The sequence below is a fragment of the Stegostoma tigrinum genome, chromosome 5 (genome assembly GCF_030684315.1).
Source record: "Stegostoma tigrinum isolate sSteTig4 chromosome 5, sSteTig4.hap1, whole genome shotgun sequence".
Taxonomy (NCBI): Eukaryota; Metazoa; Chordata; class Chondrichthyes; order Orectolobiformes; family Stegostomatidae; genus Stegostoma; species Stegostoma tigrinum.
Genome location: NC_081358.1, coordinates 98,833,767 through 98,905,855, shown reverse-complemented (window position 1 = coordinate 98,905,855; position 72,089 = coordinate 98,833,767). Strand labels below are relative to the sequence as shown.

General features: G+C 43.0%; 1 long non-coding RNA gene across 3 annotated transcripts; it reads right to left on the bottom strand.

Annotated features, from left to right (window-relative positions):
• Positions 1-11,875: 11,875 nt before the first annotated feature.
• Positions 11,876-57,089, bottom strand: LOC132209592 (uncharacterized). 3 transcript variants are annotated; one of them, XR_009445781.1, is made up of 5 exons: positions 56,774-57,089; positions 46,893-46,994; positions 43,090-43,260; positions 41,667-41,724; positions 11,876-13,066 (listed from the first exon to the last, which is right to left on the bottom strand). It is a non-coding gene; the product is annotated as an uncharacterized LOC132209592 (long non-coding RNA). The 3 variants fall into 3 exon arrangements; XR_009445780.1 differs by lacking the exon at positions 11,876-13,066 and adding an exon at positions 37,889-38,330 and having other exon boundaries at positions 41,657-41,724; XR_009445782.1 differs by lacking the exon at positions 11,876-13,066 and adding an exon at positions 37,889-38,330.
• Positions 57,090-72,089: the final 15,000 nt, after the last annotated feature.

The following is a 72,089-nucleotide window of genomic DNA, read 5'->3' as shown; positions in this document are numbered from 1 at the left end:
GCGAGGTTTTGCATTTTGGAAAAAAGAATACAGGCATGGACTATTTTCTGGATGGTGAGAGGGTTCATAAAGCAGAAGTACAAAGGGATCTGGAAGTGTTGGTCCAGGATTCTCTAAAAGTTAACTTGCAGGTAGAGTCCGTGATTAAGAAAGCAAATGTAATGTTGTTGTTTATCTCAAGAGGGTTGGAATATAAAAGCAGTGATGTGCTTCTGAGACTTTATAAAGCTCTAGTTATGCCCCATTTAGAATACTGTGTCCAATTTTGGGCCCCACACCTCAGGAAGGACATACTGACACTGGAGCATGTCCAGCAGAGATTCACACAGATGATCCCTGGAATGGTAGGTTTGACGTATGATGAACAGCTAAGGATCCTGGGATTGTATTTATTGGAGTTTAGAAGGTTGAGGGGAGATTTAATAGAAACTTACAAGATAATGTATAGCTTAGAAAGGGTGGATACTGGGAAGTTGTTTCCATTAGGCGGGGAGACTAGGACCTGTGGGCACAGCCTTAGAATTAGAGTGGGTAAATTTAAAACGGAAATGAGGAGACATTTCTTCAGCCAGAGAGTGGTGGGCCTATGGAATTCATTGCCATGGAGCGCAGTGGAGGCCGGGACGTTAAATGTCTTCAAGGCAGAGATCGATAAATTCTTGATCTCACAAGGAATCAAGGGCTAAGGGGAGAGTGCAGGGAAGTGGAGTTGAAATGCCCATCAGCCATGATTTAAATGGCGGAGTGGACTGGATGGGCTGAATGGCCTCACTTCCACTCCTATGTCTTATGGTCTTATGGTCTTACTAACAATGTAGGTGACGAGATTGAACGCTATATCTCCTAATGCAGATGACACTAAGCTGGGTGGCAGTTGTGCTGAGAGGAAGATGCTCAGAGGCTGCAGGGTGCCATGGACAGACTGGCTAAGTGGGCAAATACTTGGCAAATGCAATACTATGTGCATAAATGTGAGATTATCCATTTTGGTCACAAAATCAGGGAGACAGATTATTTGTCTGAATGGAGTAGTTTAGGAAAAGTCAAGGTGCAATGAGACCTGGGTGTCATGGTGGAACAATCCCTGAAGGTTGACATGCAGGCAGTGAGGAAAGATAATGGCATGCTTTCCTTCATAGCGAGAGGATTTGAGTATCGGAGTAAGGTTGTCTTGCTACAGTTATACAGGGCCTTAGTGAGGCCACACCTTGAGTACACAGTTCTGGTCTCCTAGTCTGAGAAAGGACCTTCTTGCTATGGAGGGAGTCCAGCAGAGGTTCACCAGATTGACTTCCAGGATAGCAGGACTGACATATGAAGAAAGATTGGATTGACTGGGCTTGTATTCACTGGAATTTAGAAGAATGAGGGGGATCTCAGAAGAACATATAAAATCCTGAGGGGACTGGACAGGCTCGATGTGGGAAGTATGTTCTCAATGTTGAACAAGTCCAAAACAAGGGGTCACAGTCTAAGAATAAGAGGTAAACCATTCAGGACTGAGATGAGGAAAAATTTCTTCACTCAGAGTTATGAATCTGTGGAATTCTCTCCCTCAGGAAGATGTTGGAGCCAGTTCATTAGATATATTCAAGAGGGAGCTGGACAAGGTCCTTGCAGCTAAAGGGATCAAGGGGTATGGGGAGATGGTGGGAATGAGATTGTATGATCAGTCATGATCATATTGAATGATGGTGCAGGCTCATAGAGCCAAATGGCATATTCCTGCACCTGTTTTCTATGTTTCTATGTGCCCTTTATGGCTTTACTCACTGGAAAGTTTGCTCCCTTGATACCCACTGATTCCAGTTTTGCTTGGCCTCCTAGGCGCCACACTCGGTTGAATGCAGCCCTGGTGTCAAGGGCTTCACTCTCACCTCACCTCTGGAATTCAGCGCCTTTGTCCATGTTTGAACCAAGGCTGTACTGAATTTAGGGGCTGAGTGGCCCTTGTGGAACCCAAACTGGGTGTCGTTGAGCAGGTTATGGCTGAGCAGGTGCTGCTTAATAGCACTGTTGATGACACCTTCCATCACGTTACCGATGTTTGAGAATAGACTAATGGGGCGATACTTGGCCAGGTTAGATTTGTCCTGCTTTTTATGTGCAGGACATAACTGGGCAATTTTCCACATTGTTGCGTAGATACCAGTACTCTGTAACTATACTGGAAGAGCTTGGCTGGGGAGCAGCAAGTCCTGGAGCACAAGTCTTCAGTAACATTGCTGGAATGTTTTGAGGGCTCATAGCCTTTGCAATATCCAATGTCTCCAACCATTTCTTCATATCACGTGGAGTGAATCAAATTGGCTGGAGAATGGTATCCGTAATGCTGGAGGCCTCTGGAGGAGGCCAAGATGGATCATCCACTTGGCACTTCTGGCTGAAGATTGCTGCGAAAGCTTCAGCTTTATCTTCTGCACTAATGTGCTGGGCTCTTCCCTATGAGTGGATGTGGTAGGACTGCAGAGCTTAGAAGTGATCCATTGGTTGTAGGATCATTTGTCTATCACTTGCTTCTTTCACTGTTCAGTGTGCAAGTAGTCCTGTATAGTGGCTCACCAGGTTGATTCCTTATCTTCAGGTATGCCTGGAGTTGTTGAAGGAACACACACAATTCAGTGACCATCTCCTGGAAAAGCCTTAGACATCCCCAACATTGCCTCTTGGACATCTAAAGGTAGTTCGGCTGGGTTTTTAAGTAATATAGATGTGCCAATGCTCTTAGTGCAGATGGCCTGGTTGGTTTCATCTTCATTCCCCTTGGCTAATGAGGCTAATTGCCTTGTAGCCTATGTTATATTGTGACCAAGGTCTTCCACTGGTGAGCCCTCTTCTCCCCTTTCCCAGGTTGCAAAGCCCATTGGCAATGGGTGTCTGATCCATTGTGAATCCACAGTGTGAGTTTTGTGAAGAAGAAATGTAATGAAAGTACCTCTACACCCTTGACAGTCCAGATCTCACTGCAGAATCCGTGGCCTAGTAATATAGTCTGTGGGCATGGGTTCAAAGACCACCATGGCAGCTGGTGAAATTTCAAATCTTCAAATCTGGAAGTGGAAACTAGACACAATGGCCATGAGACTATAATCGATTATGATGAAGGCCATCTTAGGGCTATCATTCTGTCACCCACCCATGATCCTCCCAGCATCAGAGTGTTCTTTTAAGGATGGAAATCTCCTGTCCTTACATGTGAAACTGGATCCACAGCGATGGTCCCCTGAAATCGTCCAGCAAACCACTCAGCTTAGTAGGCCATTAGGAACAGATTCTGGCCTCGCCAGTGGTGCCTACATCCCATGAATAAAATAAAGAGACAAATCAACCGCAGTCTTCTTGGCATTATTCTGGATCCTTCCTGTGTGCATTAACTTAATCTGCTCTCAGTATCTCTTGACTCTCTCTCTGATACCCTTAATTTGTCCTGTCTCCAGATGGAACCGCCCTACTTCAAGCTTGAGATCCATTCTCCAGCCTTGGCTTACCATATGTGGTTTGGCTGCCTCCTTTAGCACATAGGACCAGACCACGGCAATGTATCCTGTAGGATGGAGGCCAGATGTATTCACTTAACTCCTCTCTCCTGTCCCTGACATCTTTCAGTCCTTTACTATGCTGCTGTTTAAGAAACCAACCAGCACAGTCCAACTGGTGTACTAGTTAAAGACCTAATCAGCACCATCCTCTCGCATAACCTTGTCTTCGTGAGGACTGAAGCATTCAGCAACTGGTGCTTTTCTCCCCACACCACTGAGTAAGACAAAGACAAAACCTCACCTTACATCAAAAGATTGAATAACATCAGAGTTAACATTTCAGGTTCGATATGATTCTTCTTTCTAAATATAGGACTCAAAACATTAGCTCTGCATTTTGCTTTCTACAGGTGGTGCCAGACCCAATGAGTTTCTTCAGCACTTTTTCATCTTACCTCAGATCTCTAGCTTTATTTTCCTTTTGATTGAATAACTCGGTGCAAGCCATGATTAAACTTCCAGAAAACAAGATGAATGAGTCTACTGTACACTCTCTTAATCTTGAGGGAATGATTGCATTTGGTGAAGTTCCCGTTTAATGAGTACCCCTGGTAGTTGAAAGCAAGGTAAACATGCCCTGCCATTGGGTAGTGTAATGCTCATTCTGGAGCTAACAAAGCACCAAAATCAACCCAATATCAGGAAATAGATTTCAGTCTTTACCTAATAAAATCTCCCCATTCCCTTCGTTATCCAATTCTCAAGGTCACAAAGGATATTGGCCTTTGCGTATAAAATCTAAACTGACACCATACAGCGTTAAGGGAGTACTGTACAGTTAGAAATATGCCTTTTTGATAAGGCATTAAATTGACAGGGGAGATGCTGCATGAATGCACCCCACACAACATGATAACTTTATCACAGATGTACAGTCAATTCCATACAGTCAGCAGAAAATAATTACTGAATCCTTCCCACACACAGAAATGAACCACCCTTGGAAAGCAGGGTGGCTATTCGAGCAATTGCTTTATTCACAAAATATTTTAACTAAATACTGACAGCAATTGTAGAGTCACAAAGAGCGTTGCAGTAAATAAAGTCAACAAATAGCTTATTTTTCTAAATGTTATCAAATGTGTACATGATAGTGTTTAAGACTCTCTCCTCCTCAGAGAGGGGAGGGTGAAATTTTGGACTAATTACATAGGCGAAAAGAAAGGTGAAGTCCTACAATGAGAATTTAGGGAGCTGGTTGGCAGATTAAAAAGCAGGACCTCAGAAGTTTGTAATTCTGGATTACTGCCGGTGCCACATGCAGAGCTAGATGAATGAGGCAGAGGAACACATGGCTGAACCACAAGAGGTTCCTGGATCATTGTTCATTTCTGGGGAAGGTGGGACCTGAACAGGTTTGAAGGGTTGAACCTGAACTGGAATGAGACTGGCATCCTGTGGAGAGATCTGCTGGGCAATTGGTGGGGTGTAAACTAATCTGGCAGGAGGAATGTCTGTATATTGATTGACCCAGCCAAGAAAATTTCTCAGTTGGAAGAGAATCCACTGACGAAATGTCAAATGTCAAATGAGACTGCACCAAGAGTGTCATGCTAGTGTTTGCACAGTATCCAGACGGCTGGCATGATTCTTTCATTCAAACCAGAACAGATACTGTGGCTAATCATAGTAGTCCAGATACATGGATGGGTTGATAGGGAACGTTACCTTGCCGAACAAACATACCTAGGGGTGTAGGTGCATATCTCCTTGAAAATGGAGTCACAGGTAAACAGGGCAGTGAAGAAGGCATTTGGCACACTTGCCTTCATTGGTCAGAACACTGTGTATAAAGCAGTTGGGCTGTACAGGACATTGTTGAGGCCGCTTTTTGAATTCTTGTCAGCTTTCTATAGGATGGGTGTTGTTAGACTTGAGAGTGTGCAGAAAAGATTTACACGAGCGATACAGGGATTGGAGGGTTTGAGCTGTAGGGAGAGGCTGAATAGGTTGGGAAACTGTCTCGAGGTTCAGAGACTGAGGGACGACCTCATTGAGTCTTATAAAACTATGAGGGGCATGGATAAGGTGAATAGCCAAGGTCTCTTTCCTAGAGTGAGTCTAAAACTAGAGGGCATAGGTTTAAGGTGAGAGGGAAAAGACTTAAAAAGAGCCCTTTCATGCAGAGAGTGGTACATGGATGGAACAAGCTACCAGAGGATGTGATGGAGATGGGTGCAATTACATTTAGAAGGCATCTGGGTGTGTATATGAATAGGAAGGGTTTAGAGGGATATGGGCCAAATGCTGGCAAATAGAAGTTGGTCAGATTGGAATGTCTAGCTGACACTGACGAGTTGGACCCAAGGGTCTATTTCTGCACTGTAGGGCTCGATGACTTTATGACTATGAAGGATAGCCACTGACAGAGGTGAGATGTTCCATTGAGCTGACCTTCTAAGCTATGACTCCATAGGATTGGACCCTACTGGCTAGACCACTATTTATTGCCCATCCCTCATTGTACTTGAAAAGGTAGCGATTAGCTGCCTTATTGACTGCTGTAAGCTCGGGCGGGGAGGGGATAATTAAATCCACAGTGTTGTGAGGAAGAAAGTTCCTGCGTTTTGACCCAACAATTGAGAAAGAAGCCATATGATGAAGAAAATGGAGTAATGAAACAAAATGTGTGTGTCAACATGGCTATGAAACATTGTATCAGAGTACGGCTAACTTCTAAAATAAGCTGGGTCTTTGGGTCTCATGGCACTTTGATGCGTCTCAGTCAATAACACACTCATATCTAGCTCAGAAGGTTGTGCATCCCAAGTTTGTGTAAAAAAAATCAAGTCCGGCACTTAAGTGGAGGGCTACACTGTCAAAGGTGTTATCTTTTGGATGAAATAGTAAAGTGAGGTCCCATTTGTGCTTCCTTATCCAAGAAGGGGAGACAAAAACAGACTAATATTGATCAGAGATAGTAGGAACCCTTAACATAGATCAGTTAGCTTAAACATATGCCATTGGAAAAATGTTGGAGTCCATTACAGAGGATATCCTAAGGATTCCTGCCTCTAATACCCCTTCAGGCAATGAGTTCAAGATACCCATAACTATCTGGATGAAAACATTTTCTCATCAAATCCCCTCTAAGTCTCCTACTCCTTGTCTTAAAAATGTGCTTCCTCTGGCTATTGATCACTCTGCTAAGGAGCAAGGATTATCTCTGTATACTCTGTCTATGCCTCCTCGAACACTAAAGGAAACCCTCAATCAGATCCCCACTCAGCCTTCTCTGGTCTAAGGAAGACAATCACAGTCTATCCAGACTCTCTTCATGGCTCAATCACTCCAGTCCTGACAACAGTCTGGTGAACTTTCTTCACACTCTTCCGTACAGTCTCAATGTCACATCAGCAAAGTTAGCTCCCATACCTTCGGTCTCTTTACTCACATCATATATATCAATTGCAAAGTGTTGAGGCCCTAGCACTGAACCCCATGACACACCATTCATGAAATTCTGCCAGCCTGAAAAAGACTCACTTATCCCTACTCTGTTTATGACCTGTTAGCCAGCTAATCTTCTATCCATGCTAATATGCTATCCCAAAACCATGAACTGTTATTTTCTGCAATAACCTTTGATGTGGCATCTTATCAAATACTTTTGGAAATCAAAGGATAATACATCCATTAGTTGCCCTTTACACACTGCACAAGTTATTTCTTCAAAGAGCTCCAATAAATTACTCAAAGATGATTTCCTTTTGACAAAACCATGTTGGTTCCACCTGATTACTTTGAACTAATCTAAGTGCCCTGTTAAAATGTCTTTAATAGTAGCTTCTAATACTTTCCCCATGTCAGATGTTCAGCCTGTAATTCCATGCTTTCTGTTTCCCTCTCTTTTCGAATAAAAAGGGGTCACACTGCCTTTTTCCAATCTAATGCAACCTTTCCCAAATCAAATGAGTTTTGATAAAAAAAAGTGTAAAAAAGTCCCATGCTACTACTTTGAAGCGTAGCTGACATATCTGGCTAGTATCAATGTTCCAAACAACAGAAAAAACACTGATTATCTGGTCATAATCACATTTCTGTTTATGGAAACTTGCTGAGTTCAAATTGTCTGTTGCATTTGCTACATTCTAACAAAGAACACACTTCAAAAGCACTTCATGGTTTGTAGGTATTTTGGGAGGCCCAGCGGTCATGGGAGACTCTACATAAATGCAAGTCGTCTTTTTTTTCTGTTCCAAGCAGGTCTTCATTTCTTCCTGGGGTTAAGTTCCCTTTAAACTGAAAGAACTACACTTCATCTGGCAGAGATTAACCTTTCCAGTGACCCAGTGATAGATATTGTTGTATAGATGTCTGTGCTGCAGTTCAATGTGTAGTATTCTTGGCTGCTTCTGCCTTACGCCCACCTCAGTCTCAAATATATCATACTCCCATCAAAGGCACTAGTTGATTTCCTGTTCATCAAGTACTGTACGTTAACACTATATAAAAACATAGCAACCTTGCATTCAATAATAGATATATAAAATGCAGGATGAGAAAACAAGTTAGGTTCTGAAATTTGCATAAATGTACATTTGCAGAGTGTAGTCTTAGAAAGAAGTCAAGTCTCAGGATAGGCAATGCACTAGGCTGGAATATTTCTGAACTTCCCAGATCTCTTTGTGAATGTATTAATTGTGTGCCGAACGACTCTGCCAAGAAGGCTTCTAGTTGCAGAACTATTCTGACTTAACTCCTCACAAGCTTGGTGCCAGTTAAGGTGTTAAAGTTAGCATCAGTAGTTCAGAAATAATGAAGTAAAGAAACAATTAGAGTCCAATGATTTTTGACCTATAGAGTAGCTCTATTACTTGTCTCATATGTGGGTCTGCTTGATTTTGTAGGATTCCTGACCCAAATCAGAAGTTCGAGGAGCAATCCACACTTCAGCTTATATTTTAGGAAGATTATCTTTATCAGACAACTTGTCTGTCTATTTGAAATTGTGAAAAGCTGAGCACCTGCTGTGCCTAGACATATGAAGATGGTGAAGCTATTGTGAAGGGTAAAAAGTTTAAAAATAAAGTCTTTGCATTTTATGCAACATTCTAGTCCAGCATTAAGGAACTAATTGCAAGCAAAAACATGTAAACTGGGAGAAAGTATTTCCAATGGTAGAAGTCTTGACAATCTGGGACTCAAATGTAGATTTCTGGCAAAACAAATGAGAGGAATAATTTGTTCAGTGAGTTACTTTGATCTGGAATGTACAGCCTGAAAGTGTCCTGGAAACGGATTCATTTGCAACTTTCAAAAGGAATTAGATAAATCCTGGGGAAGGAAAACAAAATGCAGCACTCTGGAAGTAAAACCAAGTAGATGGCTAGTAATCATATGGTATAAAAATCTTGAATTTTGCTGCAAAAAACCCACCATCAAAAAGTTTGATGTTTCATTCATCAAGACATTTCACAAAAGCATTAGTTCAAGAGGAAAAGCAGCATTTATATGCATGAGAGGACTGCTGATTGGTTGTGGCATTGATGTGGAGATTGCAATTAATGATGATTGACAGTTAACTGCCAGATTTTGTTTAAATTTTAAATTGGGCAGCTTGACACGAAATGGTCAGGACAATGCCTTATAGGTGCTGGAGAAGTGCAGAAAGAAAGGAAGGATGTGGGGTGTACAAAATCACTTGGTTCTACATCTCTGTACATAGATTTGCAGGATCAGATTAAGATCTTGAAGCCTATTCACTGCACAAGAGAAGCCAGCTAAATTTCACAAAGATAAAGAAAATATTTGGATTTATAATCTTTCACATATTTGGGATGTCCTGAAATGCAAAGAAGTTCAGTAACCAATTCAAAAACAATGAGCTCCCATAATCAGCATTGGCATAATTTGCAAATAACCTGTTTTATTACTGTTGGTTGAGTGATAAATATTGTCCAGAATTTTCACTTTGATATGGTGGAGAGGTTTGTGCACTCTGATGATCCATTGAGAGATTCCATTGGGACCTCATTACTGCTTATAACCATGGTGACATGATTGCAGGAAGACGCCAGTCAAATTGAAGTCCAAATAGTCTCCAATGGTACAACAAGCAAACAAAGAGTATACATCTCATTGCTTGCAAAAGTGAAAGAAGGCTGTTTCAGTAAGGTAGGCCTGATCATTGTTGTTTGACACATCAAAGAAATCTGACCACCAATGGTGTCATGGTGGCGGTGGTGGACGTGTCATCCAGAAACCCAGTTTATTTCTCTAGAACAGGCATTCAAAGCCCATCAAGGCAGCCGATGAAATTTTATTAATCTCAGCAATTGTGCTCATGACAACTATTTTTGATTGTTGGAAAACTAATCCGGTTCACTTCGGTCCTTTAGGGAAGGAGGTCTGCCAACCTTATCTGGTCTGGCCAACATATGACCCCAGAACCACAGCAATGCGATGGACTCTTACCTGCCTTCTAAAATAGCAAACCAATTTATGGGCAATTACTGATGAGCAGCAAATGCTGGTCTGGCTGCCACCCTCATCACATGAAAGAGAAGGAACAAACCCATTAAGATTGAAAACGTTGTAATGGCACCTCAAGGTCCCCATAAAAATCAAAGTCTCACGCAGGTTTTACCCGGGGGCTCCTTTGTCTCATGCTTTTGAGCAAGACAGGGCTACAAACCTGACAGCCCCTAGTTCAGAATCCAAACAAAGAAACCAGATGCACGGTCATTGCATACCACAGCCAGTAGGATCACTATCTTTGTGATCAAACGTTGAACATTGTTAAATATTCCAACTGTGAATGTTAGAATTCAGAATCACAGAATTGTTAGTTGCAGAAGGAGGCTACTGAGTACGTTGTGTCCGCACTGGCAATGTTCCTGGATAATTTCAAGGGTATCTGTCTGGAAAGAAGAATTGCAACACTATCAAAGGAGCTATCACACCCTGAGTGAGAATTGGCTTCCCGAGAAGGGGCAGCTGAAGAAACAAAGAGGGACATACATCATTGACTGGAAGGGAATGGCTGACAGTTTTAGCATTTGCTTTAATTGAATTTTAAGACTTGGGTCAATCTCACTTGCAAGGGAGCAGATCTGAAAGAGACTTTCAGCTCAGACTAGCTACAAAAAGCATGAGAGTGGTTCCACAAGTTTTATTAGGTAGACTTTATTAGGTTTCCCACAATAAGCACAAAATCATGGTCATAATACCTTAACTTGACTAGGCAATTTGTCTCTTGATTAAAATCTATCTTCTGTCTTTATTCAATCTAGATGACAGTGTGTGCTGAGCAGCTTACACAACCTTATTTTATGCGCACATCCCAGCTTGGTTGCGTGCCATGTTGGTTAAAACTCTATTTCTGTCCATCTGATTGCTCAGTAAAATATCTATCTGCCCTTCCATTATGCTACCTTGAACCTAGTTTAGGTCACTGCCTAAAGGCCCTTTGCTTCTTCCTGACCCGGAGGCCCGACCACCGACATCCTCATCCGCCTAGCCGAACTCATCCTCACCCTCAACAACTTCTCTTTCGATTCCTCCCACTTCCTACAGACACAGGGGGTGGCCATGGGTACCCGCATGGGCCCAAGATATGCCTGCCTCTTTGTAGGTTATGTGGAACAATCCCCCTTCCGTACCTACACTGGCCCTAAACCCCACTTCTTCCTCCATTACATTGATAACTGTATCGGCGCCGCCTCATGCACCCACGAGGCGCTCGAACAGTTCATCCACTTCACCAACACCTTCCACCCCAAACTCAAGTTCACCCGGACCATCTCCAACACATCCGTCACCTTCCTCGACCTCTCTGTCTCCATCTCAGGCAACCACATAGAAACCGATATCCATTTCAAGCCCACCGACCCCCACAGCTACCTAGAATACACCTCCTCCCACCCATCTTCCTGCAAAAATTCCATCCCCTATTCCCAATTCCTTCGCTTCTGCCGCATCTGCTCCCACGATGAGGCATTCCACTCCAGTACATCTCAGATGTCCTCGTCTTCAAGGACCGCAACATCACCCCACAGTGGTCGAAAACGCCCTCTATCATGCCTCCCGCATGTCCCGCAACTCATCCCTCACACCCCGTCCCCGCAATAGCCGCCAAAAGAGAATCCCCCTCATCCTCACACAACACCCCACCAACCTCCAGATCCAATGCATCATCCTCTGCCATTTCTGCCATCTGCAATCCGACCCCACCACCAAAGACATTTTTTCATCCCCACCCTTATCTGCCTTCCGGAGAGACCACTCTCTCCGTGACTCCCTTGTCCGCTCCACACTCCCCTCCAACCCCACCACACCCGGCACCTTCCCCTGCAACTGCAGGAAGTGTTACACTTGCCCTCACACCTCCTCCCTCACCCCCATCCGAGGCCCCAAGAAGACTTTCCACATCAAGCAGATGTTCACCTGCACATCTGCCAATGTGGTATATTGTATCCGTTGCACCCGGTGTGGCTTCCTCTACATCGGGGAAACCAAGCGGAGGCTTGGAGACCGCTTTGCAGAACACCTTTGCTCGGTTCGCAATAAACTGCACCTCCCAGTTGCGAACCATTTCAACTCTCTCTCCCATTCCTTAGACAATATGTCCATCCTGGGCCTCCTGCAGTGCCACAACAATGCCACCCGAAGGTTGCAGGAACAGCAATTCATATTCCGCTTGGGAACCCTGCAGCCCAATGGTATCAATGTGGATTTCACTAGCTTCAAAATCTCCCCTCCCTCCGCTGCATTCCAAAACCAGTCCAGCTTGTTCCCGCCTCCCTAACATGTTCTTCGTCTCACCTATCCCCTCCTCCCACCTCAAGCCACGCCTCCATTTCCTACCTACTAACCTCAACCTGCGCCCTTGACCTGTCCGTCCTCCCTGGACTGACCTATCCCCTCCCTACCTTCCCACCTACACTCACCTCCACTGGCTCTATCCCCGCCCCTTTAACTTGTCTGTCTCCTCTCCACCTATCTTCTCTTTCATCCAACTTTGATCCGCCTCCCCCTCTCTCCCTATTTATTCCAGAACCCTCTCCCCCTCCCCCTTTTCTGATGAAGCGTCTAGGCCCGAAACGTCAGCTTTTGTGCTCCTAAGGTGCTGCTTGTTCTGCTGTGTTCATCCAGCTTCACACTTTGTTATCTCCAACTGAACTTATTCATCATGCTTTGGTGGTTATATTACACATAAAAATACAATTTGAATCAATATACTTAAGGATATAGCAATTAGGTTTTGACAGGCTATAATAAAATAAACTCAATTCCATGCAACGGTCCTCATGTCCATGGAATTAATTTTGCTACCTGGAATAGCATCTTAAATACACTGGCAGAATTCCTCAATTGTGTAAATGACGCTGCATGTTTAGCTTAGCCATAACCAATATGCCATTGTCATTAGTGCTTACGTTCCGATCCTTGACTATAATGAAGTTGTTAAGGGAAAGGTCTACTTTGATCTTGTCGAAGTCCTCTTCATTGCTATCTCAAAAGGCAGCGATCGTCCCTTTGGGTGACTTAAGTGTCAGAGCTGGTTGTGACTCCAATGTCTGAAGCTGAATCATTTGGAAAAAGACGATATAGGAAAAGGCAATGCAAATGGTATCCTGCTCACATCGTATCCTCAGTAAGGCCTCAATTTAACAAGAACAACATTTTGACAAAAGGACAAATTGAAAACCACATGAAGCATTCTAGATTAAAGCACTGGTACCTCCTGGGTTATATCTTTGTTCAGATCATAGATCTAAGTAACATTTATACCATAGAATTCATGAGGGTCTGGTACGCTTATCATTGATTCATTCAATTGATAATTAACTTCCATCCAGCTCCAAGACATCACAAGGTATAAACATCCAAGAAAGAATATTAGTACTTCTCCTCTTCCTCTTAATGAATTTGCCATTACAATACGAATTAGAAATAGGATTTTTGGCAGTCTCTGCCATTGGTTGGCAGTGTTCCTGTGCAGCTGTTTTGAAGTATTAATGATATTCCATACCAGATTTGACATTCATAGGAAGTGAGACAACTTATTTCAGAAATTTTATATCTGGGGTTCTCCATGGGCAATATGTTTAATTTTAAGAGTGTTTATTGTCATACTCTGCATCTTGCCTGCTTTAGGTCTTGTTTCCTTTGTTAAATTTTATTGCATTGATTTGAATTTTACAGTCTCCATCCCCCACTGCCAGGTTTTTAGGTGAAGGGAGTCACAGAATTTCTCAGATGGTCAACCAAATGTGCTCCCCACCAGCCCCCAAACTCTCCGCAATTTTTGTCATGATGGTGAGACCGAAGGTTGTCTTCCTACCCGCTCCCAAATTGATGCTCTTATTGATCACTTAATGGTCCCTTCTCACTCTGCCTCAATTTTCAGGCAGGGAAGAGCTGCTCAGGGGTTAGGGCTGAGTGGTGAAGGAAGGATGGCAGCACACCAAGGCTAGGGTTCAAACATGAAGGGAAGGACGCTGCCCTCAAGGGTCCCCTTTCCACAACTGGCCACATGTTGGCGCTCCCTGATCTTGCCCCAACCTTGTCCATTCCATCTAGATCCCTGTTGTGCCACCCACTTCCAAACTCGTAATTATGTGGTACTGCTCTCTAGGACTTTGACTCTCAGGGCTGCCTGTAATTCCAATTGCGGTCTACAACAACTCTCCGAAGACTACCATGGCTAATTCAACTTAGCTTCACAACCTTGGACACCACGGGGCAATTTATCATGGTCAATCCACCCAACCTCACACCTTTGGACAGTAGGAGGCAATTGGAGCACCTGGCAGAAACCCATGTAGACGCAAGAAGAAGATGCAACGTGCACACAGGCAGTCACCCAAGGCTGGAATCAAACCCGGGTCCCTGGTGCTTTGGGGCTGTGGTGCTAATCACTGTGCCTGAGCATGTTGCTCCTTGATGGTACTGATGTTGACACTTTCCATTACTAGTCTGATGATTGAGAGTCGACCAACGGAATGGTAATTGACTGGCTTAGATTTTGCTTTTTCGGAACAGGACATATCTGAGCAATAGTGCACATTCTTGGTTAGGTGCTAGTGTTGTAACTTTACTGATACAGCTTGGTCAGGGGTGTAGGGGTTAACTCGTACCATACAAAGTGATCAATATCTGCTTTACCCAAAGTAGCCGATGTTTGAAAGACATAAAATAGCCAATGAGGGCTAAACAAGATGGGGCAGTCTGCTCTAACATTTAAATTGAAATATAATAGTAGCTTGGGGCAGAGCTACCCAAGGTCATACAAAAGCCCTGCGACTCATCATCCAAGACAGTTTTGATAAGAGGTTGCCTAAGAACAGACAAACGACTGTACTCTCACTAATGGAAGGATGTTGTCCCACTAAAGACCTTGCACCATGGGTATAAATCTTAGCTAATGAACTCATCAGATTAACTCCCTAAACAGTTGCAAAAAACAACAGCTAAAGAATTTTTGTAGTAATTAGCTTCTTACCCATAGTATTAAGACATAGGGTCTAGTTAAAGAATCCTTCAGATTGTCACAGAAGTAGGTTTCAACACATAACCAGAATATAATACAAGCAGTAGGGGGTAAAGTATTTAAACCCAGAAGTGAAAATTATAATTAGCTTTAGGACATGCCTTATCTTACAGCCTGAAGGAGATAGATTGGTCCAACTCGTTAGCTATGAAGAGCGAGCAGTAAAAGTAGCTGTAGAACTTTACACTTTATAACTAAGCTTATAACAGGAATTGATCATATAGTTAATCAATCATTAATCAATTAGTTAAAACTAAGGGGTTTTTTTACATATATATTCCGGATGGTGGGAAATATAAGAGGAATATTTAAATTTTATAAAAGCAGCACACATAATACCAGGAATAACAGAATTCATACAGCCCTTAGAGATAGGAAAATCTAAGGCAGACCAGAAGGAGTATAACTAATAACTTTTGGAATATGAATTAACAGGATGCATTGAAAGATCCCAAGGCCCAGAGATTACAATGACTAGTAAACACCATGAGATCATGGGAACCTGGGGCTGTCCCTAAGAATGTCCATCATTGATTAGATGTCCCATGGGATATGGTATTTGGATTCAGCGGAAGGGCAGTGACTGCATTGTATTTGAGTATTGGAACACAAGTGTATAAAAATGCTGTATTTCTTTGTAAAATCAGAGTGTTTCATTGTGATCAGAGATAATGGGAACTGCAGATGCTGGAGAATCCGAGATAACAAAGTGTGGAGCTGGATGAACACAGCAGGCCCAGCAGCATCTTAGGAGCACAAAAGCTGACGTTTCGGGCCTAGACCCTTCATCAGAGAGGGGGATGGGGCGAGAGTTCTGGAATAAATAGGGAGAGAGGGGGAGGCGGACCGAACAAGGGTAGAGGAGAAGATAGGTGGAGAGGAGAGTATAGGTGGAGAGGTAGGGAGGGGATAGGTCAATCCGGGGAGGACGAACAGGTCAAGGAGGTGGGATGAGGTTAGTAGGTAGGAAATGGAGGTGCGGCTTGAGGTGGGAGGATGGGATAGGTGAGAAGAAGAACAGGTTAGTGAGGCGGAGACGAGCTGGGCTGGTTTTGGGATGCAGTGGGGGGAGGGGACGAGCTGGGCTGGTTTTGGGATGCAGTGGGAGGAGGGGGGATTTTACAGCTTGTGAAGTCCACATTGATACCTTTGGGCTGCAGGGTTCCCAAGCGGAATATGAGTTGCTGTTCCTGCAACCTTCGGGTGGCATCATTATGGCACTGCAGGAGGCCCAGGATGGACATGTCGTCTAAGGAATGGGAGGGGAAGTTAAAATGGTTCGCGACTGGGAAGTGCAGTTGTTTATTGCGAATCGAGCGGAGGTGTTCTGCAAAGCAGTCCCCAAGCCTCTGCTTGGTTTCCCCAATGTAGGGGAGGCCACAACAGGTCCAGAGGATGCAGTATACCACATTGGCGGATGTGCAGGTCAACCTCTGCTTAATATGGAACGTCATCTTGGGTCCTGGATTGGGGGTGAGGGAGGAGGTGTGGGGGCAAGTGTAACACTTCCTGCAGTTGCAGTGGAAGGTGCCGGGTGTGGTGGGGTTAGAGGGGAGTTGGAGCAGACAAGGGAGTCCCGTACAGAGTGGTCTCTCCGGAAGGCAGACAAGGGTGGGGATGGAAAAATGACTTGGGTGGTGGGGTCGGATTGCAGATGGTGGAAGTGTCGGATGATGATGCGTTGGATCCGGAGGTTGGTGGTTTTTAAGGGAGGAAGAAGTGCGGTTTGGGGCCAGTGTAGGTGCAGAAGAGGGACTGCCTCTTGCTCCCAAGAGGAGCTAGAACAGTTTATCCACTTCACCAACACCTTCCACCCCAACCTCAAGTTCACCTGGGCCATCTCCAGCACATCCCTCACCTTCCTGGACCACTCTGTCTCCGTCTCAGGTACCAACTAGAAACTGATGACCATTTCAAACCCACCAACTCCCACAGCTACCTAGAATACACCTCCTCCCACCCACCCTCCTGCAAAAATTCCATCCCCTATTCCCAATTCCTTCTCCTCCGCTGCATCTGCTCCCAGGATGAAGCATTCCACTCCCGCACATCCCAGATGTCCGCGTTCTTCAAAGACCGCAACTTCCCCCCCTGCAGTGGTCGAGAACGCCCTGGACAGTGTCTCCTGTATTTCCCACAACACATCCCTCACACCCCGCCCCCGCAATAACCGCCCAAAGAGAATCCCCCTAGTCTTCATATACCACCCCACCAACCTCCGGATACAACGCATCATCCTCCGACACTTCCGCCATCTACAAGCCGACACCACCACACAAGACATTTTTCCATCCCCACCCTTGTCTGCCTTCCGGAGAGACCACTCTCTCCGTGACTCCCTTGTCCACTCCAAACTCCCCTCCAACACCACCACACCCGGCACTTTCCCCTGCAACCACAGGAAGTGCTACACTTGCCCCCACACCTCCTCCCTCACCCCCATCCCAGGCCCCAAGATGACATTCCATATCAAGCAGATGTTCACCTACACATCCGCCAATGTGGTATACTGCATCCGCCGTACCCGTTGTGGCTTCTTCGACATTGGGGAAACCAAGCGGAGGCTTGGGGTCCGCTTTGCACAACATCTCCGCTCGATTCACAATAAACAACTGCATTTCCCAGTCGCGAACCATTTTAACTCCCCCTCTCATTCCTTAGACAACATGTCCATAATGGGCCTCCTGCAGTGCCATAATGATGCCACCCGAAGGTTGCAGGAACAGCAACTCATATTCCGCTTGGGAACCCTGTGGACTCAATGTGGACTTCACAAGCTTCAAAATCTCCCCTTCCCCCAGTGCATCCCAAAACCAGCCCAGCTCGTCCCCTCCCCCCACAGCATCCCAAAACCAGCCCAGCTTGTCCCCGCCTCACTAACCTGTTCTTCTTCTCACCTATCCCATCCTCCCACCTCAAGCCGCACCTCCATTTCCTACCTTCTAACCTCATCCCACCTCCTTGACCTGTCTGTCCTCCCCGGACTGACCTATCCCATCCCTACCTCCCCACCTATACTCTCCTCTCCACCTACCTTCTCCTCTATCCATGTTCGGTCCACCTCCCCCTCTCTCTCTATTTATTTCAGAACCCGCTCCCCATCCCCCTCTCTGATGAATGGTAGGCCCGAGACGTCAGCTTTTGTGCTCCTAAGATGCTGCTTGGCCTGCTGTGTTCATCCAGCTTCACAGTTTGTTATCTCAGAGTGGTTCATTGATCTCTCTTCCAATCCAAGCCAAAGATTAAGGGAAAAATTGCTTTCTTATGTCGAGCCACATTCAGGGAAGATTGTTTGGCTCTCTCCCTGCATTAATGAGGCTCTGCGTGAATTAACGTGTTCCACTTGCCTGAATCCTTCCTGCTTCCTGAGTTTTGTCCCTTGTTGGGGAATACACTCTTACAAAAGGCATAGTATGTTTTGAGGCGTAAAAGATGTTGTCAGAGCCCATAGCCTTTGCTGTATCTACTGCTTCCCACCAGTCTTGCACTCAACACGGTTATGATTTCAGCTGAAGGTATTATTGGACTTGACAGATCTCAGAATGAAACCTGTCTTGACAGATCATTAATTTAGTTAGTTAACACAATGGTTTCACACTGAGGTTGCTAAGGTTCCTCAGAATTACAGAAAAAGGAGTCACTTATTTAAAATTGAGATGTAAAGGAATTGCCTAGAGGGTAGTGAATGCTAATGAACTCTCTAGCCTAGACATTTGAGGAGGCTAGATCACTGAAAGTATTTAAAGGAAGTAAAAATATAAACCATGCGATCTATATATGTGTATAAAAGCAGTTAGGAATATATTAAAACAAATATTTCAACAAGCGTACTTCAATCTGTATCCCAAGACTGTCCATTACAGAAACTCAAGTCTGGAAAAATTATACTTCTATCTCAAAACTTTTTTAGTCTACCTAACTGAATCCTTCCTGTTCCTTTCTCTTGAACTACTGAGACAATTTTATGATTCGTCTCCAAGTCTGACAGTATGAGCCTTTCACAATTTTGATGGCCTAACTTCTCAAGCTTTAGCTCTTGAAGATTTCTGTCCAAAGTTCTCCTGTCTTGGGAAACTTCACAAACTAGAATAAACACTGCTACTGCAGTAATTGGTTTCCTCTGAACTGAGCTGTCCTGAATTAAACCTGCTCAGAGAAAAACTAAAAACTAGCTTATGAACACAACTTTTGGTTTTCTTCAAACACAACACTGATGTGTCTGAACTGAACTGAAACTAAAACTAATAGCTTAAAGCATTTAAACTTCATGCCATAAACCCAAAGGTTGAAATATTGTAATCTATTAACAGTCCAGGAGTACCCAGAAGCCCTGAAACAAAGTCTTCTTGGGACTGGTACATTTGGGTCACTGTTCTAACATGACTTTCTGACCTTTTCCAAAACTAAACCTCTATAGCTCTAACCCACATTCTATATGACTCGCTTTTTAAAATGATCCAAATTCCAAAAATGATAATAATGTATTTACACATTTTTGATCACACTTCACAGAAGTTTGTCTTAGCTGTTAAAGTGGCCATCAGACATTTACACGAAAGTAGTGGGGTGGAGGGTCCTAGGCAGAGGGAGTGGTCTACGCAGAGGGAGTGGTCTAGGCAGAGTGAGGAAGTGGTCCAGGAGGAGTAGAGGGAACTTATTACTGATCTGCTCCACAAGGTCTGTGATCATTCTCGGACTGGTCTGTACTCTTTCATAACAGAATGATCCTGACTAGAAAATTTCATGGCAGAACTGGTCATTGTGAAATGTGTACTTTTTTTTGCCTGCTAAACATTTGAGAATCTGGGGATACTGGGTACAAATTACGAGCATGTCCCTTCAAGTTGTTTTCACTGAAGTGTTCCGCTGTCTCTAACTTTACAGGCAAAGTGGTTGGGAAGTAGTGAGGGCCAAGAAAAGAACAAGGACATTGAATGCAGACTCAAGGCAGTGATTTAGCAAGCAAGCTGACTGCGACAGATATTTCAAAGGAGATGTGGGTGGGGGGATGGGTGGGCAGTGCCATGCTGTAGAGGGGGAACATTATGCTTGGGGTGGAGAGTAATTGGAAAAACATTAAAGGAAACGCAAAAGTGATCAGAGAAGATTTTGTCAAAGGGTGCATACGAAGAGCCATCAGAGAAAATTACATTGTCTACCATGTCCTAAAAGTTTGAAACGCCATCCCATGTGAACACATTAAACATTCATGTACAATTCTGCACAGCTTGATTTCAAACGATTGAAGATATTTGCCTCAATTACTAGTTTATAAAGTCTATATCAAGGTGATCAGCTTACTAATGATTGAAAGATGGAACATTTTCTTCTAAAATTCAATCCAAAATAATTGTATAAATGGAGCGTTGTAGGTTTAAGTTGAAATGTAACCTGCATGAAAATATAGTTCATAAATGGCAAAAATGTGCAATTAATTTACATCCACACAATTCTGTATAATCCTGATTCCCAAAAGTGAAGTCACTCCTTTCATTACACTATCCATGCTTCTTTTTCTGAAATGACTTACAGCTGTTTTACATTTCTCTTTTCAGAACAGTCTTATGGTCACTTATTTAGGCCACCTGGGTTGCCATGACATCTGTCTCCCCTGCTGAGAATTATGGTTAAAAGATGTTAGAAAGGACACTGAGTTCCTGTGTAAATCGTACAATTTGTTGTTGAAGTCCTGAGGCTGTTGCCATGGGGATGGGAGAGATTTTGATTCTTTTGTTTTACTTTCCAGCTTTCCCCCCTTCATAGTCCTCCTTGCCTGTAGCTGGCTGCTACTGGGTTTAAGTTCCAAACAAACAGGCAACCTCCTGTAATTTGGTCAGATAGCCATTATTCCTGCGACTGTGAGCAGCATCATTCTCTGGAGACACATCCTCACTATGGACACTCTTCCTATTTTCACCCAATTGCTAACGGCTGCCAAATAAACCGAATGGCAATCAGGGAATGAAACCCAGGCTCATTTTTTCCAGTGACTAGCTCAAAGTGCACATGAGAGACTTTTCCTTAGTTTTCAATAGAAATGAATAAATACTAGGGTGGGGAGGCATGTAAAAGAACAGTTGGCAATCATTCTAAGAATAAACAGTGTGCATTAATAAAAACACTAAGAAGTTGGACTGACAGGTCTTTTCTGTATTGTATGACTGTATGGCTCTATAAGTGTCACAGGTCAAGCGCTGGATTTTTACTTCCCTCTAGAAGCAGAAATGAAGGAGGATGGATGATGATAATAATGGCATCAGTCAGTTTGCTGGTTTGCCACTGTTGTTACATTTCATCAGCTCAGGTTTGGAGATGGGGGCTTATCCTGTTCCAGGAAAACATCTGACCCACTAGTGAGTGTAATGAAAATTATTTAAAAAGTTTAATAACTGACATTTAGTCAGTGGAATCATTGGGATGCTCTTATGTTGTAGGATGGTGGGCGTTTTCTTAGTAAATAAATAAAACAATCCACTTGAAATACTTTTTAAGAACAGCTCTATGGTCCAGTAGAGTTAATGGCATCTTTATCTTTAGTGTCTGAAAGTATTCCTCACAACCTCCCAATCATACAGGGGTGTGACACATAGAGATGGCATCACCACATACGGCAGTGATACCAACACACACAGAGGTGACATTATCCTGTGAAACGCCTTGTCAATGTAAAAGGCTTGAACTGAGCATTTCACTAAGACAAAGCAAGGAAGCAATGACATGACTAAATTACTCTTATTAATAAATACAATGGAAACAAACTCTCTGGAGGAATTCCAGAAAATACAGCCAAGAAAGAGATTCTCTGGAAAAACTGAATTTTGTTTGTGATTTGCGTTCTTGTGAAGGCACTATGACTTTTAAGGGAGGATTTATATGCAAAGTAAGAATTACATGTTAATAAAAACAAGAATTCCTGCTCTAAATAAATTCTTTATCATGTTGTAATGTTGCTTTAAACTCAAAAGCACTGTAAACTACTCTATGGCTGACACCTAAGCCCACTTTAATTTAATGGCAGGCATCCTGTGAGTTACACTTGTCATAACTTCTTTATCTTTATAATCTAATCTCTCAAGTTCAGATGGTGGCTATAAACCTCTCAAAGTTTATGAGTCAGACTCTGTCTGCCTCGGGCTTCTAACGCTGCGTAATTACAACCAAAAAGGTTTGTCCTCCGTTCTTGTGTGAGTTACTATCATTTGTCACTGAAGCTTTCACTGGTATGTGTTATAATGGCAGTAACAAATTCCTTCTTGCTTGACTTCTCATTGGCTCACTTGACCCCTGAAGTCTGCGAGGCTCAATCTAGTTTAGAACACAGAACCCTTCAAATTTACCCCATGCTAAGGTTAACGTGCAACTGCATTCATTTCAAAATGCTACCACAGCTGTTTTAGCGGTCATTAATCCATTTATTTCTTGCTTCTATTGAATTAGTAGAACAGGGAATTACTTATCTTTAGATGACTGAATTTGTAGGGGCATGTTCTTATGTAATGTTAAATTGTATTGACAAGGCAAAGTAGTAAGTCTGAACAAGTCAAATGATTTCTTAATTTAAGTAGAACAGAATGAATAACTTTTAAATCATATTTGAGCTGCTGTTTGGGCTGGCTCCATTGCCATTCCACCGGCTAGCCTGTTGCGATAGCTTTTGGTTAGTTTGTACTCATTTTATGCAATTTATTATGTTAATTTTGTGAATATGTCTAACTATAATTAGCTTTGTCATCACAAGAAGTGATGCAATGTCATGGGTAGCAACCATTATAGTCAGTTTGGAGCAGTCAGACGCACTTGTAGATGAAGCCTCCAATAAAGTTCTGTCTCCAACCTCGAGACTTCCTGCTTAGCTTTGTTTGTATTCCCTCAGAGCCTGGGACAGATCTCGTTCAGCAGCTGTGTCCTTTGGGGCTCTGCCAGGTTAGTCAGTGGTGATGCTACGGAACAACTGCTGAAGTTCCCCCAACTGGATTCCGTTCAGAGCCCTTGCCGCCCACAAAAGGGATGAGTAGTCATTCAACAGCCACTGGAATTGGGGGGAGTTGGGCAGTAGCTGATATTCAGCAGGAGATTTCCTCGCCCATATTTGACCTGATACTATGAAATGTCACACAGTCTGGTGTAAATGTCAAGGGTACCCAGGGTACTCTGTCCTGCCAGAGGGACAGGACATGCACAAGGATGGCTATTACATCATCAGTCGGGGTGGGGGGCAACTCTGAATTGTTTACACTGATTTCAGTGGGGTGGGAACGAGGAATGCCAGGTTTTTTGTTTGATATCCAATTGGATGTGAGTTGTTCTAGGGATAGTGTATGATGAGGGATAGAATTGGAAATAGTAGGAGTTGTTTAGATAGTTAATGAGGTGCGGCGGTCAGATATGACAAGAAATCTCGCTGGGCCTCGCAGCGAGAACCCCTCCAAAAAAACCCTTGATGCAATTTGCAGTTGGCCAAAAAAGTGCAAGATTCAACTCAATATGCACCTTCTCGTACCTGTTGGACATTAAAGCGTTCACATTCTTTAAAGGGAAAAGGATGGAAGTTGAGTTATGGTATAGATTTAAAAAGATTCAATCCTCCACATTTATGACATTTAAATAAGATGTGTCATTCAGTATAGAAACACCGGCCTGATGCTCAATCATTCTCTCTGAGTAATGTAGTCTGTCAATGTAACATACAGTAATATCAGGAGCCAGAGTATGGGTGTAAGTCTGTGATAAAACCACAAGTAGCTAAACGCTTAGAAAAGGAGAAGGAAGAAAGGAAGTCTTGACAACGGCACACAAGAAGTGACTGTGCAAACAAAACCAGAGAAACCATAACGGGAAATGAATTGACTGCAGTGGGAGAGATTGCAGTGAAACCAAGAAGTGGCATGGACAACTATGCCACAGATCATTAAGAGACTGGGAAAGATAATCATCCATTGGCCTGCCATTTCAGCACAGTCCCTCAATATCTTCACTTGCCATAAAAGCACTGGTCAATCTCTTGAATCTTTTGAGGGTGAAGAATTCGACATTTTGCTCTGATAATTCAACCTTCCACAAATCTATTTCTGTTCATCCTGAAGATGTTTTATCTAAAGGGCCTTCATCAGAAAAGGGGGATGGGAAGAAGATTCTGAAATAAATAGGGAGAGAGGGGGAGGCGGACTGAAGATGGATAGAGGAGAAGGTAGGTGGAGAGGAGAGTATCAGTGGGGAGGTAGGGAGGGGATAGGTCAGTCTGGGGAGGACGGACAGGTCAAGGGGGCAGGGTGAGGCTAGAAGGTAGGAAATGGAGGTGTGGCTTGAGGTGGGAGGAGGGGATAGGTGAGAGGAAGAACAGGTTAGGGAGGCAGGGACGAACTGGGCTGGTTTAGGGATGCACTGGGGGAAGGGGAGATTTTGAGCTTGTGAAATCCACATTGATACCATTGGGCGGCAGGGTTCCCAAGGGAAATATGAGTTGCTGCAACCTTCGGGTGGCATCATTGTGGCACTGCAGGAGGCCCAGGATGGACATGTCGTCTGAAGAATGGGAGCGGGAGTTGAAATGGTTCACGACTAGGAGGTGCAGTTGTTTATTGCGAATCGAGCAGAGGTGTTCTGCAAAGCAGTCCCCAAGCCTCTGCTTGGTTTCCCTGATGTACAGGAAGCCACAACAGGTACGGCGGATGCAGTATACCACATTGGCGGATATGTAGGTGAACATCTGCTTGATGTGCAAAGTCTTCTTAGGGCCTCGGATGGGGGTGAGGGAGGAGGTGTGGGGGCAGGTGTAGCACTTCCTGCGGTTGCAGGGGAAGGTGCCGGGTGTGGTGGGGTTGGAGGGGAGTGTGGAGCAGACAAGGGAGTCGCGGAAAGAGTGGTCTCTCCAGAAAGCAGACAAGGGTGGGGATGGAAAAATGTCTTTGCTGGTGGGGTCGGATTGTAGATGGCGGAAGTGTCGGAGGATGATGCGTTGTATCCGGAGGTTGGTGGGGTGTTATGTGAGGACAAGGGAGATTTTCTTTTGGCGGTTATTGCGGGGACAGGGTGTGAGGGATGAATTGCGGGAGACACGGTTGAGGGCGTTCTTGACCATTGCGGGGTTGGGGGGTGGGTAGTTGTGGTCCTTGAAGAACGATACAAGAGAGTTGCAGTGGGAGAGAGACCCCTGAGGTTTGTCTGGAGGTGGACTGGTTGTCAGTTACGTAAGATTGTGCTTTCAAACACAATGATTTCAAACACAAGAGGGCAGTAGAATCACTCAGATTTGCACCCCAGAGTTCATTTGGAAGAGTGTTACAGCGCAGAAAGAGGCCACTCAGCAACATTTTCGCACCAGATCTCCAAATGAGCACTATGACTTAGTGTTATTCTCCCACTATTTTCCTGTCCCTTTGCACACTGTTTCTATTTTAACAATCTAACGCCCTCAGTTGAATCTGCCTCCACCAAACTTCCAGGCAGCGCATTCCATAGTCTAACCCCTCATTTTGTGACATTATTTTGCAAATCTCTTAAAATTAGATCCCTCTTGTTCTCAATCTTTTTTAGAAACAGAAACAATTTCTTCCTGTTTACTCTATCCAGGCGCCTCATGATTTTGACGATTCACTTCAGAGAGCCTCTTAGCTTTTTTCCCACTAGTAACAACAGTCCAATTTGTTCTGAGAATTTAAGTTTCTCATACCTGGAACCATTCTTGTAAACCTCTTCAGCACTCTCTCTAATACATTCGTGTCCTACCTGTAGTGTGGTAACCAGCTGTTCTTACAATACTCCAGCTAATGTCTAACAAGCATCTTTTTTATAACTTCACCTTAACCTCCTTGTCATTTTATTCTGAGTCTACATTAACAAATTTCAGGATACTACATGTTCTATTAAATGCTTTCTCCACCTGTCCTGCCACATTCAATAACCTATGCGCATGATCACTTTTTGCTCCTTCAGCCCCTTAAGAATTGCATTCCTTCCTTTTTATTTAATGCCTATATTCTTCCTGCAAAGATGCATCACTTCTCACATCTCTGCATTGAACTTCACCTGCTGAGTTGGATGGTCAGCCATGATCACATTGAACAGGCTCAAAGGGATGAATGTCCTACTCGTAATCCTATCTTTTATTTTTCTAGCTATTGCGCAAGAGGAAAAGTGACTTAGAAAATCTCTTTGGGTGTGGAGATGGCAACGGAAAATTACTCCGCACCAATTTAAAGTGGTAGCAGCAGTGAATTTCACACTGACTGCTCCTTTGAATGATTGTCATGCGTAACCCAGCGCTGTGCCTCTGTGGGAGAGGAGGGCAGCTGACTGAGTGTGTTGCCTGGGGATGACTATTTCAGAGCTGGATCAGCAACGTGATGGTCTGCCAAAATTTTGTCCTCACGGCACAGGACAAATGGATTGTGAATACTGCCAAGACAGCAGGGTTACTGCTCGCTGTTCAGATGCATTGCCTGCAGAACCAGTCATTGGCTCTCCGCACAATCGGAAAGGCCACTATTCTGCAAGGCTATGTGCCTGCTGCTCTTATTCTATGTTCAGAGAAGGTGTTCAGTACCTCTGCTGTCTCATATATTCGGAGTTGGACAGTGGACCACAATATTTTTACTTTGTCACAAAGTGCAGCATAGATTTAGTGCCTTGGTTAACCTTGAAGTCCATTGGCAGCATCATCCTTCCTCTGTTGAGAAGCTGCAGATCTGTTTCCAAGAGGTGAGTGGCACAGTGGCTCAGTGGTTAGCGCTATTGCATCACAGCACCAGGGACCCAGGTAACACAGATCTCTGACCATCTTGTTGGCAAATCACAAATGTCTGCTCCTGCCTTGAGGGCTGACGGGAGAAGTGCACACTCCAGCCTTTAAATGGATACAGCCTCTTGTTGAAATTTCTCCTTCGTCTGCAAGGAACTTAATTTCTTGATGTCCTATTTCACAATGACGTAGCAGTCATTGTAGTTAACAAGTAAATAGCGTACTCAGATATCTTTCGATAGAACATAAGACATTCCGACTATCCAGCAGCACTCCCTGCAAACTTTACCAATTTTCCAAACTCTTTCAACATTCTGGGACTCCCACAGAATTAGCAAGAATCATGTTGGATGATGTCTGTCAAACTAGGTGGAGACATCAGAATTAACTTGAGTCGAGGTCCAAACAGGCAGAATGGTGTCAAATCAGCTTTAGCTGCTGTCACATTACAATCTGCCTACTGTATGTAATTTTGGTGCATCAATGTGACACTCACAAAATGACCCTCATCAACATGGCATTTAGTCTGTGCCATCTTAGAAGTGGGCAGGAATAGTGTAAATGCCATTGTGCACCTAAACTACATTTTGCATCCTTTAATTTTAATTGTCAGAGTGGGCAGACCATATGAAAATGTTGGGGTATGAAATTAAAGAAAATTGATGCATTTAAGGAAAGGAATTAAATAGTTCTCATAGAAATGAAACAGGATGTTCTGCCCAATGAGACTGTGCATCTATATAGTGCATTTTGCAACTTTAGAAAGTCCAAACAAGTACTTACACCCTCAGGAGTATGCTTTGGAAGTGTTGTCACTACAGTATTGTAAACTGTGCATGGGAAAGAAGCCTTTACAGGTTGAGTAGTCCTTGCAAGGGATAGGCAATCTTATTAGTTACAATGGAGTTCATAGAATCCGTACAGTGTGGAAACAGATCCTTCGGCCCACCAAGTCCACACCGACACTCAGGGCATCCCATCCAGACTCATCCCTCTAATCTATATCTCCCTGAACACTATGGGCAATGTAGCAAGGCCAATCCACCTAGCCTGCACATCTTTGGACTGTAGGAAGAAATGCACGCAGACACAGGGAGATGGTGCAAACTCCATACATACAGTCGCCCGAGGCTGGACTTGAACCTGGGTCCCTGGCACTGTGAGGCAGCAGTGCTAACTGCTGGGCCACCGTGCTGCCCCTTATTACTAGTTACTAGTGTTAGTGGAAGACTGTTTGAATGAGGAACATGGAAATGGAAATGGCTGGCTGAAGCCTCAAAGAAATGGAGTGCAAGGCAGGGTCAAACTGTGCGGTTAGAGCTTCCATCCTACCTCCCAAAGGAAGTGAGAGCTCCCTCCTGAATGAAATTGGATTCCTCCTCACACCTGCAGTGATAGAATAAAAGCTGAATACCATGGATACAGAAAATCTAAAATAAAACACTCTTTCTGATTTTATTTTACTCCTGCATCAGATTATATGCTGCCTGGATTCAGGCAATGTTTGCTCACTAATTATTGCCCCTATATGCTGCTGCCATAGTTCTACGGTGTAAAAAGTGATGTTTATTTTTAGTGGTGAAGGAATTATAGAGCAGGTTATTCAAAAAATATTGCAGTCTTCAGAAATAATCATGTACTGCAGGTCTTTGAATTTCTCTCATATTTGATTCATCCCACTCAACAGCAATGGATTTTTCTCATGTCAGCTCTGTGTAACCTAAAACAGGAAAAGTAGAGAGGAGGCTGCGGGGAATTAGTAAGGTTAATGGGATCCTTAAAAGTACATTCTCCAACCCCGAGAATTGTTTACTGTATTATTTTCCATGACTGCTTATGCCCAGGAGAGACTCATTTTATTGTTTTTCATCTGTGAAGCCTCTGCCAGTGGAACTGACACCACCCTCGTCGCTCTCTGAGTTGCTAATTGTTCTAACAGTGGAAATTATGTGGGAAGGTATTTATTTCTTCTTCCATTTTACCCTGCTCCTGCCTGCACGCTCCTCTCTTCTTCCTACCCAATATCCTGAATCTATTGACTTACTCTGGGGTCTGCTGTCACTTATCCTGACTGTCCCGCTGGTATCTCTCCTCTGAATACACATCGCTTCATTGCATTTTAGGAGAAAACAACAAAAAGTGAAATTTACATAATAGCTTTTATATGAAAAAATGTGCCAAGGCACTTCACAGTGGTCCTAGCAGGCAAAACTAACTTAAAAGCGATATTAACACAGAAAAATCATACGGAACAATCACAAAGAAAGGGGAGAGGTGAAGAGACGGAAGGGAACAGAAAAGGAACTGGTGATTAAAGGCACAGCCTCCCGCAGTGTAACACAGAGAGTCCAGGGGAGCAGGGCAGCTGCGATGCACAAGAGGTCACAGTTTGAAATACAGAAGTATGCTGAACTGAGGACGTTACAGTCATAAATTGGAAAGGAATAACTGCATAAAGAGGAAAACTTTAAATTGATGCATTGGGAGAGTGGGAGCCAGTCTAGGTCAGCGGGTAAGGGCTAGTCAGTGAATTTAGAGCAAGAAGCATAGGAGTTGATAAGAAGTTTAGAGCGGCTTGAATTTTGGCAAAAATCTAGAGGGCTCTATGTTACTCATATTAGCCCCAGAAACCTGATTCCCACCCAGCCCCAATTCAGGGAAAGGAATGGTTAGAGGTTGTACTTTACATATCCATGGCTCAGGGAGGAAAGTGTAAATATTAAAGTGCAGCTGCCTTCAGTCAAATAACTAGTGGGATGTCCAAAATACAACTGGAAGGCTTTAGACCTTTCAGTTCTTTAGTGCAGTCGAGCATCATTTTGGATAGATCCACAAATGCTGTTTTGGAAGTAAGGGCTGTTGAGAGAACTCCTTTTGGGATCAGTGAAAGTGAATGCATGTATGAAGTGGATGAAGGATTGGTCAGGCTAACTGGAGATGTCAAATTGGCAAGGGAACTACCAAGCTGTAAAGTAATTTGAACATCTTGATTGTGACGACACTATGACTTTACGAGCTGTGTTTTGTCCTGTCTCTTTCATGAAGAATGGTTGAGGCAGAGGTACAAGCAGTCTGTTCCAAGCTAGTAAGCAGCTTCTAGGCCTTGGATTTTTTTTCAAAAGTTGGAGCCTTAAAAGCAGCATGCTTGAGTGGAGTCAGGCTCCCACAGAACCAAGAATTTAGTTTAGCTTTCAGAGGTTGTTGGGGTTTTGAAGTTGGCTGTGGAAAAAAATTACATCCTTCTCTCTGTTACAGCTAAAAGCTTGCTTCCCCTTTTTGTTGTGAGAATTGCATGTGAGGCAATCAATTTTACTGAATTTGTCCTTGCCAAGGGTGTGTTTACAGGTTGTTACTATATTGCAACAGTTGCTGTTTAATAGTTAAATAATGTATTATTCTGCTAAGTTTTCCATAGAGTTAAAACAAAACTAATTTTTCTTCCCTTTGTTTATTTTATTTGCATCAGGTAAAAATAAAGTGTCCATTGTTTAAAGGCAAGTCACGTAACTGATCAAAATATAACAAAATACACCAGGGACATAGCATCTTACATCTGCCTTTAAAAAAGATAAAAGTTAGGGTCTAGGTTACCTCCTTGACATATTTGAAGGGGGTTTGGTCTGGTCCATAATAGATTGGGGCCTCTTGTCGGGGACAAAGTCTCTAATTTCAGTTTGGGTTTAGGATTGTCGGATTCAAAGGCAGTGAGTGATGAATGTTGGTGTAATTTTATTTCGGATGTTGCATATAGTTGGTTTAAATAGAGTGTACCTTGTGTAATCGTATCTTTTTCATTCACTAAGACTTTCCGAGGGGTGGAAGAAGTCACTTTGGGTGTTTTATAGAAAGTGAGCAAAGAAGCCCTTTCAGAATTGGCAGGCAATCTGAAGTTGGAGTTTTTCTGTGTCTGTGAGGAAAGGGATGATAATTTTACTTGCAGCATTAGTTCTGCATTTACAATTGCCAGGAATGCATTCAGAATCATGGGAAATTGCTAAAACTCAATTGCAAATGAAGCAGCTTGAATTAGAGGCAATGATGAGGCAAAAAGAAAGAGAAAAGGAAATGAAACAGTTTGAATTCCAATTAAAAGCAGAGGGAAAAGAGAAAAAAGAAAGGAAGGCATATGGACTACTGCCAAAAGCCTATTGACAATGTTTTAGGAATCTCAGGAGTGAACCTGGTCAAATGTATATAGAATCTGAAAGGATCAAACAAAGTAACTTTGATGGGTGGATAAAGACATTGAAAATAGATCAGACATTTAGAGAGATTCTTTTTTTGGAGGCGTTCAAAACTTCACTTCCTGAAGTGGTGAGAACTCATGTGGAAGAACAGAGAGTTAAGAATGCAAAATTAGCAGCAGAAATAGCAGATGACTAAGAATTGGTTCATAATCCAAAGTCTGGCTTCTGACATCAATTTCAATCTGTGAGGGATAGAAATCGGGGAAAAGAAAAATCCTCGGGTCTAAAAGGAAAAGGTGATCTCATTGAAGATAGATGGGATAGTTTACCACAGGCTAAAACAGAAACCCATGAGGGGAAAGAGAAATTGCAAAAAAAATTTCTGAAGAAAGGTTCAGACCCGAAACGTCAGCTTTCCTGCTCCACTGATGCTGTTTGGCCTGCTGTGTTCCTCCAGCTCCACAGCTTGTTATCTCAGACACAAGCATTGGCAGGTCCTACTGTCTCTGCAAAAAAACTTCAGGTGTTTTCACTGTAATAAAGTAAGACACTTGAAGTTGCAGTGGTTTAAGGAAAGCACTGAGAAAATGGAAGTGGTAAAAGAAGATAAACCTGTGGGGTTCTTAAAAGTGTTAAAGGAGATCCTAGTGGAAGCTAAAGAGCTGCAAAGGAATGCACAGCCTGGTCAGGGGTTGGTTATTAAGAAAGTACCAGAATTCTTCAAAGTATTTACCTGGGTAATGTTTACTCACGTGTTCCAGCAGGAGTGAGTAAAGCAATAAATGTGGCTGTAGGAGTAATGGAGAAATTCTCTGACCCAGAAATACAGTTTATCCTCAGGAATGATATAGCTGGGTCACAGGTGGGAGTGATGCCTACTGTGGTCGGAAAGCAAGTGGAAAATTAGGCAGCTGAGTGGTCACAGGAGGCATATCCTGGGATTTTTTTCCTGACTGTGTGGTAACAAGGTCACTAAGTCACTGGTTAAAACAGGAAATCAAAGAATAAAGAAAATGAAGTTCAATTATCAGAAACTCTGGTCAAATGGTTGAGAAAGAAACAAGAAAAGGTGGAGGACAAAATGGATATTTTTAGTTCGGAGAGGTGACTTGAATGACAACAAAAAAATGAAAAAATAAAGTTGTTGTATCAAAAAGCATACATAGAAGAACAATCTGAGTGTGTCCCAGAATGTTACTATCTTACAAATGAAGTCGTGATGAATAAGTGGAGACGTAGCAAATTCAGGCACATGAAACATGGGCAGAAGTTCATCAAGTTGTATAATCAGTGGGTTATAGAAGGGAGGTGTTGCAAGTAGCACATGAGGCGCCAGTATAAGGTCATTTGGAAGTAAGGGAAACGCAAGCCAAAACACAAAAATATTTTTTATTGGCCTGGACTGCTTAGAGATGTGGTTGAATTTTGCCCGATACATCACTCATTTCAGGTAATAGGAAAACCTCAGGTAGTGATAAAACAAGCACCATTAAAACCTATTCTAGCATTTGAAGGACCTTTTACAAGAGTTTTAATTGATTGCAGAGGACCCTTACCTAAAACAAAAAGTGGGAATCAATACTTGTTTACCATAATGATGTGACTACTAGATTTCTTCAGGCCATTCCATCAAGCAATTATCATGGCTAAAGGTATTGTAGAAGAGTTACTTAATTTTTTTACTAGATACGGACTACCAATAGAAATAGAATTAGATCAAGAGTTAAACTTCACATCAAAATTATTCAAGAACATTAGGGATAGCTTAGGAACAAAACAATTTAAATCAAATGCATGCCATCCATATTCACCAGGAGCATTCGAACGGTGGCATCAAACTTTAAAGACCATGTTGAGACGTTTATAGTCATGATCATCCAGGGAATTGAGCTAAAGGAATTTCACTTGTACTGTTTGCAATTAGGGATGCACCAACTGAATCAACTAAGTTCAGTCCATTTGAATTAGTTTTTGGACACTTTTCAAGGGCCATTGAAATTAATTTAGGAAAAATTGTTAAGAGTTCAGAGACAATATATTTGGACTATGTGTCAAATTTTAGAGGAAGATTTAATAGAGTCGGTGAGTTGGATAAACAGTATTTGGAAGTAGCATTTAATGAAACATAAAGGAAGCAGAAATCAAAAATTTCTAATTTTGTAGGCACAGATAAAGTGTTAGTATTACTAACAGTGGTAGGTGAACCTGTCTAAAAGCAAAGTTTAGTAGGCTTTATCAAATCAAAAGGAAATTGAGCGAGGTGAATGCCTGATAGAAGGAAAATTCACAAGGTGTGTCATGTGAATATGTTCACTGATACTTTGATAGGGAATGAAAGCAAAAGGAGAATGTGATCTTTGTTTCAACTAAGAGTGAAGAACCAAATCCAGATAAATTTACATTTGATATTCCTTGATTTAAATTAGACACTGAGTTATCTTTGAGAGGAAATTTGAAATGACCTGAAAGAGTTATTACAATTGCATGGAGAGATATATGGGAATAAGTTGGGAAGTACTACCATGATCACGCATGATGTAGATATATGAATGCTGTTCCAATTAAGCAACATCCTTATAGACATTAAATTGGCACTGGTTCAAAAAAAGATTGAAAGCATGCTTAAAGACAATATATTCAAAGTGAATTGCAGCAAATGGAGCTAGTCCATCGTGATGGTGCCAAAACCATATGGAAACCTATATTTATGTGTTGATTATCAGAAAGTCAGTGCAGTTACAAAATTCATTCATGTGATATTCCACGGCTGCAAGGCTGTATTGAGAAGGTGGGAACAGCAACTTATATTTTAAAGTTGGACTTACTCAAAGGTACTGGCAGGTACCTTTATCTGAGAAAGTGAAGGTAATTTCAGTTTTCGTGACACCAATGGATTTTACCAGTTTAAAGGTATGTCATTTGGTATGAAAAGTACACCAGCTCCATTTCAAAGACTAACTAATACAGTCATTTCAGGATTACATTTAAACTGCATGAAAACAAAGAGCAGAGTGTTTGGCAAGTCAAATTGATGAGTGGGCTGGACAAAGTAGATAGGGTGAAGCTGTTTCCACTTGTAAAAAAAACACAAGAATGAGAATGGACAGGTTTAAAGTGATGTGCATTCAAAGCGAGACTGATGTCAGAAATGTTTCTTCTGCACAGTGAGTTTTTAAGGTATGGAATAAGTTACCTAGAAACATGGCAGGTACAACTGTGACAATCAAGAACCCATTTTTGTTTTGGATTTGGAATGTTGTGCAGGAACATGGGGAAAAGGTAAGAGATTGGCTCTGGATAAGAGAATTGGGCTCCGTAACAGAGCCAGTGCAAGCATGACGGGCCAAAAAAACCTCCTGATGTATTATGATAAATATGTGATTCTTTGAAGTGGACTCTGATTGGTAGAAGCATTCTCGTGGAGAATGCACCAGTCAGTGGTAAATGGCAGTTATCTACTAAGCTTTATTTAAATCTTAAACAAGGCAGATTGACTCTGTTTGTTCATAACATTACCCTAAGATTCTGTAATTGAACACGATTTGTTCCATAATCCTGAAAAAGAATTATGCCAATGACCAATTTAGGATTGTCAGATAGTCTGACAGTGTGAAGATATAGCTATTAATGTACAGGGCTCTGTGCAAACAGAAAGAAAGTATACATGCACTGAACTCAGTAAAACAGGTGACAGCTAATCTCTGAGATAACAGAAACTGCAGATGCTGGGGAATCCAAGATAACAAAGTGTGAAGCTGGATGAACACAGCAGGTCAAGCAGCATCTTAGGGGCACAAAAGCTGACGTTTCAGGCCTAGACCCTTCATCAGAAAAGGGGGAGGGGGAGAGGGTTCTGAAATAAATAGGGAGAGAGGGGGAGGCGGATTGAAGATGGACAGAGGAGAAGATAGGTGGGAAGGAGACTGACAAGTTAAAGAGGTGGGAATGGAGCCTGTAGAGGTGAGTGTAGGTGGAGAGTTAGGGAGGAGATAGGTCAATCCGAGGAGGACAGACAGGTCAAGGGGGCAGGATGAGGTTAGTAGGAAGGAAATGGGGCTGCGGCTTGAGGTGGGAGGAGGTGATAGGTGGGAGGAAGAGCAGGTTTCTGGTTAATTTATCAGGACAGTGCTTTGACTATTCAAAGTTGGTTAGCACGGGGGGATATAAAGGGCAACAACAGCTGAGTGGAGCTCATCAGGAGGCACAGTTGGAGCACAGGTACTCATTGCAGGGTGATATGATGTGAGATGTGAAATCTAGAAGATTGCTCTTTGTCTTATTGTTCTTTCTAACAACTGTGACTAAGTCCCTCGGCACTGAGGGCAGCCTTTGAGATATCCCACCTCCACAGCCAGCAGCACTGAGGCGAGATGCTTGGCTGCAGTCATCCCACCATTGCATCACACACACTGGAATGAACATCTGCCTGGTTAGTTTCTCCTGAATTGAGTTTATGGGACCGGGGACTTTCCCAAATATGCTCCAAACTCAGTAGCAAAAATTCAGCCAGATTTTAACCTTCAACCAATCAGCAAAAACATGGCTGCTGTGCTATTTATGCTTGAATAATGTCAATTCCGTTAAAATATTTCACTGGGTCTGAAGCACATAATGATGTGATCGTACAACTGTGAAAAGTCTTATTTGTTATGTCCCAAAGTATAGGTGCTATGTGAAACTGTGGTTCAGGTTGAGTTAGGCCAAGGCACGAAGCAACTCTGGACATCCAAATTTTATTTTGTAGCTTTACTTATGGCCTTGACTTTGATTAGATTCCCCACAGTGTGGGGACAGGCCCTTGAGCCCAACAAGTCCACACCGCCCCTTGAAACATCCCGCCCAGATCCATTCCCCTTTAACTCAGACACCCCTGAACACCTAGCCCATCCACCTAGCCCGTACATCTTTGGGCTGTGACAGGAAACCGGAGCACCCGAAGGAAACCCACGCAGACATGGGGAGAATTTGCAAACTCCACACAGACGGTCGCCCGAGGACTGGAATCTAACCCAGGTCCCTGGGGCTGTTAGGCCGCAGTGCTAACCACTGAGCCACTGTGCCGCCCTAAAGTCTTTAAGTCTCTCTTTGGCCTTACCCATCACTGTATCTCCCTAATTCCTTGATTTCCCAGCATTTAACATCTCACGACTTTAAGAGCAAGAAGAAAACAGTCTAATTGCTGCTTAGTATACAATATTCTAGAGAATAAGTAAGGACAATTATATTTTGTAACAGTTTTGCACTTAAGAACACCTCATAGAACCGATGGGAATGTAGCAATCATGTGGGACAGAAAGAGAAAAATGGAAGGACTGGACTGAACCAATATTCCTAAAAGAAAGGTTAGGGGCAGATTTGAGGGTAGATGCTGGGTATTTTTCAAACTTTATGTGGCTTCATCTTTCACTATACAGTCCTGTGCCACATGACTATATTTCAGCACAGATGCAGAGGCAATCCATTTTCTACTTGATGCTGAGGTTCAGATAATATTACAAATTAGTCACCCTTAACAGAAATCGTCTGATTTTCATCTTGATTATGGGGAAGAAAAGGAACAATTACAATTTGCACTGAGTGCGTCCAAATCCAAATTAAACAGAATCTATTTGAGTAAGTTCACTTGATGTCACATTTTGCTCCTGGATCACTGCCCACTCCTTCAACAGATGGCCTCCTTATTCGGCCCAGGCCACACATTTTCATGTAAAATGAATCTATTCACACAATTGATGTTGTACTGGAGTTCCCCTACAGCTTGGATGAACGCTTTGGCTTTGTCAGAATGCTTGTTAGCCAGTTTTCACACTCTTGGGAAAAAAAAAGAAACATAGTTGCTGAGAAAACAAGACAATAATATTTTGGAAGAGAAGAAAATGATGATAGATTCCTTTACAGGCCTGTTTGGTTAAAGCAGCTAATCTAACTGGGAGATCCTCAAATTCAATTTCCTCTTCTGTGCTGTCAGCTAGTCACATTAATGGGCTACCTTGTCACCAATTATCCCTGAAACCCCTTGGGATTTATTGGTGGCTCAGGGATTTGATAGGCATCACACAGATTCCCTGTGCCTTTCACACACAGACTACCCTGTCAGGTTTAGCAGTGGCCAATCAGATCACGGCTTGGGGATTGAGCGGGGTGTGGGGGTGCAGGTCCTTCCTTATCAAGCACTCTGTGCCCAGTCAAGGGAGCTGGCATCAGGAAATGGAGTGGGGCTGGAATGGGACACTGACCATCACCTTCCCAAACCTTGCCTCCAAATCCTCTTCCCTCCATCCTGCCATGCCCCAATCACTCAGTTACTCAGGGTCCTTGGAAAATTCCTGTTCAAAGTGGCACTGTTGGCAATGGAGGAGAGGTGACCTCTGATTAGCTGCCAGCTCCTGGAGGCCAGAGTCGTACATCCCAGGGGAAAGCCAATGTTGGCGAGTTAAATGCCTGCCAGTACTTAATTTTGTTGGACTTCACCCTTACATGCAAGGTGCAGTTCCCATTCATTCTCCAGCTTGTGATGGAGGCCCATGTTGACCATGTGAAACCTAGCCCCGAGTCTACTGTGAAATGATTGGAATAACATTGTAACCATGTATCTGATTGTTGATTCTAACGGCAGGATAATGTTGTGATAAATCTGGAAAGGCACAGAAGATCTGTATACTCACTGACAGTGCATGTTGGCTACAATCTCCATGTGACAGACAGCACAATGCAACATCACATTGTCTTCTGTCCAACATCCTTCATCACCAGCTGTATGAAGCATTTTTGGGTAGATCATTCAACATTATTCTCTAGCACTCAGAAACTGAACAGACATCAGTCGTAAGTAGTGGAAGGGTACGTTCATTCTCAATAACTGCAAATTGCTCCTGTGCCAGCACAACGTTGAAGTTGTGTCATAGATTGAGATGTTGTTAGAACAATTTCAAGTAACACAGTGGCTCAGTGGTTAGGAGAGAGCAAGGACAGCAGACGCTGGAGTCGGACAGCACAGTGTGGAGCTGGGGGAACACAGCAGGTCAGGCAGTATCAGATGAGCACAAAAGTTGATGTTTCAGGTCAGGACCCTTCTGAAGACTCAGTGGTTAGCACTATTGCCTCAGTGCCAGGGAGCTGGGTTTGATTTCGGGCTTGGGTGACTGTCTATCTAGAGTTTATATATTCTTCCCATGTCTGCATTTCTTTGATGTGCTCTGGTTTCCTCCCACAGTCCAAGGATGTGCAGTTCAGGTGGACTGGCCGTACTGAAATTCCCGGTGCAGGCTAGGTGCATTAGCCGCAAAAAACTTTATGTGGGGTTATAGGAGTGGGTGTGGATGGAATACTCTTCAGACAGTCAGTACAGGCTCAACGGGCCATACCTCTTCCTGCAATATAAGGATTCTAAATCACCACTGTGAATTTTATAGGTTGCAACTATGACAGCCGCGGCACATCACGATGACAACCATTGTGCCTAGCAGCATGTATGCATCAATTAAATGGGCTTTATTTCAATATTTTTCAACAAGGACATAACTAACCAGATGCTGAAATCCATGCGAATAGGGCAATGGACAATGGGAATCAGAGTGGACCATTTACATAAAAAAAAACAAGCATTGCTAGAAAAACTCGGCAGGTCTATCAGCAGCTGTGAAGAGGAGACAGAGTTAACATTTTGAGTCCAACAACCTTTCTATAGAACTGAAACCAGCTCGGAAAAGGTGGAATTTATTTTGGTGACTGCAAGTCAGCATACCCGTCCCCACCCACCACCACCCTCCTCTGCTTGGCCGTGCTTGTCCTCACCCTCAACAACTTTTCTTTCAACTCCTCTCAGTTTCTCCAGGTAAGAGGGGTTGCCATGGGTACCTGCAAGGGCCCTAATTATGCCTGTCTTTTTGTGGGGTACGTGGAACATTCCTTGTTCCAGTTCTATTCCACTCATAACGCTTTCTCCGATACATCAATGATATCATCGGTGCCGCTTCCCTCTCGTCAAGAATCGGAAAACTTCATCAATTTCGCCTCCAATTTCTACCCTGCCCTCACTTTCACCTGGTCTATCTCTGAATCCTCCCTTCCCTTCCTCGACATTTCTGTTTCCATTTCTGGGGATAGACTGGCCACTAATATCCATTGCAAACCCACCGACTCCCACAGCTACCTGGACTATATATCCTCACACCCTACTTCCTGTAAAGACTCCATCCCATTCTTTTAGTTCCTCCGTCTCCATCGCATATGTTCAGATGAGGCCAACTTTGACAAGGGAGCCTCTGAAATGTCCACATTCTTCCTCAACCGAGGTTCCCCCAGCTCCGTTGTTGACAGGGCCCTCAATCAGGTCCGATCCATCTCTCGCACTTCTGCCCCCACACAGTCTCTTCCCTCCCGCAACAGTGAAAGATTTCCCTTAACCTCATCAACATCCCACCAGCATCCACATCCAGAAGATCATCAGATGCCATTTCTGCCACCTCCAGCAAGATGCCAACACCGGACACATATTCCCCTCCCCTCTCTTGTCTGCCTTCCGCAGGGACCGTTCCCTCCAGGACACCCTGGTCCATACTTCCTTCACCCCCTACACCTCCCCACAACCCTATGGCACCTTCCCCCGTAACCGGTGAAGGAGCAACACCCATGTATTTACACCTCACTCTCCAGTATCCAAGGGCCCAAAGATACCTTCCAGGTGAAGCAACACTTCACTTGCACTTCCAAGAATCTAGTCTACTGCATTCGCTGCTCACAATGTGGTCTCCTCTACATTGGGGAATCGAAATGTAGACTTGGTGACCGCTTCACAGAACATCTACGTTCTGCTCGCAAAAAAGACCCTGAACTACCTGTTGCCTGCCACTTCAATGCACCACCTTGCTCCCTGGCCAATATCTCTGTCTCTGGCTTGCTACAGTGTTCCAGTGAAGCCCAGCACAAGCAGGAGGAACAACACCTCATTTTCTGCTTGGACCCTACAGCCCTCTGGACTCAGTATTGAGTTCAATAATTTTACGGCCTAAACTCCCCCATGTCCCAGCCCCTCCCCCCACATACCAAGCCTTGTTATCACATAGCCTGCCATTACATACCCCTGTTGTTAGTCACTAACAGTCCCCATTAACAACTATTCACCCTCCCAGCCTGATCGTTAGCAACTCCTTTGTCTGTCCAACTGTCTTTCTCTCTCTTTGGGCTCTATCCTATCGTTTATTCCCTACCCCACCCACCTCCCTATTTTCTGCATATAAACTAACATTTTCCCAGCCACCATCAGTTCCGAGGAAGGGTTACTGGACCCAAAATGTTAACTCTGTTTTCTCCGCAGTTCTTTTGGTTTTTATTAAGTCGTCATAAGGGTGGGAGGCTGAGACCAAGCAGATAGGTGGAGACAGAGGCCAGAGAAAGACAGAAAGAAAAAGAGGAGAGGCAAACAAAGTGATTGTTGATTGTAAGCCAGTGAAGAAGAGAAGCTAGATAGGTGATCATGGGATTTATTAGTAATTGAAAATGGGTTGGCTGCACCGAAAGCAACCCATTTCATGATAGGATCTTGGTTACGGGAGTTGGTAATAGGCATGGAAGGGGGTGTTCATGTTCTAAGTTGTTAAACTCAATGTTCAGCCCCAAAGGCTGCAAGGTATCTAATAGGGAGATGAGGTGCTGATCCTCCAGCTGTGGACTACTCGGCAGATTTCTTGGCTGTGCCGATAAGCACCGGTAGTAGGTGAACTGCTTGTTAGTCCATTGCAAATCAAGGTATATGATATATAATTATATATTGGCCAAAATATAGGAAACAGTTCCACAAAAAGGGTCTTAAAAGAATTGTTTGGAAAATTGAGGCACTGAGAATTTTAGATACATTTTGTGTGGCTAAGCAGAGATGAGCAGAGCCAAAAAGCATATTAAACAATCTATCTGAAAAGTATAAAGCTGTCAAATCTATCCAGAGTCACCTGCCATCCTATGTTTTTTGTTAGTCAACCTATTCAGAGATGTTATTACACACCTTTGGAGCAGACCTAGGTCTTTCTGGTCAGGGGTCTGGAGACTATCACTGCACCACAAGAACTCCTCCTGCTAAATTGTATATAATGCAGGTGAGTGATTAGTCACTGGCTTAAATGAGGAAAAGTGACAAAAGTACAATCAATAAAACATTAGGTTTAAAAATAGGTGCTGAGAGGACAGGATGAATAACTAACTGAACAGTCACACAATCAGCCTGTCAGCAGTACTCATAGAAATGTGACTGCAGTGAGCCACTGATTAAGTCGATCGGATTCTACTCTATCAGGAACTGCATGTGGTACTACCCTGATTATCATTACAGGCACATCATGGTATCTGCCATCTCTGCCAGTAAATGAATCAGAGTAATCACTGTTTAAAGTGACACACTGCCACCAAACCTCTTTTGTCAATGCTCTGACTTGGGCCTGACTGATAGTGGTATCAGATACAGCACCACAGATTCTTTACAAAAGGAACACTGTTCTTTGTTTGTTTGTATGATAGCCCAAAGGTACAACTGCATTACAGGTCAGGCATGACTACAAAGACTCTCAGAAGCTGTACAGAGTGCATCTGCTTCCTACAAAGGCTGCTGTAAAACCACTGTCTCCAGTCACCAACTGTATGTGATATCAACTGAATAAGTGGAGCCCAAGATAACATGGACAACAAATTCCTTCAGAACTTTTACCTTATCATACCTTTGAACATTAGGAGAGTGGCTTTGGCTGCTTTAGCAGGAACACATTGGCCTTATACCTGTGTGGATGGAGAGAAAATCAAAGGGATATATCAAAAAAGACAAGCATAATTGGGCATTATTTAAATTAGTGACAATTGACAAGGGAAGTTGGAGTGTCGGAGCTATTAATGTCTGAAACTACCGTGCTCATTACACGAACATTTCGTTTCAAGTCAGCACTTCTGAAGCTCAGAAATGCCATCATCAAACTTGCAGATATAAAACAACAGGCGCACATAGAGAAGTGCCTGAAGCCTTTAATCTCCTCACTCGCTGATGCTGTTTTGCATACAGCTGGGTGTCAGTTTTGATATAATGTGTTTCTACACAATGAGCAGTGCCTAGCTGAACTGTGGAGACATGCAGTCTGATTTCAGAGTGGGAAAAGCACTTTATATCAGGAAACCCTGGTAAGCTGCAGGCGAACAGGCTCATCTGAAAATATCCCACATCCGGTCAATATTTTCTCGATCACCTCAATGGTTTCGGGGATGAAAAAAAATTCTTATTCACTTCCTCTTCTATTTATAACTCTGTTTCTTAGCACTGTGGTTCACACCAATGCCAGTTGAACCTTTTGTTGTAATGTAAGAAGGAACAATCAGATTGTACACAGTGAGATCCCACAAACAGCAACATAATAATGCCTCAGATAATCTATTTTGATGCATGTTGAAGGGTAAATCTTAGCCAGGACATGGGGAGAAGGGTGGCATAGAGACTCAGTGATTAGCACTGCTGCCTCACAGTGCCAGGGCCAGGGTTTGTTTCCAGCCTCAGGTGAATGTCTATTTGGAGTTAGCACGTTCTCCCTGTGCCTGCATGAGTTTGCTCTCGGTGCTCCGGTTTCCTCTCACAGTCCAAAGATGTGCAGGGTAGGTGAATTAGCCATGGAAAATGCAGGGTTATGGGGATAGGGTAGTTCTGGGTGGGCTGCTGTTTGGAGAGTCAGTGTGGATTTAATGGGCCAAATGGACTGCTTCCACACCGTAGAGATTCTATGATACTTTCTCTGTTGTTTTTCAAAATACTTGCAAACAAAAAATTTCCATCCAACTGAGAGGACAGACAGGGCCGGGACTTAACATCCCATCCAAAGGACTGTATTTTCAATGAGGCAGAATTCCCTGAGTACTGATAGGTCACATCTCCAGTATGTGCTCAAGTCTGTAGCCTGGGACTTGTATCCGTGGTTTTACACTGGGAGATGAGAACACTAATGCAAGGCAGGTACTGTCTGTGCTATCCTGTCACACATTTCTCTGTTATTTTGTTCTGTCCCGAGACGAGACTATCACCGGACTGCTGACCTTACAAAATGTGCATTATATTTATCCTATATACCCTAATATTGACCCTGCATATTCAATTCCATGTTTTACCTCAGGCCCTTTACTGTAAAGATCCTATCCACGTTCCTGACACTATAGCAGTCTTCAGCTCAGTTATCAGAAGAAAGAGGCAAAAAGAATAACACTGCCAACGTTGCGGTCGATTGCTTCAACTACTTCAAGTGATATTTTCTTCTGTACTTCACGTTGAAGTTTAATTAGCTGCAGGACATAAAATAGATATATTGAATCATGCACCTGTCCAAAATACTGACTGGTTTTCATTTCAATTCACAACAATGGTTTCATGACCAGCGGACATGTTTGAAATCTATCCCAAAACGAGTTCTGAGATTTCAATTTCCATAACCTCTTAAACAGTGTTTCATCAGAGAAGAATATGCAGGAAAAGATCACGTCAGTCCACCTACAAAGATCTAACATTCAAAAATAAAAAATCAGGTTCATTACCAATGTTCCCTTAATTGATAGTCTTGTCAAATAATTGTCCAGTTCATACATCTTCCTGGCTTGGATATGTTACCAAGTTACAACTTGCCTTTGGGACACAGGTGCAAATGCTACCAGAGGTTTTTACTCCTGATCATTATTTCCTGTCTATAGTCCCCAGTGAAAATCGGCTCATTAAACAAATTATTTGTGGACAAGTGGAATGTAGTTTTAACGTAGCAATTTTAATTAACCTGTTCAGTTACACTAAACACGTACCTGGAGCAGGTGGGACTTAAACCCAGGCCCCCTGACACAGAGGCAGGGTCACCACCTCCGTGCCACCTAGTTTTACTGCATGAATCAGCAACTTTAAGTGAGTAGAAAACTGAAAAAGGAATAATTAGAGAATACTGCAATAATCCTTTGTTAGATTGTCATTCCGTTTCCCAAACCAATTAAGTCTGTGTATCATTAAGGTGGTTCAGGTTTAATGAGGCATGATTAAATCAATACCAGCAATCCCATTGTGCCCGGTAAGATTTCAGGTTTTTTTCCCTGAAGAAGGGACTAGGCCTGAAACATCAGCTTTTCTGCTCCTCTGATGCTGCTTAGCCAGCTGTGTTCATCCAGCTCTACACCTTGTTATCTTTGTGCCCAGAAAGAGGTAGGTTCCTCTCAGATATAACACCTTTGATGCACTGTTTCAAAATCATCATCTCTCATTAACAGGGCTGATCAGTCATTAAGTTCTTAAACATTTCACCACAAATTACACCAACTCTTATACTAAATAACATTCTGCATGAAGAAGTTCATTCTATTGATTTAAATCTAATAAAATGCTTATTCACCAACACAACTTAAAACAAAAATCATTCTATGAAATCAAAAGCCTGCTTTCTCCAGTCTGCTGGCTAGCTATACAGAGAGGCAAATAACAAATGCACAGGAAATTGAAGAAGACAAGTGACTACATGCCACATTAATTTGATGAAGGAACACCCTCTGGGGTTTGAGTTTGGCACTGGACAATGATTTGCGGGAAGTCCTCCTTTTATAAGCCTAAAGTCTATCCACCTACGCTGGATGAAAGCAATTTACTTCACAAAACACAGTACTGAATGCACTCCCTCAATTCAGTAAGAACGCATTGAGACTAACCCAATGATCATGTTCCCACTTACCATTGAGAGGGCTCCCTTCGCCTTTAAGTATGCTCTCACCTGTATATGGTATTTTGTATAAGTGTTTCCTAATACAAATGGGACTTCTCTGAGAGTCCTTTCTAAGTTCTGCCAGTGCCACTGAACCCTCAGCCACAAGATTTCAAAAGGCTCTCAACGTGTTGAAGGAATAAGTTGAATGTTCTGAAGGAGCATGATACTGCAAGTGAATACTCACAGTGAGCTGATAGAGCTGCACTAGCACAGTGCATGATCAGTGCACCTCAACTCGAGATGAATGGTAAAAATAAACATTGTAAAGGTGGACATACACAGCTGGCCTTCTGTGGAGCATCTGTGAAGAGAGAACCAGGGTTTGAATTTCAGGTCATGACCTTTCATCTGATAACAAGTGCCAAGTTACAATTTGCCCTTGAGCTAAAGGGGAAAGTACTGCTCGATGAATCACCATGACCTGATATGTTGGGCTGAATCTTACATTTTTTAAGGCTAAGTCCAAATTGCATTAGGTGTTTTGAAGGATTTGAGGCCTAGTGAGTTCTCTCCCGTATCTTACCAAACTGCTATCCTTTGACTTCATCTATACTTCTCGCTGCCTCGGAAAGGCATCATCAAGGACCCTACCCAACCAGGCTGTAATCTCTTCCAAACTCTTTCATTGGGAAGAAGATACAAAAGCCTACACACACATACCAAAACATTCAAGAACAGCTTACTTCCTACTGTTATTATACTTCTGAATGAACCTCTCAAATTTCAAATAAATGTTGATTTCGCTCTGAGCAATTTCTCTGCAGCGATAGCATTGTATTGCTTGCTCAGTTCTATCACCCTTATGCACTTTGTATTGTGTGGTCTGCCCGTACTGAACGCAAAACAAAACTTTTCACTGTACCTAGGTATGTGTGACAACAATAAATGAAGTGAAATCAAATTAATTTCATTAATTGTTTGACCTGCTGCTACAGTGTCCCTCACATCCAATTTCCATCTCATTTATCTCAGTGGATATGCTACAATTCATCAGTATGTCTTGCACTCATGCCACCGTTAAAAGCCAGTTGGGCACCCAGATAAGCACTATCAAACCAGAGCTTCTCTGTAGCATTGCTGTCATTTGTCCTGGTCATGCCTGAAAGGAGGTAACTGATGTATTACATTGTGGGCAGGATCCTGGAGGTCCTCCTGAATCGGCTGCTGCTAATGCAGGAGTTCCTCGCCAACCAGCAGTGCAGGCCACAACACCAGACCAGGCCAACCTAGCCTGAGGTTATCAGTGCGTTCTTAGCTGTCTGGAGGAATGTCCAGCAAAGAGAAAGAAGGTCAATGAGTTTCTCCAGTCTGACAGGGTAGATTCCAGCCGTTTGATTCCTCATACTCACTCTGTCTCTACTGCTGTATTAACCTCCCACTAAGGCTCATGCTCTGCCACTCTTAGTACTGCCTACAACATCCTCTTCACTTGCTGTTCCCTATCCCAACCCAGGCACCACCAACCCTGCATGACCTCTGAGTGATCTCTCAGGACACCACCCATCTGCACCTAAAGTAACAACAATTTTTTTATCGTCTAATAGCTGCCTCTCTCTCTCAATCCTTGATGAAAACAGCCCACAATTGTACAGGAAGAGTCCAGTTAGATGGTGTGCTGCCCGTCATTCAGTTCCACATCACTTCTGAGGAGAGGATCCGGACCCTGACAGCTCGGAGCAGGGCCTTGAGCCTGCCTCCGACTTACTGCACTGAGAACCAATGTGCTGACTGAAGACTGCTGACAACTAAGGCAAGCGAACTGGCTTTATGTCTGCCTTAAGCTAAATGGCAAGCTTGGTATTTCTGGCTGAGAGGCAAAGTGCAGAAAGACACGGCAAAGCACGTGGGCTCAATGAGGGAGCTCTATGAAGGCAAGTAAACAGGCTGGAGATGCAGCCTGGTCCAGTCCATGAGCTGGGAGCATGTCCTTGAGCTCATAGTGTCCTTGCTGTAGCATTGCAATGATAGCTGCTGCTGAAGATCAAAGTGCAGCATTTAAATGCAGAAGCATTCTGTAAGCACATAACAGATATGCCACAGGGTTCTTAGAGGCTAGTACTTGTATGACGCTAATATCTGTGGATATGGGGTGTGTGAGGCCAGTGCATACGGAGCATGCTTGAGATAATATTGGCCGGTTTCCAACATGGAGATCGCTCAGAGCAAGCAGCAAGCTGAACTCACCAGGACCTCACTCTTGTTTCCTTGTTGAATTTTCCTGCTACTTTTATAAGTGTTTTCAAAATCAAAAGCAGGCTGTACAGAATAGATAGGGAGAAGCTGTTCCTGTAAAAGGGGAAAAGAAGATTCTTAGAGTCACACAGCACAGAAATAATCCCTTCAGTCCAACCAATCCATGCCAACCATATCCCCAAACTATTCTCACCTGCGTGTGATTGGCCCATATCCCTCCAAATACTTCTTATTCGTTTACTTATCTAAATGTCTTTTAAACATTGTAACTATACCCACATCCAACATTTCCTCTAGAATTCATTCCACACATCATACCACTCTGTGTAAAAGTGGCTTAGATTTAAATTGATGTAAAATGAAACGAAGGTGATGTGAGACTGATATTGAGTGCACTGCATGGAAATATGGTGGAGGAAGATACAATTAAACCATTTAAAAGGGCACTGGCTGATTATTTGGATAGAAATGGCATGCAGGGATATGGAGAAAAGGCAGAAGATTGGCACCAGGGGATAGAACCTATGCATGCTGGGTAAAATCGTCCCACTTCTGCACCTTAACAATTCTGAGATTGTATTTGACAAATTGGGTAAGATGGGAGTCTGAACATTAAAGAGATTGTCTGAGTTGTTAACAAGCAATAATCACTGTCAGTTGGTAGCTATCCATTCCCTAGCAACAGTTTCACTATACTGTTTGTGAGAAAGGAAAGATGGTACGTTTTACTCCCAGGTATGAGAGAGCTCTTGCCACAATTGTCATCTGATTCTGCCTCATGTCACTACAGCCAACTTCAGTCAAGCTTCTATAGGAATCCACCCATTGCCTTTGTTTCTGCCCATATTCACACTCTCAGGCCTGCTGTCCATTTCCAGCACTTTCTGTGTTTACTTCAAACTGCCAGCTGGCTCAGTGATTAGCACTGCTGCCTCACAACACCAGAAACCTGGGTCCGATCCCACCTTTGGGCAACTGCCTGTGTGGAGTTTGAATGTTCTTCCCGTGTCTGCGTGGGTTTCCTCCCACAGTCCAAAAGATGTGCCAGCTAGGTGGATTGGCCATGCTAAATTGCCTATAGTATTGGGACATGTGTATATTAGGTGGGTTATTGGGGATGGATCTGGGTGGGATGCTCTGAAGGTTGGTGTGGACCTGTTGGGCCAAAGAACCTGTTTCCATGTGGTAGGGATTCTATGATCAGTAGTACTTTAATTTTGTGAAGGAAATGTGAAAATTAAAAGTCAACTATTTCATTGAACTTAAGTGACAAAATAGAAGCTGAAAAATCTAAAGGAAGGACTGGAAGAAGGAATGAGCATTTCCCAGAATAGCCCTGTACCAGAGGGCATCCTCAGTGATTCCAACCTCCATCCCAAATCATCTCCCTTGATTTCATGACCCTGCTGTCCTTATTTAGTCTCTTCCTTCATATTCCCATTTACAGCCAGCTGTATCTCGTCTCAAGATTCTGTGTTCACTTCCACTCTTGACGCTTAAGCACAAAGATAATGCTGACACTCCAGTGCAGTATTGGGGGCGTGTTGCAATGTCAGACATGTTGCCTTTCAGTACCTTGTTCAATCAAGGCTTTGTCTGCCTGCTCAGATGGATGTGAAATATCCCGTGGTACTTTTCTGAAGAGGAGTGAGGAAGTTAGTCCTTAGTATCCTCATCAATATTTATCCCTCAATCAACACAGACAAATGATCTGGTCATTATAACATTGCTGTGTATAGGAACTTGACATGCATAGATTGGCCGCTGTGTTTCCTACATTACACTAGTGACTACATTTCAAACTTACTTCAGTTCACTTGAAAAGCTTTGAGACGTCCAGTGATCATGATAAGTGCATTATTTTTAAATTTTCCCTGACCCTGCCATCTCCCCTAGCTTTGGTAATATTCAGGTTAATCACAAGTAAAGCCATCACTGAATAGTTCCTAATATTTCTCTCCATGCACACCACTCAAGACAGTCAGTTATTTCATCCTATGCCTGTCCTTGGGAAAACACACTTCCTGTACACTTACAGTTGCACTTTCAAAATCTTAACTGACTAGATTTTGGTCCTTCATTCAATCCAACATTCCTGCAATAATCTACAGCTACACTTTGATGCCCTGGTCCACATCAAACCATCCACCAAGTAGTGCCTTCTCCTTTTGCTCTGTAGGCCAAAGATCACAGCCTTGAAGGTATATGAAAAATTACTGGATTAAACAAAGGGCGGCACGGTGGCTCAGTAGTTAGCACTGCTACATCACAGCACCAGGTGTGCAGATTAGGTGGATTTGTAGGGGAATAGGTCTGGATGGGTTGCTCTGTGGGTTGATGTGGACTTATTAGGCCGAAGGGCCTGTTTCCACACTGTAGGGAATCTATGATCTAAACATTAATTGCCGGATCCAGTAGACCATATAAAGTGTAACTGAAGTCCTGCTTTACACCGTCAAAATATTCACTGTTCCACAATCATCTTAGAATGTCGAGATAACTCTGGTTTTTATTCTTCATTGCAAACCATCTCCTCTATCACCTTCTCCAAAATTACAGGGAGATCTTTCATACTAAAACTGTAATCATCCATTCAGCTGCCTCTGCCATTTCCTTCCCTTGTCTGTTCACTGAATCATGTTTCCAGTAATGTCCCCTCTGCCCGAGCTTGAACTGTTGTACCTTTCTTCAGTTTCTCGTACTCGTGCCATCTCTGAGATCACCAGACCCTGATCTTGCTCGTTCACTCTATTCCCACTAAACTGCTGACCAGCCACCTGACCATGATGTTGACTGACATTGTTAATGGTCCTTTCTTGGCCATACTGTTCTCCTCTCATTTCAATCTACCATCCTCACACCCTCCTCAAAAAAAACTTTAACATTTCCATCCTTGCAAACTGCCACACAATCTCCAAATTCCCTCTCTTCCCTAAAGTCCTCGTACCGAGCTTTCAGTTTGAAGGTCTGATTTTAATGAATTGCATATATTACCCATGTTTTCAGAAACTGTACTCCTAGAAGGCAGATGATACCTGTATAATTTTTGGACCCAGCCATGGTTTTACCAGGCATCAGCTCAGCTCTGTAAGAGGGCCCGAAGAGCAAAGAAGGACTGGGCCACTTGATTAAAGGTGTTCTTGCTGCACCAGAGATAACAGGGCGCATGCTGAATTGGTGACTGGGCTATAAATGAGGCCAGTACCCGCTGGGTACGGACTTTGAAGACTGCAAAGCCTTAGGTGGAGACAGCTCCCTGGGGGAGATGTAGGTCCTAGAAAGAGGTCTCTTCATATCAAACCTCAAGAAGAGAACCTGCCTGGCTCTCGCATGGCCTTGAACATTAGCTCAATGAAGTAAAGAGGTGACATAGTAGCACTGTGATTAGTTCTGCTGCCTCAAAGTGCCAGGGACTGAGGTTTGATTCCACCTTCAGGTGACTATCTATAGAGTTTGCACGTTCACCCCATGTCTGTGTGGGTTTCCTCCACAGTCCAAAGATGTGCAGGTTAAGTGGATTGGCCATGGTAATTGTCCTGTCGTGTCCAAAGATGAGCAGGCTAATTGGATTAGCTATGGGAAATGCAGCATTAAGGTGGGACTTTCTTCACATGGTCAGTGCAGACATGATAGGCCAAATGGCCTCTTTCTGCACTGCAGAGATTCTATGACGCAAAGATTTGCTCTGCTTTATGTACCAATCCATTAGATCCTCTGTGACATTTCACTTCCATCTGCTAAAGTGGAAGATTTTGGCATAAACCTTTCTCCCTCACTGTGTATGTCTCTCTCTCTCTCTCTCTCAGCTCATATACTGCAGCATCGGCGATGGCTATCCTGTATGCATGTCACACTAAATCTGACCTCCCACATTCCTGTTCCCACTGGTTCTGAGTGGATAGGAAAAATCCATATCATTTTAGGCTTCACCTTCATGAAATCTGGACTTCAATCTATTTCCCACTGGAGGTAGGTTCCAATTTAAATAAACTACCTATAACTGGGAGACAGATAGCAGCTCATCGAATCCTTTTTAAATGGAATTGAACCCCGGATATGAGGTGATAACATGCTGACCTAATATATGTCCAAATGAGTGACAGTATCGAATCTGGATTCATTATATAGAATGTTATTCATTGTTCAGAATAATTTTGATTGGTTAGAAACGTTTATGCCGTTCTATTTTCTTACTTGCTGGGTAAAAGGTGACCAATGAATCCTGAAAGGAAATATGGTTAGATGTTTCTGAAGAAGGGACTAGGCCAGAAACGTCAGCCTTCCGGCTCCTCTGAAGCTGCGTTCATCCAGCTGTACACCATGTTATCTATGGTTAGATGTTGTTATTCCTCAATGCCCTGGGGACGCACGGGACATACCACCTTGTCAGTGTTGTCCGTAATCTGCGAACAATTTATTTAAAAATAACTTTGTAAGGGGGTGCAGTGAGAAACGCTTGTTCATTCATTCAATCTGCTTCATCTCCAGATCACAATGAACAAGCCTGACGGTTGTGTGGCTCTTTAATGTAATTACTATACTTTCTCTTTCAAAATTCGCTCCTCCCACCCGAAGTACAACACAGAAGTCTTTGTTTTGGAAACAGCTCTTCACACTTGACTTTCACTAGCAGAGGAAGAAAATCCACTTACTTATCCGCTGCCCAGTCTAATTGCCAGTTTAAGAGATTATGTTTCCGAGGAGATTGAGAAAGGGCCAATTAACACGTGAGCTGGCACGGCTTCAGGACTATTAATGAGGGCCGAGTCTCCCGCAGCTCATTGCTGCAGAAGGGGAAAAAAAACACACCAGCTGACCTTTCTACCTCACCACAGTTTTTTTTCAGATGTAGGGATATGCATTTAAGAAAAAGAACTTGCAATGGATAAAACAAGCATCTAAAATGTGAACACAATACAGCGAGGAAATCAAACACGGGGGGAGGGGGTGCAGTTGATCCAACGCTGATCTAAATGTGCCCTGTCTTACAAGGCAGGCGAGGGGAGAGACAGCTGTTGCTGGACACCGCAGTTGGCTCCAAAACAGAAAAAAAAGTATAAATCAAAACGACTTCCAGGCTTGCATTATTTGTCATCAGTGTAGAAAATAGTAGCCATCTGGAAACAATAAAAAAAGTACAAGGAGGTTCATTGTCAATTCACTCGTGATTGAAGAGACAAGTCACTTATTCATCCGCTCAGGACGGATTTTTAATGTTTTAAAAGTCCAGCTCCCGATGCCTCCCCCGTTGCATAGTCCAGTTTCCGAATGCACATTAACCCTTTAAAGGAGACACCAGTAAATTGTTTCTTGTTTAAAATTATTTCTTTTCAGAGCACACTTTGCTCTTGCTTCTCTAAACTAGGAGCGAAATTTCTCCACTCTCTTGTGCCCTCTCTTCACCACCCCCCGCCGAAAACTCAGCACCACCCGCTAACTTGCCTCAGATCAGCTGGTTGAAGAATACATTTCAATTCAGGTGCGTAGTTATACAGTTCCTAGGGAACCATCCTCTTCCACCCCCCCCCCCGGGACCAACTTCAGGCTCACTCATACTGTCATTCAACCCTCGGGGATGATCATTGAATAAAATCATAGAATTAAGCTATGTAGAAGGAGGCCATTCAGTCCACTGTACCTGTACTGGTTCTTTGAAAGAACTATCAACTTAGTGACATTCCCGTGGAATTGTGCTGTAGCCCCGCCGATCTTTTCAAGAATATCTCCAGTTCACAAAGTTGCTGTTAGTTCTGCTTTCACAAGAGTTTTTAAGCAATGCATTCAGATCTTAACATATTAATCTGTGAAAGGAGCTGTCACCTCCCTTACATATTCCACCTCATTTTATTCAAACAATTATACTTTTGTGTTAACAAAGTGTAGAGCTGGATGAACACAACAGGTCAAGCAGCATCTTAGGAGCCTTCCTGCTCCTCTGATGCTGCTTGGCCTGCTGTGTTCATCCAGCTCTACACAGTGTTATCTCAGATTCTCCAGCATCTGCAATTCCTACTATCTCTGATACTTTCGTGTTTTCTGGTTACCAACTCTCCTACCATTGGAAACAGTTGTTTCTATTTATTTCACAACTACAGATTACATTTGAATAGTGCCTTTAACATAATAAAATGTTGTAAGGTGCTTCATAGGACTGTGGGTTTTCCACGTTTAATTTATTTGAGTAGAATTCTAAAAGCTTGGTAAAAGAGCAACACACTAAGAACATCTTGAAAACGTAAAGAGAGATAGATGCACAAAAAGGTTTTGGAAGTTAGTTTCAGTGCTTAAGAGTTTGGCATCTTGATAGACAGTCACTGATGATACAGCAATTAAAGTTGAGAAGCAGAAAGGTCAGAATTAAGGGAGTACAGATATGTCAGAGAGTTGTTGAACTGGAGGGGATGACAGAGAAAAGAATTTAAAAACAAGAATGGGAACTTTCAAACTGAATCATGACTTAACTGGGTGCCGACAGAGGTTAGTCAGTGCAGGGCTGATGGGTGAACAGGATTTGTCTCAAGTTAGGAAGGGAGCAGAAACAAAAAGAGAAATTGCTGGCAAGTCTCAGCAGGCCTGGCTGCAACTGTGGGGAGAAGCAGAGTTAACATTTTGAGTCAGGTGACTCCTCATGGATGTAAGCAGCAGTGTTTGGATGTTTGTAAGTTTAACAAAGCTCTTCTTAGAATGAAGGGTGAGGGAGAACACCCCCTCAGCTTCTTCCTCCTGTAAGTTAATCCCAGATGGAAGTCTATATGTGTGGACATGATCAACATTTCATCCAGGTACTATCAGTACAGATAAACACATACATTTTATTATCCTCAGGGCAGGGAATTTAGCTTTCAAGTCCCTGAGAGGATTACCTCTGACAGATGATTTGTTGCTAATTCCTGGTTGTAGCTTGTACCTGAAACTGCAGCTTCGTTCTGTGCTGCAAGTGGAAAATCAAATTGGCATCTATCAATTAAACCATCCATGTATGACATGTAATGTATGTAAACCTCCAGCTATACATACAGTATAAGAAATCTGGAATGAATTCCCGATGGTGCTGTCATCATGTTATCTTTGTTCAGTTGGTAACAGCCTCTGAGTCAAGATAGACAGGGACTGAGCATATAACCAAATCTGACACTTCGTGTAGGAGTCAGGGACTGTTTACCTGGAGAAAATGCCATCCTTCAAATATTGGGTTTGGCTCGGTGTGTGCAAGAGGAACAGTTTTGGAAACATCTTTCTATTCAGCAATATCCAAATGCCATAATACCAGGCAAGTGATTGTAAAATGATTCCTTTATGAGACACTTTGAATTGGTCAGTTTGGAGATAGAAGTATGAAGACAATATATTGGGCTGAATCTTACATGTATGAATTGAATCGATTTTGGTGGAACAATTCCTACTGTGATGCTAAGTGCATTTTCTCACCACATTTTCCCAAACTAATCACTGTAATTGGTGTTTACTATGAGTGCCACATCCAATTTCCACCCATTTACCCTACTCTGAACCCAGAGCAACTTGCCACTTATTGTTGATCCCAGAATTGGCCAGTATCCCTAGTGCCAGTGCTATACTTAAAAGCCCATTCAGTACCTGGACAAGCACTGTCAGAGTGGAGCTGACCTGCACAGTTTCTGACATCTCTTCACTGTCTCAAATGCATCCCTGGCCTCTCTTGTCAGGACAGGGTCACAAACTCAGAGGCTCTGAAGTATACTAATTCCATCAGCATCTACTCCCAGCTCAGTGAATGATATCTGTGCAGGCTTAGGTATGTTCATTGTCAAATGCTGAGCATATGACCAAATACCTTCTGTACAGGGATCTGGTTGCCAGTTCACCTGCAAGTTAGATATGAAGATGACTTATATTGATACTGACATCTAGGAGACAAGTTGCTAGTGGCATGACATCTGGACGCCGATTGTTTAAAAGAGAATTGGAAGAGGAGAGCAGAAACAAAAAGATCAGCTGAAGAAGAAGATGTAACAGAGGAAATAGAATCCAGTGAATCCTGCACCTTCCCAGTACATTGTGTTCTTCTGCTGCACATGGGACAGAGACTTCCAAGCACAACTACACTAGGTGATGATGAACACTGAATTGAAGACCAATGCCACAAGCTATTGGCTTACACGACGGGAAACAGCCACTGAGGTATAAACACTAAACAACTCTCAAAGTGAGGAATGGAATCTGAAGCTAGATGGTCCAGAATTCTCGATAAGGGTTTTGATCCTACTAGTCCTGAAGCGGCAGCAATTTTGGTTCACCCACAAACTTAATAACATTACAACTGAAATATGACTTCAAAATGAAAACAAAGGATTTTTAAAATTCATTCATAGGATATGAGCGTCACTAGCTGAACCAGCAAATATTGCAAGTTTCAGAGACAACCACACTGCTGTGTTCTGGAGTTACATGTAAGCCATCCCACTTAAGGATGGCAGATTTTCTTCCTTAAAGGGCATTAATGAATCAGATTGGTTTTACAACATTTGATATGTTTATTATTATATTAGATTTTTATTCCAGATTTTTATTGAATTTAAATTCACCATCTGCCGTGGTGAGATTTAAACTCATGTCCTCAAGCATCAATCTGTCATTATAGGTTACTTGTCCAGTGGCATTACCATAACCACCATCTCCCCCCACCTCCCTTATGTACAGTCTGCCCAAAATTACATGATATCAGTAGGTTGAAGTTATAGTCGTCTTACACAGTAGACTTACACAGAAAGAACATTTTAATCCTGTTAGATTTTGGACCTAGTTCCATTTTCAAATGATCACTTCAATGTTCATTTCAGTTTGACTATGCTGTTGACACTGTTTGTTCTTCAGTTGAAAGGTTGAGAGTTCAGCTCCATGAAAGTGATAGATCAGATATGTATGTTGACTGTCAGGAGAGTGCAGCATTGTTTGAGGTGCAGTGCATTATATGAGATATTTGAACCGTGTTCCTGACCATCTCTTCCATAACTCAATAATAGTTAGGAATCTTTTAAAGTAGAATTACTCTTTCGGATTACTGTGTCTTGCAACCAATATTGTTTCAGTTCACAAGATGGTGCTATTGCATTTTAACTGCTGAAGGCAGTTCTCCATAACTGGGAGTATGTTTATAGTATCAAATCTGGGTTCTCTTGTATACTAATTGGTAAAGACTGATTACTCCATGATTAATCAACAGTTCCATTATCATGGTACTACCAGGATGGTAATAGTCAAAACGGATAAACTTTGGACAAACACGAACCATGCTGGAGAAACTCAGATTCATCGGTGAGTGAGAAACAGAGTCAATGCTGCAAGTCTGGTATGACTTTTCCTCAGGGATATTCATAAAGCCTTTCCTGCCAACTTCAAAGACTTAAATCTACAAACTCCAAAGCTTCTCTACCTTTAACATTATCATAAATTAGTTTGTATTGCATCTCCTTACTTTTCAATAACAAACATTTATTCCTTTAAATTTCTCCATATGAAACTCCACTTGTCATGTGTTTGCCTATTTCACCAGTCTGCCTTTCTCCTCCCGAAGTTTGTTACTATCTTTATTGGTTACTACAATATTGACTGTTGTGTCACATGTAAACCTTTAAAAGTATCCCTTTACTCTCAGGTCATCAGTGTATGTCAAAAGAGGCAGTGGACTTGATACCCCGCAATGGGACACATGTCTCTATACTTCCCTCCAATATGAAAGGCAAACCTTCATCACATTTCTCTGCTTCCTTTCTCTCAACCAATGTCATATCCTTAGTCACTGCCCCTGTAATCTCATGAGTTTCAACTTCATTTCAAGAACAACATCACAATACATGCATCAGAACACTGTGGCCAGAGGAGGAAATGCTCACCTGCCTGACAGAAGATGACTCCATTACAAAGCCAGATCACGATGTGCTGAATATCTGTACAGCAGGAAATGTTGCATAAAGTTTCTTCATCTTTTCATTCACTTTTAACTTACATCTCACCTTTCGTAATATCATGACAAACTGAAGCTGCTTTCAGCAGTCCCTCCACTCACTCTGACCATGATTCACACTAAATGCCTATGATTCTTCCTTTTCAATACTTTACAATGCTGTAACAAACAAAAACATCAAGAGTTGTATCATGCGCTTTGGCATGATTTCAGACTGTTGACCATGTGTTCAACCTGTAGTTTAACTTGTTTGTCGACTGTCGAAGAATGATTGATCTCATCAGTGTGATATTTTCCATTATTGTACAACATGTCATGTTAATAATTATGGTGTAATAAAAAATGGCTTACCAGGCACTGGATTAACTCAGTGGGTTAATTTATTTGAAACAACAAAACACAGTGCAAGTAATGAGGCAGATATGACAGCAAGCCAACTAATTTCCTTATGTATGTGAACTTGTGTGCAGTTTGCAGAACCTCAGCAGACTAACCACCAGGCAGAGTCATAACATGTATACAAACAGCACACACACAGATCCTTATTGAGAATTTTCTTAAAGACAAGGCGTACGTACAACACTGAAAGTATGAAGTCTCTGTTCTAGCTTAGGAAGAAGATACCACTTTTCCTGAGAATGCAATTTTAAACTGGATAAGGGGTAGTGGATAGACTAGCATCAAATCAATTTCAGAGGGTATGCAGAGATTAGCACATCACAGGAATCAGCTTCCTGCTCATTTACCAAAAAGCATGAATCTGACTTCAGGTTCAGAAGTTACTAAAGGAAGCTGATGAGCATCTGGCAAGAAATTCTGGCTTTTAATGGATAGGTTACCAGTGAATTTGAAGGCAATAACTCAAGCCACAGAGAAATCCGACTACGACTTGGGTTGGGTCTTCATGCAGACCACAGAAACTGATCTGTCCAAATGGGAATTAACACATTCTTGCTATCCATTAGTGCTGTCTTTATTTTGTGAGTCTATCATGCAGTGATAGAGCTGGACAATTTCTCAGAAGTATCCTAAAACTGGTGTAGGACAGCAAATTGAATATTATAATGAGTGGTTTTAATATTTAAATGACTTTTAGCCAGTTAGTGTGTAAGTGTGTTAATATTGACATGGTTTGTTTTAGATGCTTACAGTAACGTAACATGGTGGCTCAACACACTTCATCATTCTGCCATCAAATCAGAGTCAGTCATATTGAGCTTATAGATGACCATTCACTTCAGAGAAGCTTCCTTGACTGGGGCGAGGGGCCCATCCTATGAGATAAGATCAGGCTGTAGCAACTGAAGTTTAGAAGAATAAGATGGAAACACATGAGATACTGGGACAAGTTAACAGGGTGGATGCTGAAAGAATGCAAGATGGAGTCAAACCAGGGGACACAGATTAAAGACAAGGAATTTTCCATTTAAGATGACGATCAGGAGAAGTAATTTCTCTCAAAAGCATATGAATCTGTGGAACTCTCTTCCCCAAAGTGAGACAGAGGCAGGCTTGTTGAATATTTTTAAGACAAAAGTTAGATAAAGTCACAAGAGAGTCAAAGATTTTTGAGCTTTGGCGAGAAAGTGGGGTTAAGGCCTCTGTCTATCAGCTATGATCTTGTTGAATGGTGGAGAACGATCAAGGGGCTGAATGGCCTACTCATCTTCCTAACTTGTATGTACATTTGTTTAATGCCTTTGATATGGGTGTTAAAGTATTATATTAAAGCAATGTTAAAGTACTAAAGCACATCCACTTTGAAAAAAAATCTACTTTTTAGCAACACAGATCACAAAATAAAAGTTCAAACTTTGCTTATGTCGTACGGTGTTGACCTCTGTTTGTTTCCTTCAGTATATCTGCAAGATTAGTAAGAAACAAGTATCAAAGAACAATAGCTAACGCTGCACAATTGCACTTTTAAAGCACTCCCCTTATAGGGAGTGAGAAGCTTCAAAGTGAATCACATTAAGAATGTTAACCTCTTTCATCCATTTCCTATTATTTGCTGCTGCAAATAGTAAGTTTAGCTCAATTATTGACAGGTAAAAATGTCCTAGCTGTTGTTTAAGTCAGCAGACTGCAATGTATTGCAGTTAAGAGGGCAATGCACTTACTGTGATTTGGTCGATATAATTTATGTACCTAAGAGTTAAAATGAACAAGCCTTAAGTAGAACTGTAGATGACTTCACTAAACACAGGATAGACACTGTGTGAAATGGAGGTAGTATTTAAAACAAAATTACTCCTTTCAAAAAGGAATTGTATAAGGTTCTGACTGGGGATAATGTTAGCTATTTTGGGGATTAGTATAAACTGTGAATGCTAAATACATGATGCATGGGACATTGTGAAGCACAAAGGGATATTGACCGTTAGGGTTGAGCTGTGCAAAAATAAGGATGGATTATTACTCTTGGTGGTGTTTTTTTTGACTGATATGATTGAAGATAAAATAATATTCAGAAAAATCTGAAATTCAAACATGTTACAGATCATGGGCATAATGCTATTAATATTCTTATCTTTAGAACAGTTGTTTCTTCAGATTGGGTTATTTCGTTAACTGAGACAATTTACATTGAAACTTTCTTTTATCCAATCCTCTCCTCAAATATTAGTCTATGGGGCCAATTTCTAACCCTTGACTCAATGGTATATTTAATAGATTCAAAGATAATTAAAATTTCTGCTACTACTGTTGATTTTGGATAACCTATGGTTGTTCACAGATCCTTAAAATGAGAAGAATCTATTCAAATGCCAGCCCTAACTAAATATTCTGGATTAATGCTCACGTACAGTAGAAAATGTATGATTCACTAATGAGGGTACTACCCATGGAACTATAGAACCAAAGGAAAATTATGTCACAGAAAGAGACCAATCATCACCAATCTTGCCTGCTCCAGCTGAACTAACCAGCCACCCATTCTATACCTGCACCTACTCTGTGGGTTACAGTGCTTCAAGTACAAATCAAGGTACTTTTCAAATGAATTGAGTGTTTTTGTCTCAACTGCAGAACTGAGCAGTGACCTCCAGACACTCACTTACCAATGTTCCCTCTGAATTTCTTTTTCTGTTGTGCAGACTTGAGGCCCTAAATCCCAAAGGGAATGTTGACACTCACCACCTTCTGTGTGAAAAATAATTCTTCATGTCCCACCTAATCTTTCCACAAATCACCTTAATTTTGTGGCCCCTAATAAATGACTTTCCCATTACAAGAAACAGTTTTCCCTATCTAACTCAATCGGAATCCCTCATTATTATTTGTTCATTTGGGACTGATGTTAAGTCTGGACCTGGTCTGCCAGCTCAAGGGAGAGTTCATGCCATACTGGGCCAATAATCTACTGGCACCCTTGCTACTAGCAATTCTTCTCATTATTATTCACGGGACCTTACTAAATACAAAATGACTGTCAAAATGGCATGCTTTTCTACATGTCAATTGTAACTGCATTTCAAAACTAAATTTTTCACTGCAGAGGAATTGTTCCATGGCTGTTGTCAGATTGTTGCAGATTATTACAGAATTGGTTTACACAATAATAAAAAGGGAAGGACCAGCTTTAAATGCACAACTCTGACACAGTTAAACAATCCCTCAACATGAGCTTCGTCCTCCAGGCAAAGAGCAGTGGAGTGAATGGAAAATATGTGGTGAACATTATGAACAATATAGAACAACAGAAAATAAGATGTACCAGAACTGATATTGTACAATGAGATGACATTAGTTAATGATCTCATTGTGAAGACACCCCTAAGTAGCAGGGGCCATAATATGACAGAGTTTTACACTCATTTTGAGGGAGAGAGGAGTGGATATTTTTAAAATTTAGATAAGGTTATATATAGTGCGAGCAGCAGCGGAGAGGTAAGACAAACCCAGAAGACTGCAGTTAAGGTGAGGTAGTTTTTTTAAAAATTACTTACCGGTAGCGGGCAGCGGTGTTTTTCTCTTTCACAGAAGGAGCGGGAGCAGCGGAGGAAGTGACAAGGACCAGAGGGGCAGCCGGGAAGGAAATCAGTGACCAGATATATCAGCAAAGTGGCTAAACCCGAGACTCTACAACTGTAGTGTCTCCCACCCACCCTCCTCCTCTAACCTAGTTAATAAGGTAAGGTTCATTCTAAGCTTTCTCTATTGAATATAAGTTTGTTATTAATTTTATAACAACTTGAACTAAGCTTTCTACTTTAGTACTGAGTGGGCGTTCAGATAAGTGGGGTATGGATGCTAGGGCAGTTGCTTGCTCCTCCTGCAGAATGTGGCAGGTGGGAGACATGGCACACGTCTCTGCTGGCTACATCTGCGGGAAGTGCACCCAACTACAGCTCCTTGAAAACCGTGTTAGGGAAATGGAGCTGGAGCTGGATGAACTACGGATCATTCGGGAGGCAGAGGGGGTAATTGAGAGGAATTACTGGGAGTTAGTCACTCCTAAGGCTCGGGACAAGGATAGATGGGTTACAGTTAGGGAGAGGAAAGGGGACAGACAGTGCAGAGATCCCCTGTGGGCATTCCCCTCAGCAATAAGTATACCGTTTTGGACACTGCTGGGGGGGATGACCTATCAGAGGAAAGCCGTAGTAGTCAGTTCTCTGGCACAGAGCCTGACACTGTGGCAAAGAAGGGAAGGGGGCAGAATAGAAAAGTACTCGTGGTAGGGGACTTGATAGTTAGGGGAATTGACAGGAGATTTTGTGGTCAGGATCGGGATTCCCGGAAGGTATGTTGCCTCCCTGGTGCCAGGGTCCGGGACATCTCCGATCGGGTGTATAACGTTCTAAAAGGGGAGGGCGAACAGCCAGAAATCATGTTACATATTGGCACTAATGATATAGCCAGAAAAAGGATTGAGGATATAAAAAGTGATTTCAGGGAGTTAGGATGGAAGCCGCAAAGCAGGACGAACAGAGTAGTGTTCTCTAGTTTACTACCGGTGCCACGAGATAGCGAGGCGCGGAACAGGGAGCGGGTGCAGCTGAACACGTGGCTGCGCAGCTGGTGTAGGAGGGAGGGCTTCAGATATGTAGATAATTGGGATGCCTTCTGGGGAAGGTGGGACCTGTACGAGAAGGATGGGTTGCATCTGAACTGGAAGGGGACCAATGTCCTGGGTGGAAGGTTTGCTCGAGGAGTTCGAGAGGGTTTAAACTAGTATGGCAGGGGGGTGGGAACCTGAGCTGTATACCGGAGGTGAGAGTTGATGCAGGTGAGGCAGTAGCAAGAGGTAGACCAGCTAGTGGGAAGGATTTTCCTGGGAAGGAACCGAGGGATCAGTTAAAGTGTGTTTGCTTTAACGCAAGGAGTATCAGGAATAAAAGTGATGAACTTAAGAGCGTGGATCAGTACCTGGTGCTATGATGCCATTACAGAGACATGGGTTTCTCAGGGGCAGGAATGGTTGCTGGATGTTCCAGGGTTTAGAGCATTTAAAAAGAATAGGGAGGGGGATAAAGAGGAGGGGGTGTAGCACTACTAATCAGAGAGACCATCACAGCTACAGAAGCTTCCATTGTCGAGGAAGATCTGCCTACCGAGTCAGTGTGGGTGGAAATTAGGAACAGCAAGGGAGTAGTCACCTTGTTAGGGGTTTACTACAGGCCCCCCAGTAGCAGCAGGGAGATTGAAGAAAGCATAGGCCGGCAGATTTTGGAAAAGTGTGGACGCAGTAGGGTTGTTGTAATGGGTGACTTTAACTTTCCCAATATTGATTGGAATCTCCTTCGAGCAGAAGATTTGAATGGAGCTGTTTTTGTAAGGTGTGTTCAGGAGGGTTTCCTAACGCAGTACATTGACAGGCCGACAAGGGGAGAGGCCATTCTAGACTTGGTGCTTGGAAACGAGCCGGGGCAGGTATCAGATCTTGTGGTGGGAGAGCATTTTGGTGATAGTGACCATAATTGCCTCACATTCTACATAGCTATGGAGAAGGAGAGGATTAGGCAAAATGAGAGGATATTTAATTGGGGAAGAGGAAACTATGACGCGATTAGACATGAGTTAGGAAGCATGGACTGGGAGCAATTGTTCCATGGTAAAGGCACTATAGACATGTGGAGACGGTTTAAGGAACAGTTGTTGCGAGTGATGAATAAATATGTCCCTCTGAGACAGGCAAGAAGGGGTAAGATAAAGGAACCTTGGATGATGAGAGTGGTGGAGCTTCTCGTCAAAAGGAAGAAGGTAGCTTACATAAGGCGGAGGAAGCTAGGGTCAAGCTCAGCTCTAGAGGATTACAGGCAGGCGAGGAAGGAGCTCAAAAATGGTCTGAGGAGAGCCAGGAGGGGGCACGAGAAAGGCTTGGCGGAATGGATTAGGGAGAACACAAAGGCATTTTACACTTATGTGAGGAATAAGAGAATGGTCAAAGAAAGAGTAGGGCCGATCAGGGATAGCATAGAGAACTTGTGTGTGGAGTCTGAGGAGGTAGGGGAAGCCCTAAATGAGTTTTTTGCTTCTGTCTTTACAAAAGAAATGAACTTTGTAGTGAATGAAACCTTTGAAGAGCAGGTGTGCATGCTGGAATGGATAGAGATAGAGGAAGCTGATGTGCTGAAAATTTTGTCAAACATTAAGATTGAGAAGTCGCCAGGCCCGGACCAGATCTGTCCTCGGCTGCTTTGGGAAACGAGAAATGCAATTGCTTCGTCGCTTGCGAAGATCTTTGCATCCTCGCTCTCCACTGGAGTCGTACCTGAGGACTGGAGAGAGGCAAATGTAATTCCTCTCTTCAAGAAAGGAAATAGGAAAATCCCCGGCAATTACAGACCAGTAAGTCTCACGTCTGTCGTCTGCAAGGTGTTAGAAAGGATTCTGAGGGATACGATTTATGACCATCTGGAAGAGTATGGCTTGATTAAATGCAGTCAACATGGCTTTGTGAGGGGCAGGTCATGCCTCACAAACCTTATCGAGTTCTTTGAGGATGTGACTAGAAAAGTTGATGAGGTTCGAGCTGTGGATGTGGTGTATATGGACTTCAACAAGGCATTTGATAAGGTTCCCCATGGTAGGCTCATTCAGAAGGTCAGGAGGAATGGGATACAGGAGAACTTAACTGTCTGGATACAGAATTGGCTGGCCAACAGAAGACAGCGAGTGGTAGTAGAAGGAAAATATTCTGCCTGGAAGTCAGTGGTGAGTGGTGTTCCACAGGCCTCTACTGTTTGTAATTTTTATTAATGACTTGGATGAGGGGATTGAAGGATGGGTCAGCAAGTTTGCATACGACACGAAGGTTGGAGGTGTCGTTGACAGTATAGAGGGCTGTTGTAGGCTGCAGCGGGACATTGACAGGATGCAGAGATGGGCTGAGAGGTGGCAGATGGAGTTCAACCTGGATAAATGCGAGATGATGCATTTTGGAAGGTCGAATTTGAAAGCTGAGTACAGGATTAAGGATAGGGTTCTTGGCAGTGTGGAGGAACAGAGGGATCTTGGTGTGCGGATACATAGATCCCTTAAAATGGCCACCAAAGTGGACAGGGTTGTTAACTGAACATAGAACAGTACAGCACAGTACAGGCCATTCGGCCCACAATGTTTTGCCGAACCTGTACCCTAAACCTAAGGTCTATCTAACCTCCATCCCTGCTCATTCTATCATCCGTATGCCTGCCTAATAGCCACTTAAATGTCCCTAATGAGGCCGACTCGATTACCCTTTCTGGCAATGCATTCCACGCCCCTACCACACTGATGTTTCCCCTGTATCTACTCCACTCACTTTAAAAAAAAGTATGCACCCTCGTAATAGCTACCTCCACCCTAGGAAGATGTCTCTGGCTGACCACTATCTATACATCTGATCATTTTATACACCTCTATCAAGTCACCTCTCATCCTTGGTCGTTCTAAAGATAAAAGCCCTAGCGCTCTCAACCTTTCCTTGTAAGGCCTTCCCTCCATTCCAGGCAATATCCTCGTACATCTCCTCTGCACCTTTTCCAATGCTTCCTCATCTTTCCTGTAATGAGGTGACCAGAACTGGACACAATATACCAGATGTGGCCGAACCAGGCTTTTGTATAGCTGGAGCATAACATCACGGCTCTTGAACTCAATCCCTCTATTAATGAAAACTAACACACCATACACCTTAACAACTCTATCCACCTGGGTGGCCGCTTTCAGGGAACTGTGGACGTGAACCCCAAGATCCCTCTGCTCTTCTACAGTTCCAAGAATCTTTCTGTGAACACTGTATTTGGCTTTCAAATTTGTCCTCCCAAAATGAATTACCTCACACTTTTCGGGGTTAAACTCCATCTGCCATTTGTCAGTATCAATGTACCTTTGTAAACTAAAACAGCCCTCAACACTGTCCACAACACACCTTCATATTGTATGCGAACTCGCTAATCCACCTCTCCTCTCCTTCATCCAAATCATTTACAAAAATCACAAATAGAAGACGACCCAGAACAAATCCTCATGGTACACCACTCTTAACTGAGCACCATACTGAATATTTTCAGTCCATGACCATCCTTTGTCTAAGGGTCAGCCAATTCTGAATCCAATCTGCCACATTTCTCCCTATCCCATGCCTCCTCACCTTCTGCATGAGCCTACCATGGGGAACCTTATTAAATGCCTTATTTAAATCCATGTATACCACATCCACTGCCCTACCTTCATCCACATGTTTGGTCACGACTTCAAAGAATTCAATAAGGTTTGACAGGCATGATCTACCCCTCAAATCCATGGTGACTATCACGATTCAAACTGTGCCTGTCCAACTGATCATAAATCCTCTCTCTCAGCCCTTTCCAATAATTTGCCCACCAGTGATACAAGACTAGCAGGCCTGTAATTTCCGGGGTTATCCCTGTTCCCTTTTTTTGAAGGAGGGAATGACATTTGCTACTCTCCAATCTTCCGACACAATACCCGTGAACAGCAAGGACGAAAAGATCACCGCCAAAGGCCCTGATATGGTGTTTTGGCTTTCATTAACAGGGGGATTGAGTTTAAGAGTCGTGAGATCTTGTTGCAGCTCTATAAAACTTTGGTTAGACCGCACTTGGAATACTGCGTCCAGTTCTGGTCGCCCTATTATAGGAAAGATGTGGATGCTTTGGAGAGGGTTCAGAGGAGGTTTACCAGGATGCTGCCTGGACTGGAGGGCTTATCTTATGAAGAGAGGTTGACTGAGCTCGGTCTCTTTTCACTGGAGAAAAGGAGGAGGAGAGGGAACCTAATTGAGGTATACAAGATAATGAGAGGCATAGATAGAGTTGATAGCCAGAGACTATTTCCCAGGGCAGAAATGGCTGACATGTGGGGTCATAGTTTTAAGCTGGTTGGAGGAAAGTATAGAGGGGATGTCAGAGGCAGGTTCTTTACACAGAGAGTTGTGAGAGCATGGAATGCGTTGCCAGCAGCAGTTGTGGAAGCAAGGTCATTGGGGACATTTAAGAGACTGCTGGACATGCATATGGTCACAGAAATTTGAGGGTGCATACATGAGGATCAATGTTTGGCACAACATCGTGGGCTGAAGGCCCTGCTCTGTGCTGTACTGTTCTATGTTCTATGTTCTATAAGGACATGAAAGAAGAACTGGCTAAAGCAAACTGGCAAAACAAGGTTAAAGGATAGATCAATAGAGCTGCAGTGGCAAATATTTCAGATCACAGAGAACACATACATTTGAACAAATAAAAAAGGACCAACGGACAGAACAACCAGCTGTAGTTAGCTAGCACAGTATCAAATGTAGAGAAAAAGTGTAGAAAGCAAAAATAGATTGTAGGTAAGAAGATTGGACAGAACATACAAAAACAAAACCAAAGAGTGTGTATGAAAGGGAAAACATGTTTAACCAATCTATTGGAGTTATTTCAACACATAACAGGTGATATGGATAAAGGGGGACCAGTGAATATCATATATGCTTAGATTTCCAGATGTCATTTCATAAAGTGCCACTAGATATTTGCAGAAAATAAAAGCTCATGGTGTTGGAGTAGCTTATTGACACGGACAGAAGAAAAGTTAACAAGAAGCAGAGTCAGTATAAATGGGACTGTTGCTGGTTGAAAAGTTGTAATGAGTGGTGTACCATTGAGTCATCAAATACTTACAATTCATATAAATCCCATTGGTAGCTTGATGTCCTCATCTTCCACCACAAAAGACTACTCGTACTCTCCCAGCTGTTAGCCTCACATCACATCCTCTCTTTGACTGTCTAGTCACGCAGAGCATAGCGAGCTAGGATGATGAGACACACTCTGTCTGATTTGTTCTGGCAAGTCCTGAGCCTGGGACCAAATGAAGCATTAGAAAGCCATCTTCAGCAGACTTTTTCCACCATGCTCCTGATTAAAGAATGGACTGGGTTGTATTTATACTTGGCCTCAGACAGAGTGTTCTGAAAGGGAGTCATCAGTCACGTTTGCAGAGAGTCGCCATTGCCTTTCATCCTTTCAGGCATCTGATCCCTCAAAAGCAGCAGGAACATTAAAGTTCCCGAGGACATAGGCATCTTGGCAGATCCAGAGGGACCTGGTGCAGACTTCTAAGAATGATCACAAATGGCTTGCTCATTGATGAAATGGAACCCTTTTTTGATGACTACAACTTCATTATGATATGGGCCCATTCTTTCTCTTATTTTATTTTTATATTCATTTAAGGGGTGTGGGCATTGCTGGTTGGGCTGGCATTTATTGCTCATTTCTAGTTGCCCTTGAGAAGGTGGTGGTGAACCACCTTCTTGAACTGCTACAGTCCATGAGCTGTAGAAGATCCATAATGGTGTTAAGGGCTGAGTTCCAGGCAAAACCCTGCAATGCTGTTGATTCACAACATCAGTTTCAATATTGACTTCGTCACGCAGAAAATAGATTAATTGGCCTCACTCGGCATAAATGGCATTGGTCACAGCCTTGATACTTGAGGGTTCAAAGATCCTATACAGGTCCCCAGAGGAAGAAGTCAGTTATATAAATGCAGTTGTCATGTTGATAGCCACCAGAATAGAATGGCTAGTCACTCCTCCTGATCGCAAGTCCCACTCCAGACGTTGACACAGTTCAGCGACAGTGTCCCACTCTCCCATCAATGTTTACCCCTCAGCCAGTACCATTAAAGTAGATCATCTTCAAAAGATAAATCATGGTAAATGTTGGAAATCTAAAATTTAAAAAAAACAGAAAATTTGGAATTGTCTTGGCAGATCAGACAGCATTTGTGGAGAGATAAAGTATATTAGTATTTCAAGTTGACGATCTTTGATCAAATCAGGCCCATCATTAAAGGCCATTGAACCAAAACATTGGATGAAATATTCTTAGCTAAGATATTTCTTTCTGGGCAGTGGAACTACTTTCCAGACATAATTAACCTGACTGGGATTGCCAGCATAATCTTCCAGGATGAGGCCAATTAAGGGGCTGCTATGGGATTGCAGTCCAGTTAAGGCAGGTTGAGAAGAAACAGAGTAATTCAGTGTACATGAGTGTAAGGCTGGCCAGCAGCCATTATTGTATATCCAGTGAAGACTACTGCTGAGATGAATGGACAAAGAGGGAGGATAAATTAGAGAATCAAAACAGTTGGCAGTAAGTGACAGCCACTTCTGTATAGCTGGCACAACAACATCAGTTTCCAGGAGGTTATCATTGAATTGCAAGACAGTCTGCCTTCTGCCTTCCTCCTTCATTCCTGGCCAATGCACCTCGACTCCCAATCCCTTCAGTTCCCCGTCTCTAGGCCCTGCCAGGAATTCCACCCCACAGTTTACCTTTCACGGAGCTCCTGACTATCTCCTGGATTGGATGTTATCCCAGCAGTGTCCATCTCCCCTGCTACCCAGATTGGCTGGCATCTCCCATGGTTGGGCTTCTTCCCCAGTAAGTCACTGGCAAATGCCAGAGTGACACTGTGGCTCAATGGTTAGCACTGCTAGCTCACAGCCCCAAGGATCTGAGTTTGATTCCACCCTCAGATGATCATCTGTGTGGAGTTTGCATGTTCTCCCTGTGTCAGTGTGGGATTCCTCGAAATGCTCCCACAGTTCACACATGTGCAGGTTCGGTGTCCCATAGTGTCCAAGGATGTGCAGGCTGAGTAAATAGGATAAGGGGTTGGGTCTGGGTGGGCTACTGTTTGGAGGGTTGGTGTGGACTCAATGGGCCAAATGTATGATTCTAGGATTGTCTCATCAACAACTATAATTGGTGTTTTCCTGCTGAAGTAGCTTCCAGGAAAAGCATAGGAAGCAGCAACAACATAACATTGTTGGGCTTTTATAATTTTCTTTACTATACATCTCCAAACACTTGGTGAATTCTAACATTCCCCACTGCTCCAACACATCGCTACTCAATACCTCACCAAATTACATTTTTTTCCATGTCCAGAATTCGATGCCTGAGCTGCCAAGCATTTCTAGCATTAATGCTTTCCTTTCATCAGTTCATTCTCTCATTTTTTACTATGGAGCTTCTATTGTGCTTGAGCTGGCTGCCACAGTTGTCCATAGAACTGACTGCACTTTGCAAATAACTCGATGATTGTAAATGCTTTGAGCTATCAGGGTGGCAACTTAATGCACCATACAGATGCAAGTTTTTCCTTTTGTTCCAAACAAGAGGTGGGCATTGAATAGCAAATAAGTGGATAAATGATGGCTGACTAGAAGCATTACACCAGAGGACACAAAGGTGAAAGATGAGGTTCCGATGATATTGTGGAAGGTTTGAAGGGAAGGGGTTGTAGGGGAGCAAGAAACAGTCTGTGCAGGATTTTATGGGTGCTGGTCATCCATTCCTAACTGGGAAGGAAGCCCCACCCTGGGAGATGCCAGCCAACCTAGGTAGCAGGGGAGATGAATGCTGCTGGATGACATCCAATCCAGGAGATAGCCAGGAGTCTAGTGACAGGTAAGCTGGGGGTTGGAGTTCCTGGCAGGGCCAGGAGAGTGGGAACTGAAGGGATTCAGACTCGAAGTGCATTGGCCAGGAAGGAAGGAGGAAGGCAGAAAGCAGGCAGACCTTAGAGGCGGGCCACTTTTTAGAAAAACAACCTGTGTGGCATTGACCCTTTTCCAGCCAAAACTGAAGTGTGCTTAACTACCAGATTCCCACCTATTGCTAACCTGCTCCTGCCACCTCAATAATTGCAGTCAGGTGGGATATAGTCTATAAGTGGCAATTGATGAGCCTTAATTGACATGAGGGCGCGCAGGCTGCCGAAGATTTTACCAACTGTCAATATATGTCATGGCCAGATTGGGGTGAGTGAGTAGGCAACAGGAAGGGCATTCATGGAATTTTATGCCCTCCTGTCCACTGACTACAAGACAACTCACAAGTGACTTCCAACTTCTGCCCTTTATAGGAAATTACTGGGTATATATCATTTTGTATTTATTCACGGTCAACCCAGCCTATCCCTAATTCCCAGAGGGCAGTTAACCACATTGCTGTGGTACTGGAGTCTTATATAGGCCAAACCAGGTAAGGACGGCAGTTGTCTTCTCTGAAGGACATTAGTGAACCAGATGGGATTTCACAACAATTGGCAATGGATCCACTGTCATCATTAGATTCTTCATTCCAAATTTTTTATTGAATTCAAATTCCACGATCTGCCATGGCGAGATTCAAATCCAGGTTCTCAGAATATTACTGCATCTCTGGATTAATAGCCCAACAAGGATTCCTGTAGTCTGCCGCCTCCTCATTCTGGACGACATTTTCTAAATGAATGTAGGAAAAGGTTTGTGTAAGCTGTTAATTCTGAAAGGTTTAATAGTAGTGATTGCATTCAACTTTATCCAATCTGAGATAATGGGAGCTGCAGATGCTGGAGAATCTAAGGTAACAAAGTGTGGAGCTGGATGAACACAGCAGGCTAAGCAGCATCTCAGGAGCACAAAAGCTGACGTTTCGGGGCTAGACCCTTCATCTAGCTTCACACTTCTTTATCCAATCTGATATTGCACAGTGTGGGAAAAGGGAGAACAGCTGAAGAAGCTGAGGACTTGGGATTTCTTCAGTGTTAGTAACACTGCCTGACTTAATAATGCAACCTGTAGTGTGGTTGCCATCATGAAATAAAGTACATCTCATAAACCTCATAAACTGAAAGAATTTGAACAGTTAAGAACTAAGTTAAGAGGAAGAACACCAAAGTAATAAATCTCGGTGTTAATATCTGAGTCATAGGCAAATTAGCATAGAATAAATAAAGTCAAGGGGTTAAATAAGAGTTGAGGAGTGGCGTGGCTGGGATGGTTCCATTTTGTGGGGCATTGGTGTCAGTACAGGGGTCCAAGGAAGATTTTCCAGTGGAATGGTCTTCATTTGAACCATGCTGGGTCTTGGTCAGTCAAGTAACTAAGTTGTAGAGAGTGTTTTAAACTAATTAAACAGGGGGAGGGTTTGGGAGAAAGGAGATGCAAACCTGCAAAGCAAAAGAATTTGGCATCATTTCAGGGCAGCTATAATAATACCCAGAGTGGGATAGAAAAGAACAGACTGTACAAACATAGAAAAACAACAGTAAATGGGAATAACAGGGGGAAAGTGGTAAATAAAATGAAAACTGATGAATAAGTATCAAATTATAGTCATTATGGAGCCATATTTGCAAGGAAATTGAACTGGAATGTTCATATTCAAGGGTGTGTGAATTTTAAATTGGTCAAGCAGGAAGGAAAGGATGATTGTAGAACATAGAACATAGAACATAGAACAGTACAGCACAGAACAGGCCCTTCAGCCCACAATGTTGTGCCGACCATTGATCCTCATGGATGCACCCTCAAATTTCTGTGACCATATGCATGTCCAGCAGTCTCTTAAATGACCCCAATGACCTTGCTTCCACAACTGCTGCTGGCAACGCATTCCATGCTCTCACAACTCTCTGCGTAAAGAACCTGCCTCTGACATCCCCTCTATACTTTCCACCAACCAGCTTAAAACTATGACCCCTCGTGCTAGCCATTTCTGCCCTGGGAAATAGTCTCTGGCTATCGACTCTATCTATGCCTCTCATTATCTTGTATACCTCAATTAGGTCCCCTCTCCTCCTCCTTTTCTCCAATGAAAAGAGACCGAGCTCAGTCAACCTCTCTTCATAAGATAAGCCCTCCAGTCCAGGCAGCATCCTGGTAAACCTCCTCTGAACCCTCTCCAAAGCATCCACATCTTTCCTATAATAGGGCGCCCAGAACTGGACGCAGTATTCCAAGTGCGGTC